Genomic DNA, 70,168 nt, shown 5'->3' with positions numbered 1-70,168 from the left:
CTAATTTCCTTGAAATTCTTACTAAGATCCTTGAAATTCTCACTAAGTCCCTTGAAACTCTCATTAAGATCCGTGAGCATCCTTATGAGCATTGTTTTGAACTCTGTATCTAGTAGATTGCTTGCTTCCATTTCACTTAATTTTTTTCTGGATATTTCTTCTGTTTTTTCATTTGTGACATGTTTCTTGTCTCCACATTTTGGCTGCTTCCTTGTATTTGTTTCTATGTATTAGGTAGAGCTGCTATGTCTCCTGTGTAGTAGGTGTCCTGTAGGGCCCAGTGGTTCAGCCTCCCCCATCACCTGAGCTGGGCACTCTAGGTGCTCTGCTTTGTGGGCTGTGTGTACTGTCTTGCTGTAGTTGAGCCTTAATTGCTGTTAGCATCGCTGGGAGGAATTGACCTCCAGGCCAATTGACTGTGAGTTCCAGCTGTGACTTCAGTGGAAGAGATGCCATACAGGAGACACTCCTATGGAGCAGGACTTGCTTCCGTGGGGCTTTGGTGCTCAGAGTCTGTCCCTTGAGTGTATTGCTCATGGATGTGTAGAGTTGTAATCTGGCATGGTCTGAAGCTGTCCATTGGGTACACAGGCCCTGGGGCCCCTCTGGAGGTACAAAGTCAGCCACTGCCTTTGCCCTGCCTGAGGCCACCTAGCCAGAGATACAGAGTGATCTGCAGATGGCTGCTACTTGTATTAGGTTTAGAAGTACCCATAAGAGGCCAAGCTGTGAAGCAAGGCAGGCTGCTGCCAGTGCCAGACATGGGGCCTCTTATTGAGTGGTATGGGCTTGCTGACAACAGCTGCTGCTTGCTTGAGAGATTTTAAGAAAGTTTGAAGCCTGAGCCAGGACAGGCCATTCATATGGAAAAGACTCTGCAGACCCTTGGGTGGGGCTGCAAATTGGGTAGGGTTGGAAATTGGGTGGGGCAGGGTCTCAGGGAATCACCAGGGTAGAGTGAACAGTGTGAGCCAGGTTGATGGAAACTCAGATATAGTGCCTGTCAGTCAGCTCTTCAGCAGGGGAGTCCTCAGCATAGGAACAGTGACCCTTCTAGCACTTTTGTCTAGGAGAAAGTTGTCTTGGCGTTCTTGTCCTGATGCCAATTTAGTTACTCCCCATATGTCCTTGGATCCTTTCAAGCTGCTGCCCCAGCACTGGAGCTTAGAGGAAGTGAGTTTGAGTAATTCTGTGTGCCAGCCCTTTAAGAGGAACTGCCTGGGTCTCCAACAGCCTCCATGTCAACCAGCTACAATCCCAGCTTGTCTTTATGGCCCAAAATTATAGAGAGATTTCATCACAGCTTGGAATCCTGGGCTGAGGGGACAGGCTATTCATATTGAAATGGAGCTGGGAGCCTTTGCTCCTCATGGGAGGCCTCTGCAGCCAAGATATCCTCCTGATTAAAAACACACCACACATGGGTATGGGAACAGCCGGTTTCACGCCTCTATCCTTCCTTCCAGCATTGGTGTGCTTCTTTAAATCTCTAGTTGTAGGACTTCCATTCAGCCAAAGTTCAGGCGGTCCTGAATGATAGTTGTTCTGTATTTTAGTTGCAATTTTGATGTGGTTGTGAGAGGCAGCGAGTCCTGGCATTTACCTAGGCTGCCAACTTGGTTTTCTCTCTCACTTTCATGAGTTCTTAACCCGTAATATGAAGGTGCTAGATATGAGATTTACATGCATTATCTCATGCACTCTCTGTGATCCTAGGAAACAGATTCTATTATTATCCTGCCTCTCTGTGCCTTGGTTTCACTACCTGTAAGATAATTGCAACTATATCCATAAGGTTTTCTGAGTGTTTAATGGTTTGATACATGGCAGGGCGCTTGGTGGTGAGTAAGCACTAAATAATGACATTATATTCACCACCACCCTGACCAATATCCCTCCAAAGCTAATTTGTATCCCCAAATGCTTTGTTGAGTTCAGGGGATGAACTGCCTCCCTCCTCAAGCTGTCACAGAGGTAGAAGGGCTGAGGGCCTGGGTTCTGTGTCCCTGATATCTTTATCACTTCCCCATCCTGGCCTGGGCTGACCTTAGGGCAGGCCCAGAGACTCAGCCTGATGCTTGATCCTGGGTGGACCAACAAGTCAGAGTAAGACCTCAGCAACCCATATGGAGAGAAAGGGCAGTGAGAATGTGGGGGTGTGGCTGGACACCAGGTGACACAGACGGCTCACTATCCAATCAGAGTCTCCCAGCCAGATATTTAAATGTGCAGGGAGAGCAGAGACACGGCGCAGGGAGAGACCAGCTGGAGTCTGAGGTCAGGTTCCACTCGCAGCTCCACTCCAGCTTTGCTGATCTGTCTGAAGACCTCTGAGCCCACGGTGTTTCCATCTTAGAGGTTGGAAGGTGGGTGACTGGGTTTCCAGGGTCTCTCTATTTTGATCATCACTGGCGTTCATTTATAATGGGAGTCTGACCTCACCCTGAGGCCTTGTTGTGTGGGCCATCCACAGGGCTGGGAAGTTTTGGCTGAGTGGGTCGTGGTAGCCATGGTTTGGAGGGACAGCCTTCACAGGTACTTCACCTGCCCTGAGATCTGAACTGAGTTCTGCTCTTCGCAAAGGGATTTACCTGAAGCCCAAGACACCATAGGTCCTGGTCCCCTGTGCTGGGCCTGAAGAAGCAGGTGATGATCGGTACCAGGTGAGTCTTGGGGTGGAGTGGGGCCCATGGGTGCAGCCCCAACTGCTGAAACAGAAGGACTGAGGCTATAGGTGGCTCTCACTTCAGTCTCAGAGATAGGTGGCCAGCAGCTGATGCAGTGGCTGCCTAAAGCAGGAGCCAGTTCCAGCTCAGCTACTGGCCACTTGGTGACCTTAGGCAAGTCCTTTCCTCTCTCTGGGCCACTTGTCCACATGTGTAAAGTGGAATGTTGGGCTAGATGACCCCCTGGGTCCCAGCTAGCCCTATAATCTAAAGATCGTGGACTCTGCACTTATCTTTTCTGTGGGTCATATTTCTCACCTGTGAATGGGAACATGTGTGTAAAGGAGCCTGGAAGAGGATGCCAACCACCTATGGTAGGTGCATGTTTTGTGTATCTTTTCAAAAATATGTTTTTATTGATTTTAGAGAGAGGAAGGGAGAGAGATAGAAACATCAATGATGAGAGAGAATTATCAATCCGCTGACTCCTGCATGCCTCCAAATGGGGATCAAACCCGAAAATTAGGCATGTGCCCTGCTGTGGAATCAAACTGTGATCTCCTTGTTCATGGGTCAACACTTAACTGTATGGGTTGGCTCAACGAGATAGACCACCGACTCAGAATTTAAATTTAAAAGCCTTTTATTAAGCCGGCCAGCTGACCACAGCACCTATCTCCCCCTCTTGGAGATTGGGAGCATGTGGCCCCGACCAAGTGTGCAGCAAGATCTTTTATTGCCAACTACACAGTGTTAGAAAAAAAAAAGAAAAAACCAACTACAAAGTGGTTTATTATCCGTTCCTTGTACTGTCAGGGTAAAAAGTTTACATAAAATTTACAAACAGGGTGATACATGGTTGGGTTCAATCATAACACATTGCTTTTTTAGCGAGATAATTAGCAATTTTTCTCTACCATGGTCCCTGCCCTTGACACAATCGGTAACTTTTTCCAGGCCGCAGTCCCTCCCCCCAACACATTCAGTAAGTTTCTCATGTTTCATTTCCTCCCCCAGCACATCAACCACTGAGCAACACTGGCCTGGCAATTTTGTGCATTTTGTTTGGTTTCATACTAGGTCTCTGAAGCAGGCTGGGCCTGGCCAGTGGTCCATCCACAGATGGGAAAGTTCATGAGGGATTCATGGAGCTCTATGTGGCTGCATGGGAGGGCCAAAGACTTACTGGCCCAGGAACTCTGGCTCCACGGGCCAGCAGGGTGCTGGGAGGAGGAGGGAGGAGTGTCCTCAGAGCAAGGCCTTTCCAGGATGCTGGGAGTGTCCCTGGCAGAGGGCTCTGATGGACAGTCAGGGGTGAGCACCACCCTCACCGACTCGAAGGAGAATGAAGAACACCCTGGTAGCTCGTTGATGAAGGATATCATCCCCCTGGGGCCTGAGGAATCTGCCATGGAGGTGGTCTTGAAGAAGATCCGGGAGCTCTCTGATTCGGTGAGGGGAGAGGAGGGTGTGGAGAGGGTGGGTCTCAGTCCCTACTTAGGTGGGGACAAAATAAAGCTTTGTGTTTTATAAGTCAGTTTACTAGGTGTTACTGAATAGCTGTCTTCCCTGGTGGCATGGGATAGTTCTCCTGTCCCCTTCTAGTCCCCCGCCAGCTCCTGGGATTTCACCCTGTGCCAAGCGATCTGGGTGAGGGTTGGAGAGTCCAGGCCCCCATAAAGCATTAATGCCAGAGGTCTTGATCCAGCATCTAGAAGGGTTCAGGAATCTGGAGAAGGCACTGTGCATAGATTAATCAAGAGTCCAGAGACGAAACATAATTTTGAAAGGCATTATGGGGAGTCAGAGAAGACTTAGCTAAAGGAACTAAGTTCTCCTTGTCTCAGGACCCCTTGCTATTTATTAACACAATTTGTCCTAAGGCAAGGTAGATATACACATCAAAGGGTAGGGTTACTATATAGAATTCATTGTCAGATTAGGGAATTGCCTTCAGCTGTGAGGTATTTGTCCAGTAGGAGGCAAGAACATGTAGATTAAGATGCCCTTACCTGCCTGGCAGCAAGCAATCATTTAATGCATCCTTTTCAGGTTTGGGGAAATGCCCTCAGCCATCTCCAGATGATTCAGCCCTGCTGACATGCTGGAATTGGCTTCCAGCATTACCTAATAGCTGTGTTCCCCGGTGGCATGGGGTAGTTCTCCTGTCCCCTTCTAGTCTCCCACCAGCTCCTGGGATTTCACCCTGTGCCAAGCGATCCGGGTGAGGGTTGGAGAGTCCTGGCACCCATAAAGCTTGTTGCCCTCTTGTCTTCCTGTTGTAAAAGTTAGAAGATCAAGGATCAAATCCTACCATTGCCATGTAGTTGCTATTGACCTTGAGAAAAAGATTCATATTGTAGTGCACCTGACACCTGTATAATTTTTTAACCAGTGTCACTCAATAAACAGGAAACATTTTAAAAAAGAGAAAAGAGATTTTAGAGCCGCAGTTTCCTCTTTTCCTAACTGGGTAACAGCAGTACTTGCCGCATGGAGACCCTGTGAGGATTCACTGAAGTGACACAATGCCCAGCCTTTCTTGCCTCTCTCTGCCTTGGCAGGACCACCGAGACCCCTTCATGGTGGGCGACCTGGGAGTGTTGGCCAGCCGCCACCAGGCCTTCTGCCAGGCCCTGCCAAGGGTCTCGCCCTTCTATGCAGTGAAGTGTAACAGCAGCCCCTGGGTGCTGCGTGTCCTGGCTGCCCTGGGCACCGGCTTCGACTGTGCCAGCCAGGTGAGCCTGGGCCACAGCCAGTTTCCTCATTCATAGGCCTGACGGATCCTGGAGGAACAAGGCCAGTTGCCAGGAGTCTCAAAGTGGGGACAGCAGCCCATGAACAGTGGCTGATGTGTGTGGTGCCCAGTTGTTTGTGAAAGAATAAATGAATGAAATGGGAGTAGTGCACCCTCCACTGGTCTAGGTGACGAGGGCAGTCAGCCTGAGCTAAGGAGTGGAGGGAACATGCGCTTTAATCCACAAACCCCGTTCTGTCCTGGCCCAGCCATTTCACTGGAGCCTCAGTTTGTTGGTCTTTAAAATGGGTTCAACTATATGTTCCTCAGAGCAGTCTAGAAGCTTAAGTAGCACAATATGTGCCCAGTGCTGTGCCAGATGCACAGTAGGGGCTCAGTAGGGGACAGCCCCTCATGCCTGTGGTTCCTGTGCCCTAAAAGCAGGGCAGCAGGGAGGCAGCCCCTTACTCGGGCTTTGCCCATGGCAGGTGGAGCTGGAGCAGGTGCTGGGCCTGGGCGTGGCCCCCTCACGCATCATCTATGCCCACCCCTGCAAGCCCGTCTCCCACCTGCAGTATGCTGCCCGCCATGGGGTGCAGCTCCTGACCTTCGACAGTGAGGAGGAGCTGACCAAGGTGGCCCAGCACCACCCTGGGGCCAGGTGAGACCAGCAGGGCTGCAGGCAGGTGGGGACAGGGAGGAAGTTCTGGCAAACTGACTTGGGCCTCAGCTAGGAGATGCCCAACCAGCAAAGAGCAAGAATTAGTGCCAGGTGTCCCAGTGCCCTCCCTGGTGCCCACTCATGTCAAAGATTCCCTGTGTCTGCAGAGGCGCTGGCAGAGCCTGGCATTAGGAGGTATGGAGTCAGCATCCTCGTGGGAAAAGCACTCACATAGGATTCAGGAAGACCAGGGCTCACATTTCTGACTTACTTGTTCCATCTGTGTGTTCTTTGGAAAGTTATTTAACGTCTCATTCTGTGAGAGGAGGTCTGGTCTGCTGAAGGGATGTTTATAATTTTATCCTTTTCCTGCTTTTTCTTGTCTGGGCAGAAGTCTGTAAGAAGTAGTGTAGCCCTAACTGGTTTGCCTCAGTGGATAGAGTGTCGGGTCTGTGCACTGAAGGGTCCTGGGTTAGATTCATTTCAAGGGCACATGCTCCAGTTGCAGGCTTGATCTCCAGTAAGTGGAGTACAGGAGTCAGCCAATCAATGCTTCTCTCTCATCATTGATGTTTCTATCTCTCTCTCCCTCTCCCCTCCTTTCTGAAATCAATAAAAATATATTTTAAAAAATTAAAAAAGTAGTGTGTTCCCTCCCTGGATCTCCATAGCTCGATAGTCCATAGGACCGAGGCAGGGGTGGAGGGAGGCTGGAGGGAGTTTGGGTGGGGGCAGAAAAGCATTCAGGCTTGGGGTTCATGTGTCTAAGAATGCCTGTCACTTCACATCCCATCCCAGGCTGATCCTCCGACTGTGGACTGAGGACAGCCAGAGCCTCATCCGTATGAGCGCCAAGTTTGGGGCCAGCCTGGAGCTGTGTGGACACTTGCTCAAGTCCGCCCGAGACCTAGGCCTGGCTGTGGTGGGAGCCAGGTAAGAGCACGGACTCTCCCTCCTGCGAGGCAGGGCTTCCGGTCCCCATGCCTGTCTACGGCCTCTGACTCCCTGGGTGCCCTCGGGTCAGTGTGGTCCCTCTGGGCCTCCGGTGGCTCCCTGTGGTCCTCAGAAGAGGAGGTGGGTGTCAGCTGCTGGGAGGGTGGGGCAGGCAAGGCACTGGCCTTGGGTCGAAAATTTAACGGGGTGCTGAAAACTTTGTACTGAAGATAAATAATGTTTTAATACAGTATTTAAAAAAATTAATGGAGAAAAAATCCATGATGAGGGAATATGAAATTTTTAATCAAGACAGGATTGGCAAATCTGCTTTTTCTTTTTCCTATGGGTCCAATTACTGTTAACTAATCTTGTCTTTAAAGTTTTTGTATTTTATTCATCATGGATATTTTTGCATCAGCAGGTTTGATCTCTTGATGGGGTGTGTATAGGAGGCAACCAATTGAGGTCTCTCTCTCACTCGCTCTTCCTCTCTCTCTAATATATATAGACGAGAGTCCCAGTGCAAAAAATTTGTGCACTAGTGGGTGTGTTCCTCAGCACAACCTGCACGCTCTCCAATCTGGGACCCCTGGGGGGATTTCTGACTGCCTGTGGGATCGGGCCTAAACTGGCAGTCAGACATTCCTCACACAATCTGTAACTTCTGGCTCCCAACCGCTTGCCTGCCTGCCTGCCTGATCAGTCCCTAACCACTCCCCTGCCAGCCTGATCGATGCCTAACTGCTCCCCTGCTGGCCCAATCGCCCCCAACTGCACTCCCCTGACAGTCTGGTTGCCCCCAATTGCCCTTCCCTGCTGACCTGGCCACCCCCAACTACCCTCCCCTGCTGGCCCTGTCTCCCCCAACTGCACTCCCCTGCCATCCTGATCACCCACAACAGCCCTCCCCTGCCGGCCTCTTGTGGTGGCCATCTTTGACCACATGGGGGCGGCCATCTTGAGGGAGGGCATGATAGTCAATTTTCATATTACCTCTTTATTATATGGGATAGTGCACGAAGGTTACTTACGTTGATTGCTCAGAGCTTTGGTGCCCCCTTGAGTGTTGCACCTGAGGAGCGTCCTCCCTCACCTCACCCCACCTGCCCCTGAATGGGTCCTCTGGGCCCCCTGGTAGATGGTTTGAGATTTGGGGTTCAGATCACATGTATTTCAAGGAGGAAAAGTAGAGGAGCCACTGCCACGAGGCTTTGGGAGGGGTAGCTAAGAGAGGTGACTGACACACAACCACGAGAGCCCCAGCTCACGGACTGTCATGTGGTGTGTGTCTCTGGGACCCCCATCTCCACAGCCAAGGTTGTGGTTCCTGTGGGTGCCCACAAGCTCCATGTAGTCACGTGTGTCCCCATGTCTGTGTTGTGCTGGTTCCCATTGTGCCTGTGTGGCTGTTTCCGAATGTGTATCTCCTCCTGCTGACCCTTGCGTTTCCTCGTGTGTTTCTGCACCTGTCACTCCACCTGTGCTCAGCTTCCATGTGGGCTCGGGCTGCCAGAATCCCCACAGCTTTGCACAGGCCATCGCCGACTGCCGGCGTGTGTTCGAGATGGGCCGTGGGGTCGGGCATGACATGAGCCTCCTGGACATTGGAGGGGGTTTCCCCGGAGTGGAGGGATCTGAGCCGGAGTTTGAGAAGGTAAGAGGGGAGGAGGAGAGGGCGCCTGGGGGCCCCAGCCGGGGTTTATATCACAGAGTGTGTGTGTGTACAGGGAGCTGTTGAAACTCAGTCCTGTGCCTGCATGTAGCTGGGCTTTGTGTTCGTTGAGAGGTCTCTGACGCTACATGTGTGGCCTGTGTGCATTTACACAAGTGTGTGTGTGGGTGTGTGTGTGTGTGTGTGTGGGTGTGTGTGTGTGTTTGCATGGGAGCATGCGGTTCTGTACCTTCTATAGACGTGTTGGTTCCTACCCCTGGTAAGGCTACAGTCAGATAGAGGTTTCCTTACTGTAACCCCCACACCCAGGGGACAGTTTCCCTTTGCTGATCACATATTGATTTCAATGTTTCCAAGTCAGATCTCATGGTGCTGCAGCCTGGTCACTAGGCTTGTGCCCTCGGGCACTTCTCCCCTCTGGGCCACAGTCTCTACCTGTTTCCTCCCCTGCACAGGGGATGCTGACACCTTCCCACAGAGCTGTCAGGGGGATGAAGAGAGAAGACGCAGGGAAAGACCCGCACAGGGACTGGCCTCACAGGGCTCGGGTCTGTCCCCACAGATGGCGAGAGTGATCAATGCTGCCCTGGCCCAGGACTTCCCCGAGGGGACCGGCATGGAAGTCATAGCGGAGCCAGGCCGCTTCTACGCGGCACCTGTCTGCGTGGCCGCTGTCAACATCATCGCCAAGAAGGCTGTGCTGCAGCCTGGTGGGTGGGCCCCGACTGGGCAGGGAGCGCTCTGTCCAGGGGTCCCCGGGCCTTGGGGGCAGGAGGGGCAGAGGGTCTGAGTTCCACCCTGGTTCCTCATTCGGGGGGAACATGCTTTGATGTAGCTGCAGGATAGAGCCTGTCAGTAACGTTACTGTGTTGTTCTCAGAGAGGCTGGAGGGAGGCACTGAGGGTCTTTATTCTTCCTGTGTCTGGGGGGGGAGTCTGAGAGCACAGCTCATGGGCCACAGCCCCCCCTGCTGGTATGCACCTTACTGTTTCCAAGCAAGCACTTTCTAACAGGAGCGGAGTTTTAGAACCCAAGTTCTAGTGAGTAAATAGTATTTCTACAACAAACAAATGAAGGAAATATTGTCGGTACCATGGCCGGGGGGTTAAGGGTGACATTTGTAGGGTAACAGTAAATGATATTGAGTCAACCATCTCAGGAGAGTTATTGATTGTTTGTTTTTTGGGGGAAGGGGTTGGGTGGGGTTGCTGTCCTCACAAAGGGAGCTAAGTAGAAAAGTGCATGTTGAGCTAGAAGAGACTCACCCTCTCGGTTAGTGCCCTTTACTCTGAAATGTTATGACTGCCATATAACTATTTCTAAATAATTTTTATTTTATTTTATTTTAAAAATATATACTTATTGATTTCAGAGAGGAAGGGAGAGGGAAAGAGAGAGACAGAAACATCAATGATGAGGGAGAATCCCTGATAGGCCGACCCCTACACATCCCACACTGGGGATCGAGCCCACAACTCAGGCAGGGTGCCCTGATCGGAAATCAAACCATGACCTCCTGGTCATAGGTTCATGCTCAGCCACTGAGCTACACCAGCCAGAATCTAAGTCATTTTAATCTGTTTCCTTATCCTTTGGACAAATGCCCTACCCACACCTTTGTAACCCTAAAGGCACGTGGGTCCACTAATTACATTTCCTCACAAAGCGTCTCATTAGAGAATGTTGTGATTTGGAGCATATGATTTCAGCCACCATTTAACAAAAGCCTGAGTTATGCATATTATGGCTTATCATTGTTGTCTTCACAATAGCATGAGCTGCCAGTGGTTAAGGATCTATTATGTGAGCAATTACTGTTTTACCTCATTTCTGCTCAGCCCTCCTGTGAGGCAGTTTGGGGCCATTCCCATTTTGGAGGCAGAGATCTGGAGGCTCAGAGAGAGGAAGTGACTGTCCAAGGCTGCACAGTTAGCTCGTGCACAGCGGCGCCAGGTCTGTCTGACCAAGAGGCTGCTGCCCTTGTGTTTGCAGACATGCCAGCAGAGAGGAGCGCCCAGCCTCAGGGCTGCCATGACTAATCCCATGACCAACTGGCTTAGGGACAAGTGGGGCTGTGGGCACAGGAGGCAGGATCAGTGCTGGCAGCTGAAAGAGAGCGGGGACAGGAGGACTCACTCCAGGGAGAAGATGGTTGTGGTGGTGGTGGTGGGGGACCCAGGGAGAGGAAAGCAATAATCAGAAAGATCTGGGCATCTAAATGCTCAAATGGTATGGAATGGCCCAGTGCCCACAGAAACCAGTTGGAAAGATTAAGGAAATCAATGTCTAAGGTTGGGCTAGGAGTGGTTGTTCAGAAACTGGTTGGTAGTAGTTCATGTCCTAGGGCAGTGGTTCCCAAACTTATTTGGCCTACCGCCCCCTTTCCAGAAAAAATATTACTCAGGGCCCCCTGGATATTAATTTTTTTAAAATTTTAATAGCAATTAAACAGAAAGATATATGTATTAATGTTTCTACCTTTTTTGTAAAATATAGTAAAGAAAGGTGTAAATTAGAAACATTGAAGTTTGAAATTATGAAACTATTTATTGAACTCAGAATAGAAAGATAATACAAAAAAAGTTATAACAAATGCACCTGTGGCCATCACCGCTCCCCTGGATCGCTGCAGCGCCCACCAGGGGGCGGTAGCGCCCACTTTGGGAATCACTGTCCTAGGGTCTGGGGCTGTAGGTGAGCATCAGCTCAATGTACATCAGAGTGTGATGGAGCTGGGGAGAAGCCACCACATGCTCAGTGAGGCATCAACAGAGGCAGAGTATTTAGAGGGAAGGAGGTGACAATTAGGCTGCTCTCTGACTGTTAGAGCCGGCACTGACAGGGGCACTAATCCCAGCCCGGCCCCATTCTCCTGTGTAACTTCTGGCAAGACTCAGTGTCCTCAAATGTACAGTAGTGTTCATTGTCCCTACTCAGAGTGTCGTTAGGAGGATGAAATGATTTAATATGTGCACACAGGTTGGAACAATGCCCGGGTTGCTTGTACAATCATTGTTAGTGGCAGTAGCAGCCCCAGCACTCTGATCAGTTGCAGGTGGGGTAGAGGAGCTGTGGGAGCCCAGAGAACAGGCCCAAATCTTGCAGGGGATCCGGAGAGGCTCCTGAAGCAGGACACAAGTGTTATCCAGTGCTGGGCAGAGGGTCTGGGCCGGTCCTGAGGGTGCGGGGCTCAGTGTTGACCGTCAGTGGTGAGACTTGGCTGAGCACCGTCCTGTCCTCTCTCCTTTCCCAGGAGGCCACCGGAAACTGTTGTATTATCTCAACGAGGGCCACTATGGCACCTTTCGTGTCTTCCTCAGGGATCATGTCCCCAGGATGCCAATTGTGGTGAAGGTAAGGGGACCCTTGTGTGGCTCTGGCACCTCCCAGACCCTGATAGCAGTGAGGTCAGCCCCTTTCCCTGTGAGGCAGGGATCACTCTGCGAGGTGCAAGGGGTCAGGGTCTTAGACTACACATGGCTTTATAGATTGTCATCCCATGTGCATGTACAAGGATGTGCACAGGCAAGCCTGTTTGTATTTGCATGTGCACTTCTGTGTGTGTGCATTTTGTGTATGAGCATGCTGACTGATACCTGTGCAGGTAGGTTGGTGGATGGGTACATGGTCCTGTGTGGGTGTGTGTGCACATCTGTTTGCCTCTGGGTTTCCATGTGATCTCTCTGTATGCACTGTGTGTGTGTGTGTGTGTGTGTGTGTGTGTGTGTGTGTGACCAGAACCCTTGAATGCTGGAGATGCAGGAGTCCTACGAAATGGAGGTTCTCCAACTTGCTTCACAGTAGACTCATCTGGGAAGCTTCCAAGGACCCGATGCCGAGGCGAAGGCCCAGGCTATTGAAATCAGGCCTCTCCTGGGTTGGGACATGGCATCAATCCTTTGTTAAACCACCTCCAATGTGACTCCAATAGCAGCTGAGTTTGACCCAGTATTTTGAGTGATTATTGACTGAAATCTTTTGCTTTTATAGATGGGAAAAGGAGGCCCCATGTGTGTGTGGCCTTGAGAATTAGCAAGGCTAGGATGTGTCACTTGAGCGAATATAAGCTCCATGAGGGCCGGGTCAAGAGCAGTGCCTGGTACATAGGGACTGGCTGGTGTGAGTGACTGCCAGTGTCCTTGCTGGTGCCTGGGGGTGCTCTGCTGGCCGAGGGTATGGGCTGGGAGAGTGGGTTGGGGGCAGGAGCTCTTCCTTCTCTGACTCCCCACCCCTGTGTCCCTGCAGGAGCTCTGTTCAAAGCCGCCCCTCTTCCCCTGCATCCTTTATGGCCCCACGTGCGATGCCTTTGACACGTTCTTCAATGAGGAGGTGCAGCTGCCTGAGCTGGACGTGGGTGACTGGCTCATCTTCCCCTCCATGGGCGCCTACACTTCAGTCATGAGCTCCACCTTCAATGGCTTCCCGCCTGCGTCTATCTGCTACATAATGGGAGCTGAGCTCAGGTATCTGAGGCGAGCTCAAGGATCTGAACTTGGCCCAGGGAGCTGATGGCTACGCTCTGGGTTCCCAGGTCCAGGAAATACCATACCCCCTTGCCCCCATTGGCCCCAGAAAAGATTCAACTGACATACACTGCCTGTGGGGTGAGCTGTTACACCCATTACCCATATAAGTCCAAGGCAGCCCACCTGGGCAGCTGTGACAGCTCTGATGTTTAGACGCCTCTGTCTCCACAAGCTGACATCCTTAAGGCCCCCGTAACCCTTGATTCTTGGCCAAGTCACCACTCTACTCTGACCATTTGTGGCTGTTCCCCGCTTCCCTCATTCGAAGTCCCTTCCCTACCAGCCTCAGGCTCCCTCACAGGCTCTGCCCAAGGGCCTCCTGTTAGCCCAATCTAGGGTTCACTCCCCGAAATGATGGGGGCTTCTAGAACACCCCTTTACTGGTACAACCTTTCCACAGGAGCCTGCTGGAGACAGCGCCTTAAGCCGGGACATGGCAGAATGGAGGGGTTCCAGACACTTGGTGCGCCACCTGGGATAGCTTGGGGCAGAGGTTGGGGTGTTGTGGGGAAGAGTAACATGTGGGAAGCAGAGGTTAGGTTGCCTCTGAAATGATGAGGCAATTTTCCCCCAATGGTGGCCTGAAACACAGGTGAGCCCTTCTGGGCAGATGACCCCACCCTTGTGATTCTTACCCCCTGAGCCCTGGAGTGGGGTAGGCTTGAGAAACTGGTGTTATTATGTTGGGGTCCAACCCCAGCAGGTCCAGGGGTTTCCAAAGGTTTGGACGGAGTCGGCGAATAAGAAATGACACGGAGACAGCGTTCAGTTGATCAGCAGCCTAGCCAGGTTCTCTAGTCAGGTTCTCTAGCCAGGTTCTGTAGCCAGGTTCTGTCTTTATTCTCCTGTTACATCTGTATTTATACCAGTTGATTTTAATCCTATCCATTCTATTGCAAAGGTTAGGGCCTTTGTTATCTCCATTCCAAGGTCACTACTCTATTGTTCTGTTAAACTACAAGGAAGTAACTGAAGGAGATTATCCGAAGTAAAGATTATGTAGCTTAAGCGTGATTGTTCGTAGTTAAAGTGATCAACTACCCGCCTGGCACTTAGTTAAGGGGTTTTACTGATTTATTCTCTTCCTAGTCCTGTTAATCCCTAACTCCAGGGAAAAATCCCCACCTTGGGAAACAATCTTTCTCGGAGAGGTGACCTTGGTTAAAGCACATAGCGCTAAGTAGGGGAACAAACATATTAAGAACAGTATGCCATATACGCCAGGTCCCTTGAAACATATGCTGTGCAGATGTTTCTTCCCTGCAGCGACTGTGTCAAGTAGCAAGGATGGACCGGCTTCCGGCATTATTACAACACTTGCTCCCTGAAGGCCATAGCCTGGAGAGTGAAGTAACCTGCCTTGGCCAGGACCTTGAGATTCTTTCATTCCTCTTTTTATTAAAAAAATATGTATCTTAAGAATTGATTTTTAGAGAGAGAGGAAGGGAAAGGGAGAGAGACAAACATCCATGTGAGAGGGAAACATCCATTGGCTATCTTCTGCACGCCCCTTACTGGGGATCAAGTCAGTCCACAACCCAGGCATGTGCCCTGACCAGGAATGGAACCAGCAACCTTTGGGTGCTCGAGAAAATGCCCAACCAACTGAGCCACACTGGCCAGGATTCATCCCTCCTTTTATTCAGTTAGTGACCCCTGTGTTGTTCCAGAAATATTCATGTGAACTATAGGCACCCATTCTAGTGCCAAGAACACTGGCTCTGGAGTCAGACCTGTAGCGAATCCAGGCTCCACCACAAACTGGCAGTGTGGTCAGAGCCTCAGTTTCTCCATCAATGGCATGAGAATGATATTAGTACCCTCCTGGCATGGCTGTTGAGGGGATTAAGTCAGATAATGCAAAAGTCAGATAATGCAAATCCTTATTCAGGTCAGTTCATGTCCAGAACCCTGCCTCAGGTTGGCCTTGATCCTGGACCTTTCTACACAGAGACCACTCCCTTCCCCCTTGGTCTGGGCATCCTCAGAGAGCATATTGCATCTGGCCATACAGGTTTTGGGCCAGGCATGTGGGTAACTGTCCTGGCGTTGGCCTTAAGAACCCCCCAGTTTGAAAGGTGGGAGGACAAGGAATGGGAATATCCAACTCCAAAGTAAGACAGGTACTACCGTGTGTCTCCCAGGTTTAGAAACAATATTTGGGAAAGTTCTGAGCTGAGAAAAGAAAACGTGTCCTACAGGCAAGGACATTGGTGGAGGTAGGGGCAGTGGGTCCCAGAGGCCAAAGCCACTCACCTCCTGTGTCCTGTGTCTTTTTTAAGCTTCACTTGATGTGACTTCTCCAGTCCTCAGCTCCTGCAAATGGTCCTCGTCATCCACCAGAGTCAGCCCCACCATCTCACTGCTGCCTCCACACTCAGCTCAGACCAGGGGTATTGTCCAGCCTCCTTGTGCCAAAGACATCTCAGCCCCAGACATCTGAGGAGAAAGGATTGGCTGCAGATGCCTCCTAAGGATGCCAGTGGGCTCAGGCAGCCTTCAGGTCCTGTGTTACTCATTCCTCTACTCCCAGATCCTGAAATTTGGGCTAGAAACAACCACACTTACCCCCTCAGAGTGTCTGGAAGAGCAAATATGAGTGGGCTTTAGGTAAAAATAAAGTTACATTCATGTGCAAGAATTGCTGGAGTGTTTTGTGCTTTGGTCTATAGGTGTTGCCCTGTGGCATTTTGGATGTCAACTCATCTACCCATTCATTCATGAATCCATTCATCCATCCAGTTATCATTCATCAGTCTGTCCATCCTTTCATCCATTGATCCATCCATCCACTGACCATCAATTGATCCATTTATCCAATTGTGCATCCATTCATAAAATAAAATGTGAGGGCCTAGTCTGTGATGGTCTTATTCTAGGCAAGGTTATACATGTTGAATAAGATGTGCAGAACCTGTCCTCATGGAGCTCACCTTCCATTTTCTTCCATTGGAAAAATCAGAGCAGGAGCAAACATATAAATGATAAAATAAAGTGGAAGCAACAAGTATTGTAAAGAAAAATTAAAGCAGGCAACAGGATATGGAAGGATAGAGGATGGTCCTTTTTTAAAAAACATGTTTTCATTGATTTTAGGAGTGAGGAAGGGAGAGGGAGAGAAAGAGAAACATCCACATTGATCAGTTGCCTCCAGTATGGGATCAAACCCAAGACCTGGATATGTGCCCTGACTGGGAATTGAACATGGGACATTGAACAGGGTGATGCTCCAACCAAGTGAGCAACACCAGCCAGGGTGAGGATGGTGCTATTTTAGGTAGAAGGTCAGTGAAGTCTCTCTGAGGGTTTGGGATGTGAGCAGAGACAAAAGGGAGCTGTGTGTTTAGCTGGGGGCAAGGTGACCTGTGTGGATGAGTGCTGGGGTCTTTCTCAGCATCTACTAGGGTTCAGAAATCTGGAGAAAGGGCTACAATGCAAATTAATAAAGAGGCTAGAGAAGAAATATGAATTTGGGAGGCATGGGGAAAAGTCAGGGGAGGCTTAGCTTTAGTAACTAAGCTCCCCAATCTCCTTTTGGAGACTCAAATCTTTTCATTCCCACATTTTGCCCTATAGCAAAGCAGATATACATATCAAAGGTAAGGTTTGGGAAACAGTAAAGTATAAATAGGTTGGGGGAAATGCCTACAGCTGTCCAGCAGCAGGTAATAACATGCAGATTTTCAGGTCTGCTGAAGCCCCAAGGTCCATGAACCTTTTGATGAAATTCTTGCATTTATGGCCTGCTGGAATTAGCCTCCAGCATATCCCCCTTATTTGATTTAATAAATTTAACAAGAGGAAGAAGAACCAAGATGGCGGCATAAGGTATAAACCTGTGCGTGCTGCCCCCCACAACAACATTGAAACTACAGCTATAAGACAAGTCAGCTATCATCCAGAAACACGGGAAATCTGGCTGAGTGGAAGTTCTACAACTAGAAGGAAAGAAAGAAGCACATTGAGACCAGATAGGAGGTGCAGAGGCGCCAAGAACAGAGGTACAAAGGTGCATGTGAGTTGGCTGGACCTGGGTGCATGGTTTTTTTCAATCGGAAGGGGATACCAGCTCTCAAATGCACTGAACTCATTTATGGCGAGACTCTGGGGTCCCAGACTCCTACGGGGAGAAACTGGACTGTCTTGCAGCTGGTCAGAAAGTGAGGGTGGCTTTCTCGCAGAGCTGCTGGCAGGGATCATTGTTGCTGTGGGGGCGCAGGACTCGGGGATGCAGAGGGACTGGGGGACGCAGAGACGTGAAGTTGCGGAGACAGCTGATGACAGCCATTGCTGTTTGCTCCGCCCTGGTGATTCTCTGAGACCCCGCCCCACTCAATTTACATCCCATCCAAGCTCTGTGCAGTGGTGCAAAGGAACCACCTGCGCTCTTGCAGCCTAACCTAACAAACTGTAGCTGGGTCAGAGAGCTCCAAAACTTCCAAACCCCAAACAAAGAAGAGAAATCTGCTGATATCGCTGTAGCTCCTGCTGGGTGGACTCACACAGGGGTTGACTTGGAGATCCAGGAGCCAGGGTAACCGTGGCCAGATACCAGATTTCAACTCCTCACATCCATAAGGGACACACTCAAGAAGCAGACTCAGTGAGCACCAAAGCCCCACTGAAGCAAGCCCTACCCATAAGGGTGTCTCCAGCACAGCAGTTCTTCCACTGTAGACTCAGCGGGTCGTCGTAGTCAGCCAAAAATGCGGAGACAAAGAAACATATCACAAATGAAAGAAATGGAGGAAAGCAAACTAATGGAGGACACAGTTATAAGGCTACTCAAGAACCTTCTATGAACCTCCAAGGAACTTAGTGAGACCTTCAAGGATCTTAATGAGAATGCCAAAAAAATGGAAAAGGACCAGTCAGAAATTAAACGTACACTGACTGAAATTAAAAATAATATACAGAGATCCAACAGCAGACTAGAGGATCCCAAGAATCAAGTCAAAGATTTGAAATACAAAGAAGCAAAAAACACCCATCTGGAAAAGCAAAAAGAAAAAAGAATCCAAAAATATGAAGATAGTGTAAGGAGCCTCTGGGACAACTTCAAACATACCAACATCTGAATTATCGGGGTGCCAGAAGAAGAGAGAGAGCAAGATACTGAAAGCCTATTAGAAGAAATAATGACAGAAAACTTCCCCTACCTGATGAAAGAAATAGACTTAAAAGTCCAGGAAATGAAGAGAACTTCAAATAAGAGGAATCCAAAGAGGACCACACCAAGACACATCATAATTAAAATGCCAAGGGCTAAAGACAAAGAGAGAATCTTAAAAGCAGCAAGAGAAAAACAGCTAGTTACCTACAAGGGAGTACCCATATGACTGCAGCTGATTTCTCAACAGAAACCATGCAGGCCAGAAGGGAGTGGCAAGAAATATTCAAAGTGATGAATAGCAAGGACCTACAACCAAGATTACTCTACCCCTGAGGTCCTCAAACTTTTTAAACAGGGGGCCAGTTCACTGTCCCTCAGACATTCCACACATGCGCACTGCGGGCCCGGGACGAGTTGGCTGCTAAGCAGGACAGGCAGCGGTGGCAAAAACACCCGGCGGGCCGGATAAATGTTTTCGGCGGGCCACATGTGGCCCATGGGCCATAGATTGAGGACCCCTGCTCTACCCAGCAAAGCTATCATGTAGAATTGAAGGTCAGATAAAGAGCTTCACAGACAAGAAAAAGCTAAAGGAGTTCATCACCACCAAACCAGGATTATATGAAATGCTGAAGGATATTCTTTAAGAAGAGGAAGAAGAAGAAAAAAGTAAAGATAAAAATTATGAACAACAAAGTGACAACAAATAAATATCTATCAACAAGTGAACCTAAAAATTAAGTCAGAATAAACTGGTGAATATAATAGAAGCAGGGGCATAGAAAGGGAGTGGACTGACAATTCTTGGGGGGAAGGAGGTATGGGGGGTGCGGAAAGAGACTGGACAAAAATCTTACACCTATGGATGAGGACAGTGGCAGGGGGTAAGGGCATGGGGTGGGTTGGGAACCAGGTGGAGGGGAGCTATGGGGGGTGGGGGGGGGAAGGAGCATCTGTAATAATATGAACAATAAAGATTTATTAATTAAAAAAAATTAAAAGGCTAGAGAAGAAATATGAATTTGGGAGGCATGGGGGAAAGCCAGGGGGAGGCTTAGCTTTAGTAACTAAGCTCCCCAATCTCCTTTTGGAGACTCAAAGCTTTTCATTCCCATATTTTGCCCTATAGCAAAGCAGATATACATATCAAAGGTAAGGTTTGGGAAACAGTAAAGTATAAATAGGTTGGGGGAAATGCCTACAGCTGTCCAGCAGCAGGTAATAACATGCAGATTTTCAGCCCTGCTGAAGCCCCAAGGTCCATCAACCTTTTAATGAACCTCTTGCATTTATGACCTGCATGGGAGAGAGCTATGAACCTGGGAGAGCAGAAGAGCAGAGTGAATGAGAGGAGGTATTGGGAGGTGAGGAAGTAGGAGGGTCCAAGGGCTGATGTTCTCAAACCTCCTGGTGAGTCAGGGCTTTGACTTTTCTGAGTGGGAGGGAAGGCCCCAGAAGGTTTGAGCAGGTGAGTGCACTGAGGGAATGTAGAGAACTCAAGGGGCTCCTGTCAACCCCTGCAAATGCTGGGTGGTTGTGGTGCAGGTAATGAGAAGGACCAGGCTCAGGACAGGCTGTAAAGGCCAAGTCAGGAGAATTTGCTGAGAGGTTAAGTGTGGGGTCTGAGCAGAGAGGAGTCAGGAAGGACTCCAAGGCTTTTGGTCAGAGCAATCCATAAATGGGGATGCTGAGGATGAGGGGAGAAGCAGCTTAGGGGGAGTTCAAATTGAAAGCTCAGTATGGACAGACAGATTTGAGAAGCTTATTCAATTGCCAAATGGAGTCAGATGTGAGCAGGTGGTCAGACATGAACATGGGAGAGAGATATGAACATGGAAGAAAGCTTTGAACATGGGAGAGATCCTTGGCTTCGAGAGAGTCTTCCTTGGGAGAAAGGACAGAAAATGGGGATTGGTATCCTCATGGGACAATGTATCTACATGGGACATTCGTTTTTCATAGGTTAGATGCACGGACATAGGAGAGAGGTATGGACATGGGAGAGAGGTATGACATGGGAGAGAGGTATGAACATGGGAGAGAGGTATGGACATGGGAGAGAGACATGACATGGGAGAGAGGTATGACATGGGAGAGAGGTATGGACATGGGAGAGAGACATGAACATGGGAGAGAGACATGAACATGGGAGAGAGGTATGGACATGGGAGAGAGGTATGGACATGGGAGAGAGGTATGGACATGGGAGAGAGGTATGAACATGGGAGAGAGACATGAACATGGGAGAGAGACATGAACATGGGAGAGAGGTATGGACATGGGAGAGAGGTATGGACATGGGAGAGAGGTATGAACATGGGAGAGAGGTATGGACATGGGAGAGAGGTATGAACATGGGAGAGAGGTATGGACATGGGAGAGAGGTATGGACATGGGAGAGAGGCATGAACATGGGAGAGAGATATGGACATGGGAGAGAGGTATGAACATGGAAGAGAGGTATGGACATGGGAGAGAGACATGAACCTGGGAGAGAGACTTGAACATGGGAGAGAATCTTGAACATAGGAGAGACATGAACTTGGAGAGAGACATGAACTAGGAGAGAGGTATGGACATGGGCATCATCCCAGTGGATGGACCTTACATCTCTGGGGCTGCCCAGGTCAGCCAGGAAGTGAGAGTCCATAGAGAAGATATGAGACATGGAAACTAAGAGAAGAAATGATTCAAGAAGGAAGGAACTCAACTCTGTGAGGGTGGGGTGGGCACTGAGATCGCCATTGGGAAAATGCAGGCCATTGGTGATCTTCAGCATGGCGTTTCAATGCCAAGGACGGTTGGTGAAAGTGGGGTCCACAAAGGAAGGTGGGAGGAATGGGGAGTGTGAGGTGCTCAGAAGAACATATATGAAGGTAGTGAGGTTATGGGAGGAGCCTGAGAGTATGTCCTGTTAAAAGAAGACCTGCTCTGTGGTGAAGTAGGCAGTGAGGGGATCCGTGACACAAACTGAGGCAAGGACGGACATTGGGGACAAGAGTAGAAAGACCTTGTCAGTCATGTGAGGAATCCCAAGTCATTGAAAGATTTTTAAAGGGAATGGAGCATGTTCACATGTGCTCTCAGAAGAGGTCACTGTGACTGCAATGCAGAGTGGATGGAAGGGCAGACCAGAGAGACTCAACTGAAGTAGATGACTGGGGAAATGCACGAGGAAAAATGGGAATGGGATGTGTGTTGGAGAGTGAGAATGAGCTGGGGAGAAGGATGAATCTGAATTTCTTGGTTTGTGCACTTGGCAGTAACTTTCACTGAGATGGAAAAGCTGGAAGAGGTCATATTGGAGGTAAAGGTCATGAGTACAGTATGGGACATGTTGATAAAATGAATGCAAAGTGACTGACATTATTATTAGCTCTTTAACATAATTATGCTGTTATTATCTGTTTAACAAGCCCCAGTCTTTCTTCCAGGTCTAGTTCAGGAGGAACACTCCCAGCTCCTCCAAGTAGAGTGTGTCTTCCCTCCCGAGTATTTTATGAGATGTAAAACACAGTACTCATCAGTTCACTAGGAGATTCTGATTGCCTCTCTGCCTGCCCCACTGTGTGCCTAGCACAGAATAGATGCTCTCATAATGTTAGTAGATGGGTTAACATGACCAGTGCTTCTCTCCATGGTCTTGCACTCTTTGGTTTCATCGTGAAAGTGTTGAAAGCAGCCAACTGTCCTTCCTCCTGATCTCAGGACTCCCAGGGCGCTGTGAGGCCTGCTGTGGCAGAGCTGCCCGCCCGAATCTGGAGCAGGCGAGGCTCAGCCTCAGGGCAGATTGAAATCCAGTGTATTCTGTGCTTCCCCTGTGGCTCCCAGAGGTAATCATCTTGCCATGGAGAGTTATGTCATGGAGGAGACAGGCATCTTTTGCATTTTTCCGGAAGGCAATCAGAGGTCTTTTCCCTTCCCAGGAAGGCAAGCTCCAGACACCTGCTTCAGAATCTTCAGAAGACCTTCCAGGCTGGGAAGGAGACCTAGAAATATCAGCCAGAGGCCTCGTTTCTTCATCTGTGAAAATTGAAGGTGTTGGAGCACCTTGGGGTACTTAATGGCAAACGTAGTGTCTTGAAGCTTCCTTCAGAAGTGTCATTAGGCCTCATTGGGTGTCAAGGGAGCCTCAACAGGTCAAACCTGGAGCCCTGTTGTGGAGCCTCTTCCAGAAGTCACACCACTGGCATCACCATCACCATCAGGAGTTAAAATATATGCGGTTCCCAGGCTGCGTGGTTCACTTGGTTGAGCAACCGAAAGGTTGCCGGTTCCATTCTGGTCAGGGCACATGCTTGGGTTTTGGTTTAATCCCCGATGGGGAGTACAGAAGGCAACTGATAGATGTTTCACTCTCACATTGATGTTTCTCTCTCTCTCAGCTTCCTCTCTCTAAGTATGTCCTTGGGTGAGGATTGAAGAAAAAAAAAGAACTTATGTGGGATTTATGATGTGTCAACAAGTGTCCTATGGGTTCTGTATATGGCATCTTATTTGACCGTCACAATAACCCAAAGAAGCAGCTGCTATTTAGACCTCATTTCTCAAACTTCAAACCAGGTCAATGTCTTCTTCACAGCGCCATAGGAGCACAGGCTCTGGAGTCAGGCCTGGGATCCTTATTGGCTTGGGATCAGTGGTGTGTCTTGAGCAGGTCATTTATCCTGTTTTGATTTCAATTTCCTCATCCACAAAACAAGGACAGTAACCTCCTCTTTGGGGACAAGTCCTTCTTGGGTGAAACCGGGAGAGCTCACTCTGTTCCACGGTGGCCTCGGGCAGGAGGGATCCGGGTCGTCCCTCTGGGATGACTCCGTCTCCAGCCTCCTTGCAGGGTCACTTCAGGTCACTGTACAAGGACACTCATGGGCCCAGCCTGCTGCCTGTCAAAGGAGCCCAAAGTGTGACTGGACTGTGACCATGACTCCCGTTGTGACCTGGGCCATGTTTCATAACTTTCTAGGTGCAAAGGCGGTCACCAGGACAATAGAATCTAAAGGCATTGGGCTTACGGAAGAGCTAGGTTGGGTCCTGTGAGCCTGTCTGCAGACGTCTGAAGGGCCGCCATGGGCAAGAGGGTGTGTGAAGAGAACAAAACCCTGTGAGCCATCTGGGACTACCTTTAGCCTTTAAGTTTTAAGACTTTCAAATCTGAGTGCTGCCTGGTATGGTTAAGGTTCATTAAAAACAGACTCCTGAGCACCCTCACTTCCCCTTAGTTTTGCCCCAAAAGCCATCGTTTAAACTTTGTCAGGGTCTTTGGGTGTTTACCTCGCTATTTCCAGATAACAAGCCAGTGGTGCTATTTAATGACTTACTACTTTAAATAGGAACTTTAGTTCTTTTGTATCTCTCTACTCTATTCAGTCTTTCCTATATAGTTTATCACAATTTTGCTTATATCCGTTGTCACTTCTTACTGTGTTATCACTATATGAAATATTTTTCTTGTCTTTGCCTATTATTTTGTTTGTTTGTTTTTATTTTTTTTTTAAAATATATTTTATTGATTTTTTACAGAGAGGAAGGGAGAGAGATAGAGAGTTAGAAACATCGAGGAGAGAGAAACATCGATCAGCTGCCTCCTGCACATCTCCCGCTGGGGATGTGCCCGAAACCCAGGCACATGCCCTTGATGGAATTGGACCCGGGACCTTTCAGTCCGCAGGCCGCTGCTCTATCCACTGAGCCATACCGGTTTCGGCGTTTGCCTATTATTTTGAAAGGCATCGGTATACCTGGAGTTACCTGTTGTGTTAAACAGATCAGATGAGGTCTCAGTAGGCTGAACTGCTGTGTTTGTCCTAGAGAGCCCAGGGTCCACGAGCCACACTGTCGACCCCTGCAGACCTGACCATTCTGGTTCCACTAGGGCCCTGCTGTCCACTACGGTAACCGTATCACCTCTGGGGGGAGTGCTGTTACTTGGCCTCTGTGATGCTCCAGGATCTCATCTCATCTTTCCTGTTGAAAACAGAGAGTCCATTTCAAGGGCAGGATTTCCCTCTTTATCTCTGGCTGACACGGTGCTTTTCGAAGATGCCTATGCTCCCTTCACTGATGTGATTCTCAATACATTTCTCAGTTTTTGGAGAAGCTGTGTTTTCTGACCTCATGGTTAGGTGGTGAGTGAACTGTGTGAATATTCTTTCTAAATCTCTGGGTTCCTTCCTCTAGATGACGAGGGAGTTTATGGCATTTATTTGCCCATGCTGTCACTGAGTTCAGGCTCAGGTGATGGACTGAACAAACATATGAACCACTTCCAGATGTTGAGCTCTTGCCTAGAGGGCAGGATGTGGGTAAGAACTCATGAATAATTGATCTGATCTTAAATGATGTTCCTCCCTTCCAGGTCTAACACCTCAGAGTTCATTCCCACACAGATTCTATAGGTTTTCTTCATGTGAAGTAGTTAAAACCTTCAGATTATATGGGCATGTCAGTTTTCCTTCCTAGGGCCTGACTTGGTAATTGGGGTGCTCTGGGGCTTCTGTTAAAGCACCTGGGCAGTGGGGGATGGTGGGCTGGTCCATGAAGAGAGTGACTACTGGTTATACCCTTATAACAAGCTTATAACAGGGATCGTTAGACAGTGGGGTAGGGCCTCATCAGTCCAGGACTAAAGGTTACTTGTGCTGGCAAGGGATTCATAATGGGTCTGTGGGTTTAAGATACTCTGAGACTTTTAAATCTTCCCATATGTCTTTCTTACAATTCTTAGGATGCTGTCTTTCACAGAAGATCAGAGGCCTGATCAGTCAGTGTACAGCTGTATGACTATATATACTATATACATGTGAATATAGATTATATGTACATTTACATGTATGTATAATGTAAAAAGATGAAGATTACATATATAAGATAGAGATGAAGATTATAAGGTATAGAACACTTCCAGCACCCAGAGGCCCCCTCAACACCCTTTCCCAGTCACTGGCAGATACTCAGAGGTCTTGACTCTTCAGAGTACTGTCAGCATAGATTAATTTTCTTGGTTTGAATTTCATATCAATGTAATCTTAAAGTATATATGTATGTGTCATTATTTTGGGCCTGGCTTTTTTGCTCAACTTTAGATATCTGATGTGAGATTCACTCATTTTTTTTTGCATTAGATCTTTTTTTTAATCTTTAATTTCTTTTAACTTTAATTGGTTAAGGCATTACAAATGTGTCCTTATTCCCCCATTAACCCCCAACTTCCCCACCCCCCACTCATGCTCTCATCCCCCTGTTGTCCGTGTCCATTGGTTTGGCTTATATGCATGCATACAAGTCCTTTAGTTGATCTCTGCATTAGATCTTTTTTCATTGCTTTGTAGTATCCATGAAATGGACATGAATTTATTCATCAATTATATGGTTGATGGATTTCTGGATTGTGTGCAATTGGGGATATTGTAAATATTCTTGTTGTGAACATTTGTCCATATTTTTGGTGGATATATTTTGGTTGGGCATTTCTTACTTCTCTGGGTTGGGTATATACTCAGGGTAAAATTGCTGAGTCATAGGGTAGGTGTATGCTTAGCTTTAGTAAATGCTGCCAAAGAGGTTCTTCCAGTGGTCTTAGCAGAAGGAATGGGAGTTCCAGCTACTCTACATCTTCCAAAGCACTTGGCATTGCAAGCCTCTTTCATCTTAGCCATGTTAGTGAGGATGAGTGGCATCTCATGGTAGTTTTATTTTTCATTTCTCTGATGACTAATGATGTTGAGTATCGCTTCATGTGCTTGTGGGTCATTTGATATCTTTTGTTTGTGGTGTGTGCGTGTGTGTGTGAAGTAAGGCTGTAATTTAACTGGCATTGTAATGTGACAACTTATAATCTTAAGCTTTGATTTTAGTTTTTGTGATTGGCTTCTTTATCTCTTCCGCTACAAGAGATGAGGGATTCGTCATAGTTCAGTCATAGATAGTTCCTGGTTCTCTGATCATGTCTTGTGCCAATAAATGATGACTCTGAGCTTATTCTTTTATTCCTCTAAATTCTCTCATACATTTAGATGTCACTCCAACCCCAATACGTGCCTTTCATGCCATTCTATGTCAGCAAACATTTGGTCCCCAAAGCCTGATTTTCTAGGAGATCAGATCATTTCAGATGAGACAGGTAATAATTTGATTAACGACTAGAGGCCCAGTGTGCGATTGAAATTGTGGGAGGAGGCGCCCCACCTCCTGCCTGCAAGTAGGCACCCCGCAGGGGGCCGGGACCTGTGCCTGACTTTCAGTGTCCCCCAGCCCCCGACCTGTGTCCACTCCAGGGCTGCCCGGGTAGGCCCTCCTGCCTCTGTCTCTGTTACCGCTCTAGGCCTCACCTGCACATGTAACCTCCTCCTGTCTGGTCGTGAACCAATACTGAGTCCCAGCCTAATTTGCATATATATATTTATTTATATTATTTCACCACTACCCACATGCCTGCTGCAGTCACTTTTATAACCAGCTGATCCTCATGCCAGCAAATGAATCTGATAGATTCCAGGCCATATCCTCACACATCCCTGCTATAAAGGAGTCTGGGAAGGTCCATTTCTTGCTTCCCAATGGCAGAGGGGAGGGAGTGGAGGAGGGCTGTTCATAGATGGTGGGCAGCCACAAGACATGACAAATATCCACTGTAGGGTCCATATATATTTTAGTTTTTAAGGCAAAAAGTTTAAAAATTGCTGGTGTAGATGATCTCTAAGTTCCTTATAATGCTAACATCATTATTATCATAAACTAGTTTAATGAGTTATTTTCAAAAAATCTTTATTGTCAAGAGTATTACAGAGGTCTCCCTTTTTTCCCCCATTACCCCCTCCACCCCGTTCTCACCCTACCCCAGGCTTTTACCACCTCATTGTTTGTGTCCTTAGGTAATGAATATATGCATAAATTTTTTAGTTGCCTCTTCTGACCCCCTCTCCCCACTTCCTGATGGGATTCATCTGTCTATTCCATGTTTCCATGCCTCTGGTTCTATTTTATTCATCAGTTTATTTTGTTCATTCGATTTCTTGTTCATTTATTTTAATTTTATTTATGTATTTTAAAAATATTATTGAGTTCAGAGAGGAAGGGAGAGGGAGAGAGAGAAACATCAACGATGAGAGAATCATTGATTGGCTGCCTCCTGCATGACCCCTACTGGGGGTTGAGCCCGCAACCTGGGCATGTGCCCTTGACCAGAATTAAACCCAGGACCCTTCAGTTTGTAGGCCCATGCTCTATCCACTGAGCCAAACCAGTTAGGGCAATTTATTTTAATTTTTAGATTCAATTGTTGATAGATATGTATTTATTGCCATTTTATTGTTCATATATATATTTTCAAGTATATTTTATTGATTTTTTTTTTTACAGAGAGGGAGGGAGAGGGATAGAGAGTTAGAAACATCTATCAGCTGCCTCCTGCACACCTCCCACTGGGGATGTGCCCGAAACCAAGGTACATGCCCTTGACCGGAATCGAACCTGGAACCTTTCAGTCCGCAGGTTGACGCCCTATCCACTGAGCCAAACCAGTTAGGGCTATTGTTCATATTTTTATCTCTTTTCTCCTCCTCCTCCTCCTCCTTCTTTTCTTCCTCCTCCTTCTTCTTTTTTTTAAAGACGACCCTTCAACATTTCATGTAATGTGGTTTTATGGTGATGAGCTCCTTTAGCTTTTTCTTGCCTGTGAAGCTCTTTATCTGACCTTCAATTCGAAATGATAGCTTTGCTGGGTAGAGTAATCTTGGTTGTAGGTCCTTGCTATTCACCACTTTGAATACTTCTTGCCACTTCCTTTAGCTTGCAAAGTTTCTGTTGAGAAATCAGCTGATAGTCATATGGGTGCTTACTAGTAAGTAACTAACTGTTTTTCTCTCTTTTTTTTGTAATGAATGATTTTTAGTGTGTATAGTATTTATGATTTTCCAAAAGTACAACTTAGAAGATTTTTTTAAAAATTAAATCTTTATTGTTCAGATTATTACAGTTGTTCCTCTTTTTCCCCCCCATAGCTCCCCTCCACCAGGTTCCCCTCCCACCCTCCGCCCTCACCACCCCCCGCCCCACTGTCCTCATTCATAGGTGCACAATTTTTGTTCAGTCTCTTGCCGCATCCCCCACTCCCCTTCCCCCCCCAAGAATAGTCAGTCCATTCCCTTTCTATGTCCCTGGTTCTATTATAATCACCAGTTCATTCTGTACATCATATTATTTATTTACTTGATTCTTAGATTCACTTGTTGATAGATGTGTATTTGTTGTTCATAATTTGTATCTTTACCTTTTTCTTCTTCTTCCTCTTCTTAAAGGATGCCTTTCAGCATTTCATATAATACTTGGTTTGGTGGTGATGAACTCCTTTAGCTTTTCCTTATTTGTGAAGGTCTTTATCTGACCTTCAATTCTGAATGATAGCTTTGCTGGATAAAGTAATCTTGGTTGTAGGTTCTTGCTATTCATCACTTTGAATATTTCTTGCCACTCCCTTCTGGCCTGCAAAGTTTCTGTTGAGATATAAGCTGACAGTAGTATGGGTATTCCCTTGTAGGTAATTGACTGTCTTTCTCTTGCTGCTTTTAAGATTCTCTCTTTGTCTTTTGCTTTTGGCATTTTAATGATGATGTGTCTTGGTGTGGTCCTCTTTGGATTCCTTTTGTTTGGAGTTCTCTGTGCTTCCTGGACTTGTAAGTCTATTTCTTTCACCAGATAGGGGAAGTTTTCTGTCATTATTTCTTCAAATAGATTTTCAATATCTTGCTCTCTCTTCTTCTGGCACCCCTATAATTCGGATGTTGGTATGCTTGAAGCTGTCCCAGAGGCTCCTTACACTATCTAAGTATTTTTGGATTCTTTTTTCATTTTGCTTTTCCGGTTGGGTGTTTTTTGCTTCTTTGTATTTCAAATCTTTGACTTGATTCTTGCAATCCTCTGGTCTGCTGTTGGGAGTCTGTATAATATTCTTTATTTCAGTCAGTGTATGCTTAATTTCTAGCTGGTCCTTTATCACAACCTCGAGGGTCTCACTAGATTTCTTGAGGGTCTCATTAAGTTTATCGGCAGTTTCTAGAAAATTCTTGAAAAACCTTAAAAGTGTGGTTTTGAACTCTATATCCAGTAGTTTGTTTTCCTCCATTTCTGTCATTTGTGTCCTGTTTCTTTGTCTCGGCATTTTTCATGCATCGCTGTGTCGATAGAGTGGCTTTCTGTGCTAAGTGTCCTATAGGGCCCAGTGGCTCAGCCTCTCCAATTACTTGAGGTGGACACTCTTGGTGCACCCCCTTGTGGGCTTTGTGCACAGTCTTGTTGTAGTTAAGCCTTGATGGTAGTAGGTAACACTGGGAGGGATTGACCTCAGGGCCAATTGGCTGTGAGAATCAGCTGCTTCTGCAGTGGGAGAACTTCTGTGCTAGAGACACCCTTCTGGGGCAAGACTTGCTTCAGTGGGGCTTTGTGCTCACTTAACTGCTTTTCTCATGCGGCTTTTAAGAATCTCTCTTTGACTTTAACTTTTGGCATTTTAATTAAGATGTGTTTTGGTGTGGGCCTCTGTACTTCCTGGCCTTATAGGTCTATTTCTTTCACCAAGTAGGGGAAGTTTTCATTCATTATTTCTTCAAATAGATTTTCAATATACTGCTCTCACTCTTCTCCTTCTGGCACCTCCATGATGCAAATGTTGGTACATTTAAAGTTGTCCCAGAGGCTCCTTACACTATCTTCAGATTATTTATTTATTTATTTATTTTGCTCTTCTGGTTGGGTGTTTTTAGCTTCCCCATAATCCAAATTGCTGATTTAATTCTTGGAATCCTCTATTCTACTGTTGATTCCCTGTCAATGATTCTTAATTTCAGTTCATGTATTCTCCACTTCTGACTGGTTCATTTTTATGTCTTTGATGTTCTCACTAATTTACTTGAAATTCTTACTAAAATCCTTGAAATTCTCACTAAGTCCCTTGAAACTCTCAATAAGATCCTTGAGCATCCTTATAAGCATTGTTTTGAACTCTGTATCTAGTAGATTACTTGCTTCCATTTCACTTAATTTTTTTCTGGATATTTCTTCTGTTCTTTCACTTGTGACATGTTTCTTGTCTCCGCATTTTGGCTGCTTCCTTGTATTTGTTTCTATGTATTAGGTAGAGCTGCTATTCTCCTGGAATTGTGTAGAGTTGTAATCTGGCATGGTCTGAAGCTGTCCATTGGGTACACAGGCCCTGGGGCCCCTCTGGAGGTACAAAATCAGCCACTGCCTTTGCCCTGCCTGAGGCCACCTAGCCAGAGATACAGAGTGATCTGCAGATGGCTGCTAATTGTATTGGGTTTAAAAGTACCCAGAAGAGGCCAAGCTGTGAAGCAAGGCAAGCTGCTGCTAGTGCCAGACATGGGGCCTCTTATTGAGTGGTATGGGCTTGCTGACAACAGCTGCTGCTTGCTTGAGAGATTTTAAGAAAGTCTGAAGCCTGAGCCAGGACAGGCCATTCATATGGAAAAGACTCTGCAGACCCTTGGGTGGGGCTGCAAATTGGGTAGGGTTGGAAATTGGGTGGGGTAGGGTCTCAGGGAATCACCAGGGTAGAGTGAACAGTGTGAGCCAGGTTGATGGAAACTCAGATATAGTGCCTGTCAGTCAGCTCTTCAGCAGGGGAGGCCTCAGCATAGGAACAGTGACCCTTCTAGCACTTTTGTCTAGGAGAAAGTTGTCTTGGCGTTCTTGTCCTGATGCCAATTTAGTTACTCCCCATATGTCCCTGGATCCTTTCAAGTTGCTGCCCCTGTACTGGAGCTCAGAGGAAGTGAGTTTGATAATTCTGTGTGCCAGCCCTTTAAGAGGAACTGCCTGGGTCTCCAACAGCCTCCATGTCACTTGGCTACAATCCCAGCTTGTCTTTATAGCCCAAAGTTATAGGGAGATTTCATCACAGCTTGGAATCCTGGGCTGAGGAGACAGGCTATTCATATGGAAAGTTTTCTCTCCCACTTTAATGAGTTCTTAACCTGTAATATGAAGGTGCTAGATATGAGATTTACATCCATTATATCATGCACTCTCTGTGATCCTAGTAAACAGATTCTATCATTATCCTGCCTCTCTGTGCCTTGGTTTCACTACCTGTAAGATAATTGCAACTATATCCATAAGGTTTTGTGAGTGTTAAATGGTTTGATACATGGCAGGGCGCTTGGTGGTGAGTAAACACTAATAATGATATTATATGCACCACCACCCTGACCAATAACCCTCCCAAGCTAATTTGTATCCCCAAATGCTTTGTTGAGTTCAGGGGATGAACTGCCTCCCTCCTCAAGCTGCCACAGAGGTAGAAGGGCTGAGGGCCTGGGTTCTGTTTCCCTGAGATCTTTATCACTTCCCCATCCTGGCCTGGGCTGACCTTAGGGCAGGCCCAGAGACTCAGCCTGATGCTTGATCCTGGGTGGACCAACAAGTCAGAGTAAGACCTCAGCAACCCATATCGAGAGAAAGGGTGGTGAGAGTGTGGAGGGATGGGCCTGGACACCAAGTGACTCAGAGGGTCTCCCAGCCAGATATTTAAATGTGCAGGGAGGGCAGAGACACAGCGCAGGGAGAGACCAGCTGGAGTCTGAGGTCAGGTTCCAATCGCAGCTCCACTCCAGCTTTGCTGATCTGTCTGAAGACCTCTGAGCCCACGGTGTTTCCATCTTTGAGGTGGGAAGGTGGGTGACTGGGTTCCCAGGGTCTCTCTATTCTGATCATCACTGGTGTTCATTTATAATGGGAGTCTGACCTCACCCTGAGGGCCTGTTGTGTGGGCCACCCACAGGGCTGGGAAGTTTTGGCTGAGTGGGTGGTGGTAGCCATGGTTTGGAGGGACAGCCTTCACAGGTACTTCACCTGGCCTGAGATCTGACCTGAGTTCTGCTCTTCCCAAAGGGATTTACCTGAAGCCCAAGACACCATAGGTCCTGGTCCCCTGTGCTGGGCCTGAAGAAGCAGGTGATGATCGGCACCAGGTGAGTCTGGGGGTGGAGTGGGGCCCATGGGTGCAGCCCCAACTGCTGAAACAGAAGGACTGAGACTATAGGTGGCTCTCACATCAGTCTCAGGGATGGGTGGCCAGCAGCAGGTGCAGTGGCTGCTTTAGGCAGCCCAGGTGCCAGTCCCAGCTCAGCTACTGGCCACTTGGTGACCTTAGGCAAGTCCTTTCCTCTCTCTGGGTCACTTGTCCACATGTGTAAAGTGGAATGTTGGGCTAAATGACCCCCTGGCTCCCAGCTAGCCCTATAATCTAAAGACCGTGGACTCTGCACTTATCTTTTCTGTGGGTCACATTTCTCATCTGTGAATGGGAACATGTGTGTGCAGGAGCCTGGAAGAGGATGCCAACCACCTATGGTAGGGCTCTTTTGAGCATCTCCCTTGATCCTATGTTTATATTGATATTAGAGAGAGGAAGGGAGAGAGATAGAAACATCAATGATGAGAGAGAATTATCAATCCGCTGCCTCCTGCATGTCTCCAAAGGAGATCAAACCCACAAATTAGTCATGTGCCCTGATGTGGAATCCAACCCTGATCCCCTGGTTCATGGGTCAATACTCAACCACTTAGCAACACTGGCCTGGAAGTTTTGTGCATCTTGTTTGGTTTCATACTAGGTCTCTGAAGCAGACCGGGCCTGGCCAGTGGTCCATCCTACAGATGAGAAAGTTCATGAGGATTCCATGGAGCTCTATGTGGCTGCATGGGAGGGCCAAGGACTTACTGGCCCAGGAACTTTGGCTCCACAGGCCAGCAGGGCGCTGGGAGGAGGAGGGAGGAGTGTCCTCATTGCAAGGTTTTTCCAGGATGCTGGGAGTGTCCTTGGCAGAGGGCTCTGATGGACAGTCAGGGATGAGCACCACCCTCACCAACTTGAAGGAGAACGAAGGACGCTCTGGAAGCTCGTTGATGAAGGATATCATCCCCCTGGGGCCTGAGGAATCTGCCATGGAGGTGGTCTTGAAGAAGATCCGGGAGCTCTCTGATTCGGTGAGGGGAGAGGAGGGAAGGGAGGGGAAGGTCATGCAGTGGGGAGTGGAGAGGGTGGATCTCTCTCCCCACTTAGGTGGGGACAAATAAGACTTTGTTTGTGTTTTATTAGTCAGTTTCCTAGGTGTTACTGAATAGCTGTGTTCCCTGGTGGCATGGGATAGCTCTCCTGTCCCCTTCTAGTCCCCCGCCAGCTCCTGGGATTTCACCCTGTGCCAAGCGATCTGGGTGAGGGTTGGAGAGTCCAGGCCCCCATAAAGCATTAATGCCAGAGGTCTTGATCCAGCATCTTGAAGGGTTCAGGAATCTGGAGAAGGCACTGTGTGTAGATTATTCAAGAGTCCAGAGACGAAACATAATTTTGAAAGGCATTATGGGGAGTCAGAGAAGACTTAGCTAAAGGAACTAAGTTCTTCTTGTCTCAGGACCCCTTGCTATTTATTAACACAATTTGTCCTAAGGCAAGGTAGATATACACATCAAAGGGTAGGGTTACTATATAGAATTCATTGTCAGATTAGGGAATTGCCTTCAGCTGTGAGGTGTTTGTCCAGTAGGAGGCAAGAACATGTAGATTAAGATGCCCTTACCTGCCTGGCAGCAAGCAATCATTTAATGCATCCTTTTCAGGTTTGGGGAAATGCCCTCAGCCATTGCCAGATGATTCAGCCCTGCTGACATGCTGGAATTGGCTTCCAGCATTACCTAATAGCTGTGTTCCCCGGTGGCATGGGGTAGTTCTCCTGTCCCCTTCTAGTCCCCCACCAGCTCCTGGGATTTCACCCTGTGCCAAGCGATCCGGGTGAGGGTTGGAGAGTCCTGGTGCCCATTTGGTCTATAAAGCTTGTTGCCCTCTTGTCTTCCTGTTGTAAGAGTTAGAAGGTCAAGGCTCAAATCCTACCATTGCCATGTAGTTGCTACTGAGCTTGACGGGAAGACTCACACTTTAGTGCACCTGACACCTGTATAATTTTGTTAACCAGTGTCACTCCAATAAGTTCAATAAACAGGAAACATTTTTAAAAAGAGAAAAGAGATTTTAGAGCCGCAGTTTCCTCTTTTCCTAACTGGGTAACAGCAGTACTTGCCGCATGGAGACCCTGTGAGGATTCACTGAAGTGACACAATGCCCAGCCTTTCTTGCCTCTCTCTGCCTTGGCAGGACCACCGAGACCCCTTCATGGTGGGCGACCTGGGAGTGTTGGCCAGCCGCCACCAGGCCTTCTGCCAGGCCCTGCCAAGGGTCTCGCCCTTCTATGCAGTGAAGTCTAACAGCAGCCCCTGGGTGCTGCGTGTCCTGGCCGCCCTGGGCACCGGCTTCGACTGTGCCAGCCAGGTGAGCCTGGGCCACAGCCAGTTTCCTCATTCATAGGCCTGACAGTTCCTGGAAGAAAAAGCCCAGTTGCCAGGTGTCTCAAAGTGGGGACAGCAGCCCATGAACAGTGGCTGATGTGTGTGGTGCCCAGTTGTTTGTGAAAGAATAAATGAATGAAATGGGAGTAGTGCACCCTCCACTGATCTAGGTGACGAGGGCAGTCAGCCTGAGCTAAGGAGTGGAGGGAACATGCGCTTTAATCCCCAGACCCCGTTCTGTCTTGGCCCAGCCATTTCACTGGAGCCTCAGTTTGTTGGTCTTTAAAATGGGTTCAACTATATGTTCCTCAGAGCAGTGTAGAAGCTTAAGTAGCACAATATGTGCCCAGTGCTGTGCCAGATGCACAGTAGGGACTCAGTAGGGGACAGCCCCTCATGCCTGTGGTTCCTGTGCCCAAAATGCAGGGGAGCAGGGAGGCAGCCCCTTACTCGGGCTTTGCCCATGGCAGGTGGAGCTGGAGCAGGTGCTGGGCCTGGGCGTGGCCCCCTCACGCATCATCTATGGCAACCCCTGCAAGCCCGTCTCCCACCTGCAGTATGCTGCCCGCCATGGGGTGCAGCTCCTGACCTTCGACAGTGAGGAGGAGCTGACCAAGGTGGCCCAGCACCACCCTGGGGCCAGGTGAGACCAGCAAGGCTGCAGGCAGGTGGGAACAGGGAGGAAGTTCTGGCAAACTGACTTGGGCCTCAGCTAGGAGATGCCCAACCAGCAAAGAGCAAGAATTAGTGCCAGGTGTACCAGTGCCCTCCCTGGTGCCCACTCATGTCAAAGATTCCCTGTGTCTGCAGAGGCGCTGGCAGAGCCTGGCATTAGGAGGTCTGGAGTCAGCAACCTCATGGGAAAAGCACTCACATAGGATCAGGAAGACCAGGGCTCACATTTTTGACTTACTTGTCCCAGCTGTGTGTTCTTGGGAAAGCTACTTAACGTCTTTGATCCTGTTATTGGAGGTCTGCTGAAGGGATGCTTATAATTTTATCCTTATCCTGCTTTTTCTTGCCTGGGCAGAAGTCTGTAACAAGTAGTGTACCCTAACTGGTTTGCCTCAGTGGATAGAGTGTCGGGTCTGTGCACTGAAGGGTCCTGGGTTAGATTCATGTCAAGGGCACATGCCCCAGTTGCAGGCTTGATCTCTAGTAAGTGGAGTACAGGAGGCAGCCGATCAATGCTTCTCTCTCATCATTGATGTTTCTATCTCTCTCTCCCTCTCCCTTCCTCTCTGAAATCAATACAAATATATTTTAAAAAATTAAAGAAGTAGTGTGTTCCCTCCCTGGATCTCCAATGCTGGGGACTGAGGCAGGGGTGGAGGGAGGGTGGATGGAGTTTGGGTGGGGGCAGAAAAGCATTCAGGCCTGGGGTTCATGTGTCTAAGAATGCCTGTCACTCTCACACCTCCGCCCAGACTGGTCCTCCGACTGTGGACCGAGGACAGCCAGAGCCCATTCCCTCTGAGCGCCAAGTTTGGGGCCAGCCTGGAGCTGTGTGGACACTTGCTCAAGTCCGCCCGAGACCTAGGCCTGGCTGTGGTGGGAGCCAGGTAAGAGCACGGACTCTCCCTCCTGCGAGGCAGGGCTCCTGGTCCCCATGCCTGTCTGCGGCCTCTGACTCCCTGGGTGCCCTCGGGTCAGCGTGGCCCCTCTGGGCCTCCAGTGGCTCCCTGTGGTCCTCAGAAGAGGAGGTGGGTGTCAGCTGCTGGGAGGGTGGGGCAGGCAAGGCACTGGCCTTGGGTGTAAAATTTAATGGGGTGCCAAAAACTTTGTACTCCAGATAAATAATGTTTTAATACAGTATTTAAAAAATTAATGCAGAAAAAAATCCATGATGAGAGAATATCAGAATTTTAAATCAAAATGGGACTGGCATTTCTAAATTTTCCTGTGGCTTCTGGGTACAATTATTCTTAACTAATCTCGTCTTTAAAGTTTTTGTATTTTATTCATCATGGATATTTCTGCATCAGCTGGTTCGATCCCTTGATGGGGTGTGTACAGGAGGCATCCAGTTGAGGTCTCTCCCTCACTCGCTCTTCCTCTCTCTCTAATATATATATAGATAGTGCATGGAGGTTATTTACGTTGATTGCTCAGAGCTTTGGTGCCCCCTTGAATGTTGCACCTGGAGAGCATCCTCCCTCACCTCACCCAACCTGCCCCTGATTGGGTCCTCTACGCCCCTGGCGGATGTTTTGAGATTTGGGGTTCAGATCACTTGCATTCCAGGGAGGAGAAGAAGGGGAGCCCCTGCCGCGAGGCTTTGGGAGGGGTAGCTAAGAGAGGTGACTGTCCCACAACCACGAGAGCCCACCTCACGGACTCTCATGTGGTGTGTGTCTCTGGGACCCCCATGGGCACAGCCAAGGCTGTGGTTCCTGTGGGTGCCCACGAGCTCCATGTAGTCACGCATGTCCCCGTGTCTGTGTCCGTGTGCCTGTGTGGCTGTTTCCGAATGTGTATCTCCTCCTGCTGACCCTTGCGTTTCCTCGTGTGTTTCTGCACCTGTCACTCCACCTGTGCTCAGCTTCCACGTGGGCTCGGGCTGCCAGAATCCCCACAGCTTCGCACAGGCCATCGCCGACTGCCGGCGTGTGTTCGAGATGGGCCGTGGGGTCGGGCATGACATGAGCCTCCTGGACATTGGAGGGGGTTTCCCCGGAGTGGAGGGATCTGAGCCGGAGTTTGAGAAGGTAAGAGGGGAGGAGGAGAGGGCATCTGGGGGCCCCAGCCGGGGGTTTATATCACAGAGTGTGTGTGTGTACAGGGAGCTGTTGAAACTCAGTCCTGTGCCTGCATGTAGCTGGGCTTTGTGTTCGTTGAGAGGTCTCTGACGCTACATGTGTGGCCTGTGTGCATTTACACAAGTGTGTGTGTGTGTGTGGGTGTGTGTGTGTGTGGGTGTGTGTGTGTGTTTGCATGGGAGCATGCGGTTCTGTACCTTCTATAGACGTGTTGGTTCCTACCCCTGGTAAGGCTACAGTCAGATAGAGGTTTCCTTACTGTAACCCCCACACCCAGGGGACAGTTTCCCTTTGCTGATCACATATTGATTTCAATGTTTCCAAGTCAGATCTCATGGTGCTGCAGCCTGGTCACTAGGCTTGTGCCCTCGGGCACTTCTCCCCTCTGGGCCACAGTCTCTACCTGTTTCCTCCCCTGCACAAGGGAATGCTGACACCTTCCCACAGAGCTGTCAGGGGAATGAAGAGAGAAGACGCAGGGAAAGACCCGCACAGGGACTGGCCTCACAGGGCTCGGGTCTGTCCCCACAGATGGCGAGAGTGATCAATGCTGCCCTGGCCCAGGACTTCCCCGAGGGGACCGGCATGGAAGTCATAGCGGAGCCAGGCCGCTTCTACGCGGCACCTGTCTGCGTGGCCGCTGTCAACATCATCGCCAAGAAGGCTGTGCTGCAGCCTGGTGGGTGGGCCCCGATTGGGCAGGGAGCACTCTGTCCAGGGGTCCCCAGGCCTTGGGAGCAGGAGGGGCAGAGGGTCTGAGTTCCACCCTGGTTCCTCATTCGGGGGAACATGCTTTGATGTAGCTGCAGGATAGAGCCTGTCAGTACCGTTACTGTGTTGTTCTCAGAGAGGCTGGAGGGAGGCACTGAGGGTCTTTATTCTTCCTGTGTCTGGGGGGGAGTCTGAGAGCACAGCTCATGGGCCACAGCCCCCCCTGCTGGTATGCACCTTACTGTTTCCAAGCAAGCATGTTCTAACAGGCGCGGAGTTTTAGAACCCAAGTTCTAGGGAGTAAATAATATTTCTACAACAAACATATGAAGGAAATATTGTCGGTACCATGGCCGGGAGGTTAAGGGTGACATTTGTAGGGTAACAGTAAATGATATTGAGTCAACCATCTCAGGAGAGTTATTGGTTGTTTGTTATTTGGGGGAAGGGGTTGGGTGGGGTTGCTGTCCTCACAAAAGGAGCTAAGTGGAAACTGAAGTGCACGTTGAGCTTGATGAGACTCACCCTCTGGGTTACCGTCATATAACTATTTCTAAATAACTTTTATTTTATATTATTTTAAAAATATATACTTATTGATTTCATATTTTTATTGATTTCAAAGAGGGAGAGAGACAGAAACATCAATGATGAGGGAGAATCCCTGATAGGCCGACCCCTGCACATCTCACACGGGGGATCGAGTTTGCAACTCAGGCAGGGGGCCCTGACCGGGAATCAAACCATGACCTCCTGGTCATAGGTTCATGCTCAACCACTGAGCCATGCCAGCTGGGCTGTAAGTCATTTTAATCTGTTTCCTTATCCTTTGGACAAATGCCCCCCACACACCTTTGTAACCCTAAAGGCACGGGGGGTCCACTAATTACATTTCCTCACAAAGCGTCTCATTAGAGAATGTTGTGATTTGGAGCATATGATTTCAGCCACCATTTAACAAAAGCCTGAGTTATGCATATTATGGCTTATCATTGTTGTCTTCACAATAGCATGAGCTGCCAGTGGTTAAGGATCTATTATGTGAGCAATTACTGTTTTACCTCATTTCTGCTCAGCCCTCCTGTGAGGCAGTTTGGGGCCATTCCCATTTTGGAGGCAGAGATCTGGAGGCTCAGAGAGAGGGAGTGACTGTCCAAGGCTGCACAGTTAGCTCGAGCACAGCGGTGCCAGGTCTGTCTGACCGAGAGGCTGCTGCCCTTGTGTTTGCAGACATGCCAGCCGACGAAGGCCCAGCCTCAGGGCTGCCATGACTAACCCCATGACCAACTGGCTTAGGGACAAGTGGGGCTGTGGGCACAGGAGGCAGGATCAGTGCTGGCAGCTGAAAGAGAGCGGGGACAGGAGGACTCACACCAGGGAGAAGATGGTGGTGGTGGTGGTGAGGGGACCCAAGGAGCGTAAACCAATAATCAGAAAGATCTGGGCATCTAAATGCTCAAAGGGTATGGAATGGCTCCAGGGCCCACAGAAACCAGTTGGAAAGATTAAGGAAATCAATGTCTAAGGACGGACTAGGAGTGGTTGTTCAGAAACTGGTTGGTAGTAGTTCATGTCCTAGGGTCTGTGGCTTCAGGTGAGCATCAGCTCAATGTACATCGGAGTGTGATGCAGCTGGGGAGAAGCCGCCACATGCTCAGTGAGGCATCAACAGAGGCAGAGTATTTAAAGGAATGGAGGTGGCTATTACGCTGCTCTCTGATGGTGAGAGCCGGGCACTGTTTAAGATGTAGCTGGGATCTGCTTTAATCAGCTAACACAAGACATACAGACACAGAAATAACTGCCTTAAATAAAAAGATTTCATCATAGTTCCCTGGATTGAGGAGGCATGGAATGCACCCTGGGTCACATGGAGAAGCACTGGGGAGGCCAGGAGGCAGGAGAAAGGGCCGGCAGTGGTGAGAGGCTTCACTGTGTTTTTCTTGGGAAGGCATGAGGGAGGCAGGCAAAACTAAGTAGGCAGGTTTGGGTAATTTCCATGGGCTGTGGGCTGTAAGGACAGCCCCTAGTAACTGAGTTGCCTAGTCCCTAGCCCCGGGATAGTTAGGGGAGGGTAGTGGTTCACAATGTGAGAGCTCAATCAGGCAGAGGGTTGGCAGATGCAGACTCCGGTCTGGCTGGTCCGCGTGTGCAGGTGCCCTTGCAGGGCTGTCTTCCTGCCTAGGAAGTAGGCAGCCCTGGGAGGAGCGGTGTCTCCAGGGTCAGCAAGGCCCCAGATGCCACAGCATCAGGAAAAAGAAAACAGAAAATATGGGTAACCCAGGCAGTCCTTTGACGAGGGAAATGGACCACTTAGCACACCCCGAATAGCACCCTTATGGCATCATGTCATAAAAAGGCATTTTGCTCTGGGTTTTGTCTCACACGGTAGGCAAAACCTACAGTGTCAGGGAACCTGGTCAAGGTGAGGACAGAAGACCCGGGTCCTGACCTGGGGACTAATCCCAGCCCTGCCACATTGTCCTGTGTAACTTCTTAATGCCGGTGGTCTTGATCCAGCATCTTGAAGGGTTCAGGAATCTGGAAAAGCGCAGTGTGTAAATTAATCAAGAGTCCAGAGAGGAAACATAATTTTGGAAGGCATTTTGGGGGGCCAGAGAAGACTTAGTTACAGGAACTAAGTTCTCCCTGTCTAAGGACCCCTTGCTTTTTATTAACAAAAATTGTCTTAAGGCAAGGCGGAGATATACACATCAAAGGCCAGGGTTTAGTACACAGAATCCATTGTCAGATTGGAGGAATTGCCTTCGGCTGTTCAGGTGTTTGGCCAGTAGGAGACAATAACATGTAGATTAAGATGCCCTTAGCTGCCAGGCAGCAAGCGACCATTTAATGCATCCTTTTCAGGTTTGGGGAAATGCCCTCAGCCATTTCTAGATGATTCAGCCCTGCTGACATGCTGGAATTGGCTTCTGGCAACTTCTGGCAAGACTCAATTTCCTCAGCTGTACAGTAGTGTTCCATGTCCCTACTCAGAGTGTCGTTAGGAGAATGAAATAATTTTATTTGTGTAGACAGGTTGGAAAAATGTCTGGGCCATTGCTCATGGCTACTTATATTATTCTTAGTGGCAGTAGCAGCCCCAGCACAGTGATGGGGTGCAGGTGGGGCAGAGGAGCAGTGGGAACCCAGAGAACTGGCCTGATTCTTGCAGGGGGCCAGGGAAGGGTCATCCAGTGCTGGCAGAGGGTTTTGGCCGGTCCTAGGCTGCTGGACTCAGTGCTGACGGTTAGTGGTGACACCTGGCTAAGCACAATCCTGTCCTCTCCCCTCTCCCAGGAGGCCACCGGAAACTGTTGTACTATCTCAACGAGGGCCACTATGGCAACTTCCGCCTCTTTCACAGGGAGCGTCTCCCCAGTATGCCAATTGTGGTGAAGGTAAGGAGGCCCAGACCCTGATAGCTCTGAGATCAGAACTCTTCCCTGTGAGGCAGGGATCCCACTGTGAGGCGCAAGGGGGCAGAGTCTTAGATTACACATGGCTTTGTAGATTGTCACACCACGTGCGTGTACAAGGATGTGCACAGGCAAGCCTGTTTGTATTTGCATGTGCACTTCTGTGTGTGTGCATTTTTGTGTGTGAGCATGCTGACTGACACCTGTGCAGGTAGGTGGGTGGATGGGTACATGGTCTGTGTGTGCACATCTGTTTACCTCATCTGTTTACCTCTGGGTTTCCGTGTGATCTCTCTGTATGCAGTGTGTGTGTGTGTGTGTGTGTGTGTGTGTGTCCAGAATCCTTGAATGCTGGAGATACCGGAGTCCTACGAAATGGAGGTTCTCTAAGTTGCTTCACAGTAGACTCATCTGGGAAGCTTCCAAGGACCCCGATGCCGAGGCAAAGGCCCAGGCGATTGAAATCAGGCCTCTCCTGGGTTGGGACATGGCATCAATCCTTTGTTAAACCTCCTCCAATGTGATTCCAATAGCAGCTGAGTTTCACCCAGTATTTTGAGTGACTATTGACTAAAATCTTTTGCTTTTATAGATGGGAAACGGAGGCCCCATGTGTGTGTGGCCTTGAGAATTAGCAGGGCTAGGATGTGTCACTTGAGCGAATATAAGCTCCATGAGGGCCAGGTCAAGAGCAGTGCCTGGCACATAGGGACTGGTGGGTGTGAGTGACTGCCAGTGTCCTTGCTGGTGCCTGGGGGTGCTCTGCTGGCTTAGGGCATGGGCTGGGAGGGTGGGTTGGGGGCAGGAGCTCTTCCTTCTCTGATTCCCCACCCCTGTGTCCCTGCAGGAGCTCTGCTCAAAGCCGCCTCTCTTCCCCTGCATCCTTTATGGCCCCACGTGCGATGCCTTTGACAAGTTCTTCAACAAGGAGGTGCAGCTGCCTGAGCTGGACGTGGGTGACTGGCTCATCTTCCCCTCCATGGGCGCCTACAGTTCAGTCATGAGCTCCACCTTCAATGGCTTCCCGCCTGCGACCATCTGCTACATGATGGGACCTGAGCTCAGGTATCTGAGGAGAGCTCAAGGATCTGAACTTGGCCCAGGGAGCTGATGGCTAAGCTCTGGGTTCCCAGGTCCAGGAAATACCATACCCCCCCGCACCCATTGGCCCCAGAAAATATCCAACTGACATACACTGCCTATGGGGTGACCTGTTACACCCATTACCCATATAAGTCCAAGGCAGCCCTCCTGGGCAGTGTGACAGCTCTGATGTTTAGACGCCTCTGTGTCCACAAGCTGACATCCTTACAGCCCCCGTAACCCTTGATTCTTGGCCAAGTCCCCACTTTACTCTGACCATTTGTGGCTGTTTCCTGCTTCCCTCATTCGAAGTCCCTTCCCTACCAGCCTCAGGCTCCCCCACAGGGTCAGCCCAAGGGCCCCCTATTAGCCCAATCTAGGGTTCACTCCCTGAGCTGATGGGGTTTCTAGAACACCCCTTTACTGGTACAAACTTTCCACAGGAGCCTGGTGGAGACAGCTGGGACATGGCAGAATGGAGGGGTTCCAGACACTTGGTGCGTCACCTGGGAAAGCTTGGGGCGGAGGTGGGGGTGGGGTGGGGAAGAGTCACATGTGGGAAGCAGAGGTTTGGTTGCCTCTGAAATGATGAGGCAATTTTCCCCCAAATGGTGGCCTGAAACACAGGCGAGCCCTTCTGGGCAGACTACTCCACCCTTGTGTTCTTACCCAATGAGCCCTGGAGTGGGGTAGCTTGAGAAACTGGTGTTATTACAGCACGTGTCCCCTGAAGGCCATAGCCTGGAGTGTGAAGCAACCTGCCTTGGCCAGGACCTTGAGATTCTTTCATCCCTCTTTTTATTTAAAACAATATGTATCTTAAGAATTAATTTTGAGAGAGAGAGGAAGGGAAAGGGAAAGAGACAAACATCGATGTGAGAGGGGAACATCCATTGGCTATCTTCTGCACGCCCCTTACTGGGGATCAAGACAGTCCACAACCCAGGCATGTGCCCTGACCAGGAATGGAACCAGCAACCTTTGGGTGCTCGAGAAAATGCCCAACCTACTGAGCCACACTGGCCAGAGTTCATCCCTCCTTTTATCCAATTAGTGACCCCTGAGTTGTTCCAGAAATATTCACGTGAACTATAGGCACCCATTCTAGTGCCAAGAACACTGGCTCTGGAGTCAGACCTGTATCAAATCCAGGCTCCACCACAAACTGGCAGTGTGGTCAGAGCCTCAGTTTCTCCATCAATGGCATGAGAATGATATTAGTCAGTACCATCCTGGCATGGCTGTCGAGGGGATTAAGTCAGATAATGCAAATCCTCATTCAGGTCAGTTCATGTCCAGAACCCTGCCTCAGGTTGGCCTTGATCCTGGACCTTTCCTACACAGAGACCACTCCCTGCCCCCTAGGTCTGGGCATCCTCAGGGAGCATGTTGCATCTGGCCATACAGGTATTGGGCCAGGCATGTGGGTGACTGTCCTGGCGTTGGCCTTAAGAACGCCCCAGTTTGAAAGGTGGGAGGACAAGGAATGGGAATATCCAACTCCAAAATAAGACAGGTACTACCGTGTGTCTCCCAGGTTTAGAAACAATGTTTGGGAAAGTTCTGAGCTGAGAAAAGAAAATGTGTCCTACAGGCAAGGACATTGGCGGAGGTAGGGGCAGTGGGTCCCAGAGGCCAAAGCCACTCACCTCCTGTGTCCTGTGTCCTTTTTAAGCTTCACTTGATACGACTTCTCTGATCCTCAGCTCCTGCAAATGGTCCTCGTCATCCACCAGAGCCAGCCCCACCATCTCACTGCTGCCTCCACACTCAGCTAAGACCAGGGGTATTGTCCAGCCTCCTTGTGCCAAAGACATCTCAGCCCCAGACATCTGAGGAGAAAGGATGGGTTGCAGATGCCTCCTAAGGACGCTAGAGGGCTCAGGCAGCCTTCAGGTCCTGTGTTACTCATTCCTCTACTCCCAGATCCTGAAATTTGGGCTAGAAACAACCACACTTTCCCCCCTCAGAGGTGTCTGGAAGAGCAAATATGAGTGGGCTTTAGCTAAAAATAAAGTTACATTCATGTGCAAGAATTGCTGGAGTGTTTTGTGCTTTGGTCTATAGGTGTTGCCCTGTGGCATTTTGGATGTCAACTCATCTACCCATTCATTCATGAATCCATTCATCCATCCATTTATCATTCATCAGTCTTTCCATCCTTTCATCCATTGATCTATCGTCCATCCATCCATGCATTCACTGACCATCAATTGATCCATTGATCCATTCATCCAACGGTGCATCCATCCATAAAATAAAATGTGAGGGCCTAGTCTGTGATGGTGTTATTCTAGGCAAGGTTATACAGGATGAATAAGATGTGCAGAACCTGTCCTCATGGAGCTAACCTTCCATTTTCTTCCATTGGAAAAATCAGAGCAGGAGCAAACATATAAATGATAAAATAAAGTGGAAGAACAAGTATTGTAAAGAAAAATTAAAGCAGGCAAAGGGATATGGAAGGATAGAGGATGGTGCTTTGTGGTAGTAAAATAAGAAATGTTTAAAAATGCCAAAAAATGTTAAAAAGGTTTTAAAAGGTTTGAGTTAACTGTCCTGAAACTTAAAGTGTGATATTAAGGACACATTCCCCACTGCATTCCAGCGTGTGTATTCCATTGATAAGGGTTTGAACTCAGACTGCTGACTTAGAGTGACTTGCCCTGATAACCATGTCTGATGACATATACTCCTCCCCCTCTTCAGAGTGAAACCGAGTGCTTGCAAAGTTTGTTTACTGATATGCCCATAGAAACTACTGTTAAACTTGAGATGTTGTTATGCATTTTGATTACCAGAATCCTCTACTCCCCCCTGGACTGCGTGGGTACTATAGGCCATTCAAGTTGGTCATTGCTTGATTGCTGGATGCCTGGTCCTTGCTAATTGCTTTGATCCCTGCGCTGCACTGGTGGCTCTGATCGCTGGAAGTTATCTTCGCTGATCGCCTTCAGCTTGGGCGCAGTCCCCTTCCCCACTTGGTTCAGCTCGGCTTGGTGCCAGAAGACAGACGAACAAACGGTGGGGCCTCAGGTAGATCCAAGCTGTGTGCAGGGATCTCTGAAGGCAACGCCGCCCTGAAACTGAAACTTGGTTCCTGATCTGACCAGCCAGCCAGAGAAGGCGCCCCTGCTGCCACCAGAGGAAGCCACACTTTGGGAGCTCCCTTTAAGCCTGTACCCATGGCACCAGGAATTTTGTAACAGTGTGTTCTGTGTTAATAAGCTTTGGACCCACTGCAATGATAAAAAGAGAATAAATCGATGTGTGAATTGTAACTGCAACTATTTGTGTGGCATAGTTCCTCTGGCAATAATAATTATCTTACCTAATAATAGACAAACATGCAAATTGAACGTACCTTTGCTACCCCAAGCCACGCCCACCAGCCACGCCCACAAAACCCATCCAGAGATATGCACATTAACCCAACAAAGATGGCAGAGGCCAGAGTCTGAATACTTGTGTTGCAGCCACAGCTACCATGCAAGCATCCAGCTCTGGCCGCTCCAGGCCTATTAGAGATGCAGAAGTCAGGGGAGACAGAGAAGTCTGGCTCCAGCGCCTGAGGATGGCTGCGGCCTGGGAGATGAAGAAGCCGGCTACCCCTTGAACCCAGTCTGCAGCCGGCTGGAGAAGCCTCCTGCCTGTGACCTCAGGCCTCAGCAGGCAGGAGAAGCTGCCTGACCGTGATCCCAGGGCTCAGCAGGCCAGAGAAGTCGCCTGCCCTTGACTCCAGGCTGCAGCAGGCCAGAGAAGCTGCCTGCCCTCCATCCGTCCGCCCCATGTCATCAGGAAGACTGAGAAACCGGGCCCCAGCGCCTGAGGCTGGCTGAAGTCTACGAGACGAAGCAGCTGCCTGCCCCGTGATCCCAGGCTGCAGCCCGCTGGAGAAGCTGCCCACTGTATCACAAGGGGACACGGAGAAGCCGCCCACCTGCGGTCCAGGTGCCAGCACCTGAGGCTGGCTGTGGCCCAGGAGACGGACAAGCCATCCGACTTGAGGTCTCAGGCTGCAGCCACCGGGAGAAGCTGCCAGCACTGTGGTCCAGGTCGCCAGCGCCTGCATCCCGGGAAATAGTTCCCTCTTCTCCCACTGCAGTCATTACTCCAATATTCCCCTTCTGAATTTCTCTCCTGTGCCGCAACCCAACTCCACTTTTCATCGGAAGGATACGGAACAGAGCAGTGTTAAAAGCTTACATTTTTAAGCTGGTAAGGTTGGTACTTAAACATATAAATGGAAAACTAGAGTCCTTAAGGTAACAAAGGCTACAAAGGGAGGGGGACAGGGACAGGGCATGACATATTATATCCAGCAATGCATATGGGGACTGAAAACTTTGCAATGATGACAATTAGTGAAGATATGAATCAACTAACATAGTTGACAGGAACAATTCTTCCATCTTTGAAAATACCTACATCAAATCTGTTTAAATAGATTTTCACCTGCATAATCTAACACATTCTGACAAGACCACCACCACCAATGTGGTCAGTGTTGTGCTGATAAATGTTTAACAACTGGCTCTCAATCAAAGAAAACAAAACTCTGATTTATACTGTTGGCCAATTTCTGTGGCACAAATTCTCCATCCAAGGCTGATTTCAGCCGCTAATGTGATGCCACTAAATGCAGAGCTGAGGAGAAACATGCAGTAATACACTATTATATTCTACCAGAAAGACCCAAAAGATATAAATAATGTCAAGAGTCAGAACAGTAAAATGTAGTCAATAAATGAGGAGTGATGAATTTAGAGTATCTATTTCCTTTGGTTTTCATGTAATTTATTCACTTTTAAGATTATATAATTTAATTTTTAATAATGAACATGTTTAACAACCAGCTTACAAAATTCCTGAAAATTTGTGAGCCAGTAAGAGCAGGCTCTAACACAATACTGAGTGGAGTGTAATGGTTAAATGCCAAGGCTCATGGATTTGAAATGAGACTCAGCCACTTTTGGGTTTTGCTGGTCAAGTTACCTGATCTCTCTATACCTCAGTGTTCTCATCTGTGTCATTATAGTACCTCCTGTATAGAGTTGTTGCAAAGATAAAATGAAATCTGTGTATGACACAGCACAGTACCTGAAACAATAATTCACTCAATTTGTTATAAACTGTTACTGCCTCAAAACGTTGTTGACAAAATTACTCATGCTGAAAGAATGAAATTTTATTGATGAGAAAAATGCCTTATTTTGCGATCTACACGGAGACAGTCAATTTTACTTCCTAGGCAGTAGATGGTAATCTACTACTAGAAACTGCAAGGGGGAAAATGACCTCAGTCAACATGATTGAGGCAATGTATTATTAGCTGGATCATAAAGCAGAGAGGATGCCATGCATTCTGGGATACATCTGCAGTAAGAGGCTTCATCTCAGGTATTAATTCTGATCAACTAAGCATCAGACTTAAGATGAATGGTGAGAAGGATTCTGAGGCAGCTTCTAGACTTAGCAGGAATAGAACTTTAATACATAAGCAACAGTTACTATGGTTAATGATGGCAAGAAAAAACACACCATGATCTAATCTAATAAAAGAAAAACATGCAATCCCCTGAGGGCTCCCGGGCTGCCAGAGGGATGTCTGAATGGCAGGGAGCGGGCCTAAACCAGCAGGTGGTCATCCCCTGAGGGGTCCCAGACTGCCAGAGGGCACAGGCCGGACTGAGGGACCCTCCCTGAGTGCACAAATTTTTGTGCACCGGGCCTCTAGTACTAATACAAGGTCAGATGAAATTGCCTGCCATGGTCCTGCCTGCATAAAGTATTCCTTTTGCTGGCAACTACTTTGAATTTCCGAAAACCTGCACGGTTAAAGTTTATTTCAAGGGACACCTCAGATAAGTGCCCCTCCTTTCTTAGACAATTGGCATTGTCAGAAGTTGGTGACTACACATGACAATTGACGTAGTCAGCTTCACAATTAGCATAGTCGGCTTTTTCTGTAAGCCTGAGCAAATAACAGCTATATGAATGAGAGTTAAGTTTAACTCCGAAGAGAAGGAGCAATTTGTCCCTGCTGCCCAAATCACTGGGTGCTTTTCGGTGACTAAGAACCTTTGTGGACGTGTCAGAGATTATTTCTCAGGACATGAAAGCTGCTCTATAGAGAATTCCATCTCAACTATAATTAATTTACTGGCTCACCCGGGGATCGCACATGTTGTTTGGCAAACCAGCGCCTTGAGTCCTTCTGGCTGTTTTAGACGACCAGGAGAGGAACCGAGACACGTAAGAGAGATTGAGATGACCGAAGGGTGACACCTTTGCAGAGCTCAACTCACAAGGAGCACACTTGCAGCCCACTACACAATATCCCTAGAAAATATTTTGCTCAAGCCCTACAGAGAAAAAATAAACTAAAAGGACAAAATAATTATTGAAAAGATTTTTTTCTTTAAAGAAACTCCAGAGAAATCCTATCTAATAAAGAGGGAAGAGAAACAAAGATGGCGGCATAGGTAAACACCTGAAATTGCTGCCTCGCACAAGCACTTCAAAAATACAACTAAAAGACAAAACAGACATCATCCAGAACCACAGGAAGGCTGGCTGAGTGGAAATTCTACAATTAGAAGGAAAGAGAAAAGCACACTGAGACTCAGAGGGGGTGGGGAAGTAAAGTGCAGAGATACAGAGGCACGTGCGGAAAGAGCTGGCAACTGAGGACTCGGTTGTCTTTTTCAATCGGGAGGGAGACACAAGCTCCCGATGGCTCCAACTCCAGTTGTAGATGAGTCTCTGGAGACCAAGAATCATACGGGGAGAAACTGGACTGTCTGGCAGCGGGTAGAACTCGAGGGCGACTTTCTCTCAGAGGTGCTTGCAGTGATTACCGTGGGACAATGAGAAATGGGGCATTTAAGGGGCAGGGCTGAGAATCAGCCATAGCTGTTTGCTCCGCCCTGTTGATTCCCTGAGATCCCGCCCCACCCAAGCTGTGCACAGAGGCTTTTGCATATGAATGACCTGGCCCTTTGCAATCTAAAATTACCTAACAAACTGCAGCTGGGTCAGAGAGACACAGAATTTCCAAAAGAAGGCCCAAGGCCCCACAGCAGCTTGCATTGCTTCACAGCTGGGCCTCATCTGGGCACCTTCAAATCCCAAACAAAGAAGAGGAATCTGCAGATCTCTCTGTAGCTCCTGCTGGGAAGCCTCAGGCAAAGGCTAAATTAGCACCTCCTTAGAGATTCAAGAGCCAGTGTACCCAGTGGTCAGAGTGGGACCATCCAGATTACAACTCCTCAGATCCATAAGGAACATACTCAGGGGGCAGACTCAGTGAGCACCAAAGCCCCACTGAAGCAAGTCTTGCCCCATCAGAGTGTCTCCAGCATAGAAGTTCTCCCACCGTAGACACAGCTGATTCTCACAGCCAATTGGCCTGGTGGTCAATTCCTCCCAGTGATACCAACTACAATCAAGGCTTAACTACAACAAGACTGTGCACACAGCCCACAAAGGGGTGCACCAAGAGTGTCCACCTCAGGTAATTGGGGAGGCTGAGCCACTGGGCCCTATAGGACACCTAGCAGAGAAAAACATCTATGAACACAGGGAAGCAGCCAAAATGCGGAGACAAAGAAACAGGTCACAAATGACAGAAATGGAGGAAAGCAAACTACTGGATATAGAGTTCAAAACCACGGTTTTGAGGTTTTTCAAGAATTTTCTAGAAACCGCTGATAAATTTAGTAAGACCCTCAATAAGTCTAGTGAGACCACCAATAAATTTAGTAAGACCCTCAATAAGTCTAGTGAGACCCTCGAGGATATGAAAAAGGAACAACTAGAAATTAAGCATACACTGACTGAAATAAAGAATATTATACAGAGATCCTACAGCAGACTAAAGGATCGCAAGAATCAAGTCAAAGATTTGAAGTACGAAGAAGTAAAAAACACCCAAATTGAAAAGCAAAAAGAAAAAAGAATTCAAATATATGAAGATAGTGTAAGGAGCCTCTGGGACAACTTCAAGTATACCAACATCCGAATTTGGGGGTGCCAGAAGATGAGATAGAGCAAGATATTTTAAACCTATTTGAAGAAATAATGACAGAAAACTTCCCCTATCTGGTGAAAGAAATAGACTTCCAAGTCCAGGAAGCACATATAACCCCAAACAAAAGGAATCCAAAGAGTACCACACCAAGACACATCGTAATTAAAATGCCAAGAGCAAAAGACAAAGAGAGAATCTTAAAAGCAGCAAGAGAAAAATAGTTAGTTTCCTACAAGGGGGTACCCATACAACTGTCAGCTGATTTCACAATAGAAACTGTGCAGGCCAGAAGGGATTGGCAAGAAATATTCAAAGTGATGAATACCAAGAACCTACAACCAAGATTACTTTATCCAGCAAAGCTATCATTTGGAATTGAAGGTCAGATAAAGAGCTTCACAGATTAGAAAAAGCTAAAGGAGTTCATCACCACCAAACCAGTATTATATGAAATGCTGAAAGGTATCCTTTAAGAAGAAAAAAAAAAGGTAAAGATAAAAATTATGAACAACAAACACATATCTATCAACAAGTGAATCTAAAAATCAAGTGGATAAATAATCTGATGAACAGAATAAATTAGTGATTATAATAGAATCAGGGGGATAGAAAGGGAATAGACTGACTATTCTCAGGGGGAAAGTGGCGTGGAGGGTGCGGGAAGAGACTGAACAAAAATCATGCTCCTATGGATGAGGACAGTGGGGACGGTAAGGGCAGAGGGTGGAGTGGGAACCGGGTGGAGGGGAGATATGGGGGGGGGGGGAAGATTAACAACTGTAATAATCTGAACAATAAAGATTTAATTAAAAAACCAAAGAAACAAACAAAAATTTCAGTTGGGATTACAGAATTAATCCTTTTTTTCAATTGGATCATTAAGCAACACATTTTGAATTTCTAATTATTTTAGAGAAAACACAAAAATTATTTTCACAAAAATAAATTTCTACACTTTAGGCATTTAGTTATCACAATTATATAATTTCTTTCAATTAAATTTGAATCTTGAACTTTTAGAGCTTTTCAATTTTTTGCTGGTAAGTGAAACATTTAGTATTTCTTTAGATTAAGCTGCTAGAGCTCAGTAGCAGGCTGGAAGCTATACAAATGCAAATTGCATCTTATTCCTGCTGTTTACCTGCAGGGGAAAAAGCCATACAAATGCAAATTGCATCTTCTTCCTGCTGGTTTCCTGCAGGGGAAAAAGCTTTGTTCTAAGCTGGAGGAACCAGTTTTTTTAAAAAGACCGTATTTTTTTCTGTTGGGGGAAGGGCGGCTAGTGCCTTCCTCTATTAGAAATTGATTTATTTATGTTTCAACAATTTTTAGATTCTAGAGTCAATTATAATTATTTTAAGGCATTTTCTTTGACAAATTTTTGTAACAGAGACAATTTACTGATTTTCTTGGCAGCCTTAAAGTTAACTTTTGAATGGGTTCCACTATCATTTTAAAAACTACTTTTTATTATGGAAATACCAATCTTGTTGCTAGAACCAGCCTGCATCTTTTTTCCTTTGGTCAAATCTGCCATCTTTCTTAGGAAAAAACCAGTCCTGGGTCTTAGGTGGGAGAGAGCCCAGGATCAGCTATATGCAGACGTGTGATGAGATAATGGACTCCCCCTGGCATTACTAACAGATCAGCGTGCCAGACACAGATACTGGCTTCTCCCTGAATCAACATGTCCCCCACACAGATACTGACTCCTTCCTGAATACCCCTGCTGACTCCCTGCAGTGGAAACTTCCTCAGCTGAATACCTCAGTTCATGTCCCCACCCCTCACCCAACCGCAGTATAAAACAATCGCCCCCCCTCCCTGCAATGATAAAAATAGAATAAATTGATGTGTGAATTGCAACTGCAACTATTGGTGTGGCATAATTCCTCCAGCAGTAATAATTATACTAATATAAGGTCAAAGTCTCCATAGGCAGCAAAATTGCAGACACATGTTGTAGCAATATCTTTACAGACACAGATCCTAGGGCAAGAGAGACTACATCAAAGTAAAAAGCTTCTGCACAGCAAAAGAAACCATCATCAAAACAACAAGAAAGCCTACTGCATGGGAGAACATATTTGCTAATGTTATCACCAATAAGGGTTTAATCGCCAACATTTACAGGGAACTCATACAACCTAACAAAAGGAAGATAACCCAATCAAAAAATGGGCAACGGACCTAAATAGATACTTTTCAAAAGAAGACAGAAGAAAGGCCAAGAGACATAAAAAAAAAAAAAAAAAACATGCTCAAAGTCACTAATCATCTGAGAGATGCAAATCAAAACAACAATGAGGTACCATCTTACACCTGTCAGACTGGCTATCATCAACAAATCAACAAACGACAAGTGTTGGAGAGGATGTGGAGAAAAAGGAACACTTGTGCACTGTTGGTGGGAATGCAGACTGGTGCAGCCACTGTGGAGAACAGTATGGAGTTTCCTCAAAAAACTAAAAATGGAACTCCCATTTGACCCAGTGATCCCACTTCTAGGAATATAACCCAAGAAACCGGAAACAACAGTTAGAAAGGATATATGCACCCCTATGTCCATAGCAGCACAATTCACCATAGCTAAGATTTAGAAACAGCCTAAGTGCCCGTCAGTAGATGAGTGGATTAGAAAACTATGGTACATCTACACAATGGAATTCTACATTGAGGTAAAAAAGAAGGAGTTCTTACCATTTGCAACAGCATGGATGGAACTGGAGAGCATTATGCTAAGTGAAATAAGACAGTCAGAGAAAGAAAAATACCACATGATCTCACTCATTTATGGAATATAATGAACAACATAAACTGATAAACAAAAACAGATTCAGAGACAGAAGCATCGATCAGACCATCAAACCTCAGAGGGAAGGTAGGGGAGGGGAGGGTTAAGGGGGAGAGATCAACCAAAGGACTTATATGCAAGCATATAGGCCTAACCAATGGACACAGACAACAGGGCAGTGAGGGCATGAGTGGGGGGATGAGGGGTAATGTGGGGATAAGGACACATATGTAATAACTTAATCAATAAAAAGATTTAAAAAAATAAAGGAAAAAAATCTACGTTACACACATATCAGCTCATGCTAAAAGTAATTCTCATATTAGTAAACCAAATAGCTAACAGACTTGCAAAGGGCATTGAGGTAGATGAGGAAATAACAATAACTGACACATCTGAGACAGATAGTCTAAAACTAAAATTGGAAAGAAATCCACAAACAGGACAATATCAAATACCCCAAATTCCAAAGTTAAGATTAAAAAGAGAAGGAAACATACTTCCTAAGGTAGAGGATGAACCACTACGGCTCAGGCCAGAATTTATAAAAAATATCCATGAACAACTAGGACACCCCAGACAAACTGTAATGATAAACTGGTTCACACAAAGAAATCTAGCAGCCAAAATAGAGGACATAAACAAAGGAATTAAGGATGTAACACCTGTAAAAATATGTTCCAATTCAGGAGAACAGATCCACCAGGTTTAGATAGACCACAAATACCAAATTTCCAAATTCAAATAGATTTTATTGGACCCTTAAAATATCCCTTTGCTCAAACATATGCATACACATTAGTACAGGAATGATGTATCCCATGCTGCAGCAAATCCTACTGCACAGATCACATTAAAGGCACTAAATACCTGGAAGGTGTTCTATGGAACACCTAAGATTACTGACTCAGGTCAAGGTACACACTTTACTAGCACAAAGGTACAATCCTTTGCCACCATAAATAACATAGATTGGCACTTCCATTTAACTTACAACCCTACATCTGCAGGAATAATTGAAAGAGACAATGGCCTCCTCAAATCTAAGTGCAATACTTTGCTAGTAGATAATAAATATCCTGATTGACAATCTCTTCTAAACAAAGCTACCTTTGCTTTGAACAATAGACCTAGAACTAACAGATTCACACCTATTGAGGAGCTAATACTTCCACACATAACTGAGGCAGATATAAAAATAGGAGATTTAGGACACACTAAGAGAATACCATACAAAATAATAGTAAAATCAGCTAAGGATTCCTCTCTATCCCAACAGGAAATAATTTGCAATGCAGGAAGAAATACCGTCTGGACAATAGACCAAAAAGGGCATTTACAACAGATAAAATTACACAACACAACCCCCAACTAACTATGTGCCAACTCACAACTATACTCTTAATTATTTTACTTTATGTACACAAGAAACCTTGCTTTGCTTACTGCTTGGCAAAACACACAAAACCCACTTGACTCTGCCTTGAGGGATATTAGGGAAATGATGGTCAGAGGAACAGGTTTTTCTCCTTTATGGACACAAAACCTTGCCTTACTAGACCCAACACAACCTACTGGTTGTCTTATAAATGATTGTGAAATTTCTATAAAAACCCTCTCATGCAGAGACACACTAATAGCATACCCCGTTGCTTCAATACCACACACCTTGCCTAATGGGAACACAATTATACCAAAAGGCAAACTATTTTATGCAGACCCATATTTTTTCCAATCAGATCAACTAATAGAATGGTCCAAATTCACATATGTAACGACCCAACCTCTAGAACTTAATCTTTTTTCACTACCCATGGCATTAACACCCATTAGGAAAGCCCTTTTCAATCTAGGAAATTTTGCTTTTGTCCATTGTGGACAGAACATATCTTACTACGACCACACAATGGGAAGTGATATCCTCGACTCATCAGAACAAGAATGCAGACTAATCCAGCACACCATGAACATCACGGCCCAAACAGGACCACCTACTCAACTTATAGCAAGCATGGACAATGACAATATCTTCTAACAACCACCTTTGCTGATCTGCAACCACAACATATCCAACTTTGTGTGTGTGTGTGTGTGTGTGTGTGTGTGTGTGTGTGTGTGGCATAATACCTCTGACAGTAATAATTATCTATACTAATAAAAAGGTTATATGCTAAATAGACCAGGAGACCTTCCAGGAGACCTTCTGGATGTCCTTTTGGACAAAGCCTTGGTCATGGGGCTGAGGCAGAGGTGGTTAGGGGCGATCAGGCCAGGAGGGGAGGGCAGTTGGAAGTGAGCAGAACAGCGGGGGGGGGGGGACAGTTGGGGACAAGCAGGCTTTCAGGGTGGGGCCAGTTGGGGGCAATCAGGTTGGCAGGAAGAGTGGTTAGGGGTGATCAGGCAGGCAGGTAGGTGAGTGGTTAGGAGCCAGTGGTCCCGGACTGTGAGAGGGATGTCTGACTGCCGGTTTAGGACATCCCCCAAGGGGATCCAGATTGGAGAGGGTGCAGGCCAGGCTGAGGGACACCTCCCACCATGGACGAATTTCGTGCACCAAGCCACTAGTACTAATATAAGGTCAGATGAAATTGCCTGCCATGGTCCTGCCTGCATAAAGTAGTCTTTTTGCTGGCAACTACTTTAAATGTCCGAAATATCTCAAGGAACACCTCAGATAAACGCCCTCCTTTCTCAGACAGCTTTTTAAACAGAGAAACAAACAGACAAACAAACAAACAAACATGTTTTTATTGATTTTAGAGAGTGAGGAAGGGAGAGGGAGAGAAAGAGAGAGAAACATCCACATGGATCAGTTGCCTCCAGTATGGGATTGAACCTGAGACCTGGATATGTGCCCTGACTGGGAATTGAAATGGGACTTTTTGGTGGACGGGGTGATGCTCCAACCAAGTGAGCAACACCAGCCAGGGTGAGGATGGTGCTATTTTAGGTAGAAGGTGAGTGAGGTCTGAAGGTTTGGGATGTGAGCAGAGACTACAGGGAGCTGTGTGGTTAGCTGGGGCAAGGTGACCTGTGTGGATGGGAAGAGTGAGTGAGAGGAGGTATTGGGAGATGAGGAAGGAGGAGGGTCCAAGGGCTGATGTTCTCAAACCTCCTGGTGAGTCAGGGCTTTGACTGTTCTGAGTGGGAGGGAAGGCCCCAGAAGGTTGGAGCAGGTGAGTGCACTGAGGGAATGTAGAGAACTCGAGGGGCTCCTGTCAACCCCTGCAAATGCTGGGTGTTCGTGGTGCAGGTAATGAGAAGGACCAGGCTCAAGACAGGCTGTAAAGGCCAAGTCAGGAGAATTAGCTGAGGGGTTAGGTGTGGGGTCTGAGCAGAGTGGAGTCAGGAAGGACTCCATGGCTTTTGGTCAGAGCAATCCACAAATGGGGATGCCGGGGGTGAGGGGAGAAGCAGTTTAGGGGGTTCAAGTCAAGAGCTCAGTTTGGACAGGCAGGTTTGAGAAGCTCATTCAACTGCTAAATGGAGTCAGATGTGAGCAACTGGTTTCAAGGCAGAGGTCAGATATGGACATGGGAGAGAGGTATGAACATGAGAGATATGAATATGGGAGAGAGGTATGGACATAGGAGAGAGGTATGAACATGGGAGAGAGGTATGAACATGAGAGAGAGGTATGAACATGGGAGAGAGGTATGAACATGAGAGAGAGGTATGAACATGGGAGAGAGACATGAACTAGGAGAGAGGTATGGACATGGGCATCATCCCAGTGGATGGACCTTACATCTCTGGGGTTGCCCAGTTCATCCAGGAAGTGAGAGTCCATAGAGAAGATATGAGTCATGGAAACTAAGAGAAGAAATGATTCAAGAAGGAAGGAACTCAACTGCGTGAGGGTGGGGTGGGCACTGATATTGCCATTGGGAAAATGTAGGCCATTGGTGATCTTCAGCGTGGCGTTTCAATGCCAAGGAAATTTGGTGAAAGTGTGGCCCACAGAGGAATGTGGGAGGAGTGGGAAGTGTGAGGTGCTCATGGGAAGAACATATATGACTATGGTGAGGTGATAAGGAGCCTGAGAGTATGACCTTTTAAAGAAGACCTGCTCTGTGGTGAAGTAGGCAGTGAGGGGTTCTGTGACACAAAGTGAGGCAAGGACAGACATTGGGACAAGAGTAGGAAGACCTTGTCAGTCATGTGAGGAATCCCAAGTCATTGAAAGATTTTTAAAGGGAATGGAGCATGTTCACATGTGCTCTCAGAAGAGGTCACTGTGGCTGCAATGCAGAGTGGATGGAAGGGCAGACCAGAGAGACTCAACTGAAGTAGAAGACTGGGGAAATGCATGAGGAAAAATGGGAATGGGATGCGTGTTGGAGAGTGAGAATGAGCTGGGGAGAAGGATGAATCTGAATTTCTTGGTTTGTGCACTTGGCAGTAACTTTCACTGAGATGGAAAAGCTGGCAGAGGTCATATTGGAGGTAAAGGTCATGAGTACAGTTTGGGACATGTTGATAAAATGAATGCAAAGTGCCTGACATTATTATTAGCTCTTTAACATAATTATCCTGTTAATATCTGTTTAACAAGCCCCAGTCTTTCTTCCAGGTCTAGTTCAGGAGGAACAAGCCCAGCTCCTCCAAGTAGAGTGTGTCTTCCCTCCCGAGTATTTTATGAGATGTAAAACACATTACTCATCAGTTCACTAGGAGATTCTGATTGCCTCTGCCTGCCTCACTGTGTGCCTAGCACAGAATAGATCTCTCATAATGTTAGTAGATGGGTTAACATGACGAGTGCTTCTCTCCATGGTCTTGCTCTCTTTGGTTTCATCGTGAAAGTGTTGAAAGCAGCCAACTGTCCTTCCTCCTGATCTCAGGACTCCCAGGGCGCTGTGAGGCCTGCTGTGGCAGAGCTGCCCGCCCGAATCTGGAGCAGGCGAGGTTCAGCCTCAGGGCAGATTGAAATCCAGTGTATTCTGTGCTTCCCCTGTGGCTCCCAGAGGTAATCATCTTGCCATGGAGAGTTATGTCCTGGAGGAGACAGGCATCTTTTGCATTTTTCCGGAAGGCAATCAGAGGTCTTTTCCCTTCCCAGGGAGGCAAGCTCCAGACACCTGCTTCAGAATCTACAGAAGACCTTCCAGGCTGGGAAGGAGACCTAGAAATATCAGCCAGAGGCCTCGTTTCTGCATCTGTGAAAATTGAAGGTGTTGGAGCACCTTGGGGTACTTAATGGCAAATGTAGTGTCTTGAAGCTTCCTTCAGAAGTGTCATTAGGCCTCATTGGGTGTCAAGGGAGCCTCAACAGGTCAAACCTGGAGCCCTGTTGTTGAACCTCTTCTAGAAGTCACACCACTGGCATCACTATCACCATCAGGAGTTAAAATATGTGAGGCTCCCAGCTGGTGTGGTTCACTTGGTTGAGCAACCCAAAGGTTACCGGTTCCATTCTGGTCAGGGCACATGCTTCGGTTCGGGTTTAATCCCCGATGGGGAGTACAGAAGGCAACTGATAGATGTTTCACTCTCACATTGATGTTTCTCTCTCTCTCTCAGCTTCCTCTCTCTAAGTATGTCCTTGGGTGAGGATTGAAAAAAAAAAGAAGAACTTATGTGGGATTTATGATGTGTCAACAAGTGTCCTATGGGTTCTGTATATGGCATCTTATTTGACCTTCACAATAACCCAATGAAGCAGCTGCTATTTAGACCTCCTCCTGTCTGGTTGTGACACGTTTCTGAGTCCCAGCCTCATTTGCTTATTTATTTATTTATTTATTTATTTATTTATTTATTTATATTATTTCACCACTACCCATACGCCTGCTGCAGTCACTTTTATAACCAGCTGATCCTCATGCCAGCAAATGAATCTGATAGATCCCAGGTCATATCCTCACACATCCCTGCTACAAAGGAGTCTGGGAAGGTCCATTTCTTGCTTCCCCATGGCAGAAGGGAGGGAGTGGAGGAGGGGCTGTTCATAGATGGTGGGCAGCCACAAGACATGAGAAATATCCACTGTAGGGTCCATATGTTAGTTTTTAAGGCAAAAAGTTTAAAAATTGCTGGTGTAGATGATCTCTAAGTTCCTTATCATGCTAACATCATTATTATCATAAACTAGTTTAATGAGTTATTTTCAAAAAATCTTTATTGTCAAGAGTATTACAGAGGTCTCCCTTTTTTTCCCCATTGCCCCCCTCCACCCTGTTCTCACCCTGCCCCAGGCTTTTACTACCCTATTTTTTGTGTCCTTAGGTAATGAATATATGCATATAAGTTTTTTAGTTGCCTCTTCTGACCCCCTCTCCTCACTTCCTGATGGGATTCATCTGTCTATTCCATGTTTCCATGCCTCTGGTTCTATTTTATTCATCAGTTTATTTTGTTCATTAGATTTCTTGTTCATTTATTTTAATTTTATTTATGTATTTAAAAAATATTATTATTTCGTTCAGAGAGGAAGGGAGAGGGAGAGAGAGAAACATCAACGATGAGAGAATCATTGATTGGCTGCCTCCTGCATGCCCCCTACTGGGGATTGAGCCTGCAACCTGGGCATGTGCCCTTGACCAGAATCAAAACCGGGACCCTCCAGTTTGTAGGCCGATGCTCTATCCACTGAGCCCAACCAGCTAGGGCAAATTATTTCAATTTTTAGATTCAATTGTTGGTAGATATGTATTTATTGCCATTTTATTGTTCATATATTTATCTCTTTTCTCTCCTCCTCTTCCTTCTCCTCCTCCTTCCTGCTCCTCTTCTTTTTTCTTCTTTTCTTCCTTCTCCTTCTTCTTTTTCCTAAAGAAGACCCTTCAACATTTCATGTAATACTGGTTTGACGGTGATGAGCTCCTTTAGCTTTTTCCTGCCTGTGAAGCTCTTTATCTGACCTTCAATTCGAAATGATAGCTTTGCTGGGTAGAGTAATCTTGGTTGTAGGTCTTTGCTATTCACCACTTTGAATACTTCTTGCCACTCCCTTTAGCTTGCAAAGTTTCTGTTGAGAAATCAGCTGATAGTCTTATGGGTGCTTCCTAGTGAGTAACTAGCTGTTTTTCTCTTGCTGCTTTTAAGATTCACTCTTTGTCTTTAACCTTTGGCATTTTAATTATGTTGGGTTTTGGTGTGGGCCTCTGCACTTCCTGGACTTATAAGTGTATTTCTTTCACCAAGTAGGGGAAGTTTTCTGTCATTATTTCTTCAAATAGGTTTTCAATATACTGCTCTCACTCTTCTCCTTCTGGCACCTCCATGATGCAAATGTTGGTACGTTTGAAGTTGTCCCAGATGCTCCTTACACTATCTTCAGATTATTTATTTTTTATTATTTTGCTCTTCTGGTTGGGTGTTTTTAGCTTCCCCATAATCCAAATCACTGATTTAATTCTTGGAATCCTCTATTCTACTGTTGATTCCCTGTCAGTGAGTCTTAATTTCAGTTAATGTATCCTCCATTTCTGACTGGTACATTTTTATGTCTTTGATGTTCTCACTAATTTCCTTGAAATTCTTACTAAAATCCTTGAAATTATCACTAAGTCCCTTGAAACTCTCATTAAGATCCTTGAGCATCCTTATAAGCATTGTTTTGAACTATGTATCTAGTAGATTACTTGCTTCCATTTCACTTAAGTTTTTTCTGGATATTTCTTCTGTTCTTTCATTTGTGACATGTTTCTTGTCTCCGCATTTTGGTTGCTTCCTTGTATTTGTTTCTATGTATTAGATAGAGCTGCTATTCTCCTGGAATTGGTAGAATGACCTGTGTAGTAGGTGTCCTGTAGGGCCCAGTGGTTCAGCATCCCCCATCACCTGAGCTGGGCACTCTAGGTGTTCTGCTTTGTGAGCTGTGTGTACTGTCTTGCTGTAGTTGAGCCTTGATTGCTGTTAGCATCTCTGGGAGGAATTGACCTCCAGGCCAATTGGCTGTGAGTTCCAGCTTTGACTACAGTGGAAGAGATGCCATACAGGAGACACTCCTATGGAGCAGGACTTGCTTCCGTCGGGCTTTGGTGCTCTGAGTCTGTCCCTTGAGTGTATTGCTCATGGATGTGTAAGGTTGTAATCTGGCATGGTCTGAAGCTGTCCGTTGGGTACACAGGCCCTGGGGCCCCTCTGGAGGTACAAAGTCAGCCACTGCCTTTGCCCTGCCTGAGGCCACCTAGCCAGAGATACAGAGTGATCTGCAGATGGCTGCTACTTGTATTGGGTTTAAAAGTACCCAGAAGAGGCCAAGCTGTGAAGCAAGGCAGGCTGCTGCCAGTGCCAGACATGGGGCATCTTATTGAGTGGTATGGGGCTTGCTGACAACAGCTGCTGCTTGCTTGAGAGATTTTAAGAAAGTCTGAAGCCTGAGCCAGGACAGGCCATTCATATGGAAAAGACTCTGCAGACCCTTGGGTGGGGCTGCAAATTGGGTAGGGTTGGAAATTGGGTGGGGCAGGGTCTCAGGGAATCACCAGGGTAGAGTGAACAGTGTGAGCCAGGGTGATGGAAACTCAGATATAGTGCCTGTCAGTCAGCTCTTCAGCAGGGGAGGCCTCAGCATAGGAACAGTGACCCTTCTAGCACTTTTGTCTAGGAGAAAGTTGTCTTGGCGTTCTTGTCCTGATGCCAATTTAGTTACTCCCCATATGTCCTTGGATCCTTTCAAGCTGCTGCCCCAGCACTGGAGCTTAGAGGAAGTGAGTTTGAGTAATTCTGTGTGCCAGCCCTTTAAGAGGAACTGCCTGGGTCTCCAACAGCCTCCATGTCACTTGGCTACAATCCCAGCTTGTGTTTATAGCCCAAAGTTATAGGGAGATTTCATCACAGCACTAGAATCCTGGGCTGAGGGGACAGGCTATTCATATGGAAAAGGGGCTGGGAGCCTTTGCTCCTCATGGGAGGCCTCTGCAGCCAAGATATCCTCCTGATTAAAAACACACCACACATGGGTGTTGGAACAGCCGGTTTCACGCCTCTACCCTTCCTTTCATTACTGGTGTGCTTCTTTAAATCTCTAGTTGTAGGACTTCCATTCAGCCAGAGTTCAGGCGGTCCTGAATGATGGTTGTTCTGTATTTTAGTTGCAATTTTGATGTGGTTGTGAGAGGCAGCGAGTCCTGGCATTTACCTAGGCTGCCAACTTGGTTTTCTCTCTCACTTTCATGAGTTCTTAACCCATAATATGAAGGTGCTAGATATGAGATTTACATGCATTATCTCATGCACTCTCTGTGATCCTAGTAAATAGATTCTATTATTATCCTGCCTCTCTGTGCCTTGGTTTCATTACCTGTAAGACAATTGCAACTATATCCATAAGGTTTTTGTTTTCCTCAGGGATAAGGGAACATGTTGGGGTCCAATCCCAGCAGGCCCAGGGGTCCCCAAAGGTGTGGATGGAGTCGGAGAAGAAGGAATGACACGGAGACAGCCTTCAGTTGATCAGCAGCCTAGCCAGGATCTCTAGCCAGGATCTCCAGCCAAGTTCTGGTCCCATAAGGTTTTGTGAGTGTTAAATGGTTTGATATATGGCAGTGCGCTTGGTGGTGAGTAAACACTAAATAATGACATTATATTCACCACCACCCTGACCAATATCCCTCCAAAGCTAATTTGTATCCCCAAATGTTTTGTGGAGTTCAGGGGATGAACTGCCTCCCTCCTCAAGCTTCCACAGAGTAGACGGGCTGAGGCCCTGGGTTCTGTTTCCCTGAGATCTTTATCACCTTCCCATCCTGGCCTGGGCTGAACAGCTGTCAGAGAAACCTTGGGGCAGGCCCAGAGACTCAGCCTGATGCTTGATCCTGGGTGGACCAACAAGTCAGAGTAAGACCTCAGCAACCCATATGGAGAGAAAGGGCCGAGAGAATGTGGGGGTGTGACTGGACACCAGGTGACTCAGAGGGCTCACTATCCAATCAGAGTCTCCCAGCCAGATATTTAAATGTGCAGGGAGGGCAGAGACACAGCCCAGGGAGAGACCAGCTGGAGCCTGAGGTCAGGTTCCACCGGAAGCTCCACTCCAGCTTTGCTGATCTGTCTGAAGACCTCTGAGCCCACAGTGTTTCCATCTTAGAGGTGGGAAGGTGGGTGACTGGGTTTCCAGGGTCTCTCTATTCTGATCATCACTGGTGTTCATTTATAATGGGAGTCTGACCTCACTCTGAGGGCCTGTTGTGTGGGCCACCCACAGGGCTGGGAAGTTTTGGCTGAGTGGGTCGTGGTAGCCATGGTTTGGAGGGACAGCTTCACAGGTTCTTCACCTTCTGCTCTTCCCAAAGGGATTTACCTGAAGCCGAAGACAACACAGGTCTTGGTCCCCTGTGCTGGGCCTGAAGAAGCAGGTGATGATCGGCACCAGGTGAGTCTGGGGGTGGAGTGGGGCCCATGGGTGCAGCCCCAACTGCTGAAACAGAAGGACTGAGGCTGTAGGTGGCCCTCACTTAATTCTCTGGGATGGGTGGCCAGTTGCAAGTGCAGTGGCTGCTTTAGGCAACGCAGGTGCCAGTCCCAGCTCAGCTACTGACCACGTGGTGACTTAGGCAAGTCCTTTCCTCTCTCTGGGTCACTTGTCCACATGTGTAAAGTGGAATGTTGGGCTAGATGACCCCCTGGCTCCCAGCTAGCCCTATAATCTAAAGCTCCTGGACTCTGCACTTATCTTTTCTGTGGGTCACATTTCTCATCTGTGAATGGGAACATGTGTGTGCAGGAGCCTGGAAGAGGATGCCAACTACCTATGGTAGGTGCATGTTTTGTGTATCTTTTCAAAAATATGTTTTTATTGATTTTAGAGAGAGGAAGGGAGAGAGATAGAAACATCAATGATGTGAGAGAGTGATCGACCTTTAGCCTCCTGCACACCTCCAAAGGAGATCAAACCCGCAAATTAAGCATGTGCCCTGATGTGGTATCAAGCCCTGATCCCCTGGTTCATGGGTCAATACTCAACCACTGAGCAACTCCAACCTGGCAATTTTGTGCAACTTGTTTGGTTTCATACTAGGTCCCTGAAGCAGGCTGGGCCTGGCCAGTGGTCCATCCACAGATGGGAAAGTTCATGAGGGATTCATGGAGCTCTATGTGGCTGCATGGGAGGGCCAAGGACTTACTGGCCCAGGAACTCTGGCTCCACGGGCCAGCAGGGTGCTGGGAGGAGGAGGGAGGAGTGTCCTCAGAGCAAGGCCTTTCCAGGATGCTGGGAGTGTCCCTGGCAGAGGGCTCTGATGGACAGTCAGGGATGAGCACAACCCTCACCGACTCGAAGGAGAATGAAGGACGCTCTGGAAGCTCGTTGATGAAGGATATCATCCCCCTGGGGCCTGAGGAATCTGCCATGGAGGTGGTCTTGAAGAAGATCGGGGAGCTCTCTGATTCGGTGAGGGGAGAGGAGGGAGGGGGGAGGGTGGTTCTCAGTCCCTACTTAGGTGGGGACAAAATAAGACTTTGTGTTTTATAAGTTAGTTTACTAGGTCTTACTGAATAGCTGTCTTCCCTGGTGGCATGGGATAGTTCTCCTGTCCCCTTCTAGTCCCCCGCCAGCTCCTGGGATTTCACCCTGTGCCAAGTGATCTGGGTGAGGGTTGGAGAGTCCAGGCCCCCATAAAGCATTAATGCCAGAGGTCTTGATCCAGCATCTAGAAGGGTTCAGGAATCTGGAGAAGGCACTGTGTGTAGATTATTCAAGAGTCCAGAGACGAAACATAATTTTGAAAGGCATTATGGGGAGTCAGAGAAGACTTAGCTAAAGGAACTAAGTTGTCCTTGTCTCAGGACCAGTTGCTATTTATTAACACAATTTATCTTAAGGCAAGTTGGAGATATACACATCAAAGGGTAGGGTTAGGTACAGAATCCATTGTCAGATTAGGGAAATTGCCTTTGGCTGTTCAGGTGTTTGGCCAGTAGGAGGCAATAACATGTAGATTGAGATGCCCTTACCTGCCTGGCAGCAAACAATCATTTAATGCATCCTTTTCAGGTTTGGGGAAATGCTCTCAGGTATCTCCAGATGATTCAGCCCTGCTGACATGCTGGAATTGGCTTCCAGCATTACCTAATAGCTGTGTTCCCCGGTGGCATGGGGTAGTTCTCCTGTCCCCTTCTAGTCCCCCACCAGCTCCTGGGATTTCACCCTGTGCCAAGCGATCCGGGTGAGGGTTGGAGAGTCCTGGCACCCATTTGGTCTATAAAGCTTGTTGCCCTCTTGTCTTCCTGTTGTAAGAGTTAGAAGGTCAAGGCTCAAATCCTACCATTGCCATGTAGTTGCTACTGAGCTTGACGGGAAGACTCACACTTTAGTGCACCTGACACCTGTATAATTTTGTTAACCAGTGTCACTCCAATAAGTTCAATAAACAGGAAACATTTTTAAAAAGAGAAAAGAGATTTTAGAGCCGCAGTTTCCTCTGTTCCTAACTGCGTAACAGCAGTACTTGCTGCATGGAGACCCTGTGAGGATTCACTGAAGTGACACAATGCCCAGCCTTTCTTGCCTCTCTCTCTGCCTTGGCAGGACCACCGAGACCCCTTCATGGTGGGCGACCTGGGTGTGTTGGCCAGCCGCCACCAGGCCTTCTGCCAGGCCCTGCCAAGGGTCTCGCCCTTCTATGCAGTGAAGTCTAACAGCAGCCCCTGGGTGCTGCGTGTCCTGGCAGCCCTGGGCACCGGCTTCGACTGTGCCAGCCAGGTGAGCTTGGGCCACAGCCAGTTTCCTCATTCATAGGCCTGACGGATCCTGGAGGAACAAGCCCAGTTGCCAGGTGTCTCAAAGTGGGGACAGCAGCCCATGAACAGTGGCTGACGTGTGTGGGGCCCAGTTTTTTCTGAAAGAATAAATGAATGAACTGGGTGTGGTGCACCCTCCACTGGTCTAGGTGACGAGGGCAGTCAGCCTGAGCTAAGGAGTGGAGGGAATACACACTTTAATCCCCAGACACCATTCTGTCCTGGCCCAGGGATTTCACTGGAGCCTCAGTTTGTTGGTCTTTAAAATGGGTTCAACTATATGTTCCTCAGAGCAATCTAGAAGCTTAAGTAACACAATATGTGCCCAGCGCTGTGCCAGATGCACAGTAGGGACTCAGTAGGGGACAGCCCCTCATGCCCGTGGTTCCTGTGCCCAAAAAGCAGGGCAGCAGGGAGGCAGCCTCTTACTCGGGCTTTGCCCATGGCAGGTGGAGCTGGAGCAGGTGCTGGGCCTGGGCGTGGCCCCCTCACGCATCATCTATGCCCACCCCTGCAAGCCTGTCTCCCACCTGCAGTATGCTGCCCGCCATGGGGTGCAGCTCCTGACCTTCGACAGTGAGGAGGAGCTGACCAAGGTGGCCCAGCACCACCCTGGGGCCAGGTGAGACCAGCAGGGCTGCAGGCAGGTGGGGACAGGGAGGAAGTTCTGGCAAACTGACTTGGGCCTCATCAAGGAGATGAAGGCTGTTCCATGGCGAGTATGAGACGTCCAAGCTGCAAAGAACAAGAATGTGGGTCGGGTGTCCCACTGCCCTCCCTGGTGCCCACTCTTGTCAAATAAAGATTCCCTGTGTCTGCAGAGGCGCTGGCAGAGCCTGGCATTAGGAGGTCTGGAGTCAGCAACCTCGTGGGAAAAGCACTCATAGGTTCAGGAAGACCAGGGCTCACATTTCTGACTTACTTGTTCCATCTGCGTGTTCCTGGGAAAGTTATTTAACGTCTCTGATTCTGTGACAGGAGGTCTGCTGAAGGGATGTTTATAATTTTATCTTTTTCCTGTTTTTTCTTGCCTGGGCAGAAGTCTCTAAGAAGTAGTGTAGCCCTAACTGGTTTGCCTCAGTGGATAGAGTGTCGGGTCTGTGCACTCAAGGGTCCTGGGTTAGATTCATGTCAAGGGCACATGCCCCAGTTGCAGGCTTGATCTCCAGTAAGGGGCATACAGGAGCAGCTGATCAATGCTTCTCTCTCTTCATTGGTGTTTCTATCTCTCTCTTCCTCTCCCCTCCTTTCTGAAATCAATAAAAATATATTTTAAAAAATTTAAAAAGTAGTGTGTTCCCTCCCTGAACCTCCATGGCTGGACAGTCCTGAAGACCCAGGAGTTTGGGTGGGGGCAGCAAGCATTCAGGCTTGGGGTTCATGTGTCTAAGAATGCCTGTCACCTCACACCCCCTCCCAGGCTGGTCCTTCGACTGTGGACCGAGTACAGCCAGAACCTCATCCTCATGATCTCCAAGTTTGGGGCCAGCCTGGAGCTGTGTGGACACTTGCTCAAGTCCGCCCGAGACCTAGGCCTGGCTGTGGTGGGAGCCAGGTAAGAGCACGGAGTTTCTCTCTTGTGAGGCAGGGCCCCTGGTCCCCACGCCTGTCTACAGCCTCTGACTCCCTGGGTGCCCTCGGGTCAGCGTGGCCCCTCTGGGCCTCCAGTGGCTCCCTGTGGTCCTCAGAAGAGGAGGTGGGTGTCAGCTGCTGGGAGGGTGGGGCAGGCAAGGCACTGGCCTTGGGTGTAAAATTTAACGGGGTGCCGAAAACTTTGTACTCCAGATAAATAATGTTTAATACAGTATTTAAAAAATTAATGCAGAAAAAAATCCATGATGAGAGAATATGAAATTTTAAATCAAGACAGGATTGGCATCTGATTTTTCTTTTCCTTATGGGTCCAATTACTGTTAACTAATCTTGTCTTTAAAGTTTTTGTATTTTTTTTATTGCTTAAAATATTACAAAGTGTAGTACATTTGTCTCCTTTTTTTCCTCCTTGACCTTCCTAACGTTTTTGTATTTTATTCATCATGGATATTTTTGCATCAGCAAGTTTGATCACCTGATGGGGTGTGTACAGGATGCAACCAATTGAGGTCTCTCTCTCACTCGCTCTTCCTCTCTCTCTATAGATGAGAAGCCAGGTGCACAAAATTTGTGCACTAGAGGAGGGGGTGTCCCTCAGCCCAACTGCACCCTCTTCAATCTGGGACCCCTCGGGGAATTCTGACTGCCTATGGGATCAGGCCTAAACTGGCAGTCAGACATCCCTCTCACAATCTGTAACTGCTGGCTCCCAACTGCTCCCTGTGTGCCTGATTATCCCCTAACTTCTCCCCTGCCAGCCTGGTCACACCCAACTGCCTCCCTCTCGGGTTGGTCGCCCCCAACTGCCCTCCCCTGCCAGCCCTGTCTCCCCCAACTGCCCTCCCCTGCCGGCCTGATCACCAACAACTGCCCTCCCCTGCCGGCCTGATCACCAACAACTGCCCTCCCCTGCTGGCCATCTTGTGGTGGTCATCTTGTGATGACATGGGCATGGCCATCTTATGACCACATGGGGGGCCGCCATTGTGTGGGAGGGCATGATGGTCAATTTTCATATTACCTCTTTATTATACACAATAGTGCATGAAGGATACTTACGTTGATTGCTCAGTGCTTTGGTGCCCCCTTGAATGTTGAACCTGAGGAGCATCCTCCCTCACCTCACCCCACCTGCCCCTGATTGGGTCCTCTGCGCCCCCTGGTAGATGGTTTGAGATTTGGGGTTCAGATCACTTGCATTCCAAGGAGGAGGAGAAGAGGAGCCCCTGCTGCGAAGCTTTGGGAGGGGTAGCTAAGAGAGGTGACTGTCCCACAACCACGAGAGCCCCAGCTCACGGACTGTCATGTGGTGTGTGTCTCTGGGACCCCCATGGGCACAGCCAAGGCTGTGGTTCCTGTGAGTGCCCACAGCTCCATGTAGTCATGTGTGTCCCCATGTCTGTGTCCGTGATGGTTCACATTGTGCCTGTGTGGCTCTTTCTGAATGTGTATCTCCTCCTGCTGACCCTTGTGTTTCCTCGTGTGTTTCTGCACCTGTCACTCCACCTGTGCTCAGCTTCCACGTGGGCGCAGGCTGCCAGAATCCCGACCGCTTCGCACAGCTCATCGCCGACAGCCGGCGCGTGTTCGAGATGGGCCGTGGGGTCGGGCATGACATGAGCCTCCTGGACATTGGAGGGGGTTTCCCCGGAGTGGAGGGCTCTGAGCCGGAGTTTGAGGAGGTAAGAGGGGAGGAGGCGAGGGCGCCTGGGGCCCCAGCCTGGGTTTATATCACAGAGTGTGTGTGTGTGTACAGGGAGCTCTTGAACCTCAGTCATGTGCCTGCATGTAGCTGGGCTTTGTGTTGGTTGAGAGGTCTCTGACGCTACATGCGTGGCATGTGCACATATACAAGTGTGTGTGTGTGTGTGTGTGTGTGTGTGTGTGTGTGTGTTTGCATGGGAACATGCGGTTCTGTACCTTCTATAGATGTGTTGGTTCCTACCCCTGGTAAGGCTACAGTCAGATAGAGGTTTCCTTACTGTATCCCCCACACCCAGGGGACAGTTTCCCTTTGCTGATCACGGACTGATTTCAATGTTTCCAAGTCAGATCTCATGGTGCTGCAGCCTGGTCACTAGGCTTGTGCCCTCGGGCACTTCTCCCCTCTGGGCCACAGTCTTGACCTGTTTCCTCCCCTGCACAAGGGGATGCTGACACCTTCCCACAGAGCTGTCAGGGGGATGAAGAGAGAAGACGCAGGGAAAGACCCGCACAGGGACTGGCCTCACAGGGCTCGGGTCTGTCCCCACAGATGGCGAGAGTGATCAATGCTGCCCTGGCCCAGGACTTCCCCGAGGGGACCGGCATGGAAGTCATAGCGGAGCCAGGCCGCTTCTACGCGGCACCTGTCTGCGTGGCCGCTGTCAACATCATCGCCAAGAAGGCTGTGCTGCAGCCTGGTGGGTGGGCCCCGACTGGGC

At 47.9% G+C, this 70,168-nt stretch overlaps 3 protein-coding genes and 2 long non-coding RNA genes across 7 annotated transcripts in view; all 5 read left to right on the top strand.

The window, feature by feature from the left end:
- Positions 1–3,935: 3,935 nt before the first annotated feature.
- LOC102438869 (antizyme inhibitor 2-like) lies at positions 3,936–13,181 on the top strand. The gene is made up of 8 exons (XM_023744250.1): positions 3,936–4,118; positions 5,231–5,404; positions 5,892–6,064; positions 6,863–6,997; positions 8,489–8,654; positions 9,235–9,382; positions 11,926–12,026; positions 12,918–13,181. The coding sequence occupies exons 1-8, from the start codon at positions 3,936–3,938 to the stop codon at positions 13,179–13,181; spliced, it is 1,344 nt and encodes a 447-aa protein (XP_023600018.1).
- A 420-nt stretch (positions 13,182–13,601) lies between these two features.
- Positions 13,602–15,833, top strand: LOC111823270. Its single transcript, XR_002826297.1, has 2 exons — positions 13,602–13,661; positions 15,512–15,833. It is a non-coding gene; the product is annotated as an uncharacterized LOC111823270 (long non-coding RNA).
- Positions 15,834–32,219: 16,386 nt separating this feature from the next.
- On the top strand, positions 32,220–42,879 carry LOC111823269 (antizyme inhibitor 2-like). The gene is made up of 10 exons (XM_023744231.1): positions 32,220–32,296; positions 33,131–33,314; positions 34,477–34,650; positions 35,138–35,310; positions 36,095–36,229; positions 37,210–37,375; positions 37,958–38,105; positions 41,438–41,538; positions 42,404–42,621; positions 42,690–42,879. Exons 1-10 carry the CDS (start codon positions 32,283–32,285, stop codon positions 42,877–42,879), a joined length of 1,503 nt encoding a protein of 500 aa, XP_023599999.1. The 5' UTR covers positions 32,220–32,282.
- Positions 42,880–43,079: 200 nt separating this feature from the next.
- Positions 43,080–44,675, top strand: LOC106699544. The gene is made up of 2 exons (XR_001351170.2): positions 43,080–43,136; positions 44,346–44,675. It is a non-coding gene; the product is annotated as an uncharacterized LOC106699544 (long non-coding RNA).
- An 18,724-nt stretch (positions 44,676–63,399) lies between these two features.
- LOC102438571 (antizyme inhibitor 2-like) overlaps positions 63,400–70,168 on the top strand; it is a 10,696-nt gene continuing 3,927 nt past the window's right edge. The window contains exons 1-8 of one of the 3 annotated variants that reach the window (XM_023744246.1): positions 63,400–63,511; positions 63,707–63,786; positions 64,620–64,803; positions 65,941–66,114; positions 66,602–66,774; positions 67,573–67,707; positions 69,262–69,427; positions 70,000–70,147. In XM_023744246.1, coding sequence (XP_023600014.1) covers positions 63,773–63,786; positions 64,620–64,803; positions 65,941–66,114; positions 66,602–66,774; positions 67,573–67,707; positions 69,262–69,427; positions 70,000–70,147 — 994 coding nt within the window. In that variant the 5' untranslated portion in view covers positions 63,400–63,511; positions 63,707–63,772. The remainder of the gene's footprint in view (positions 63,512–63,706; positions 63,787–64,619; positions 64,804–65,940; positions 66,115–66,601; positions 66,775–67,572; positions 67,708–69,261; positions 69,428–69,999; positions 70,148–70,168) is intronic. The other 2 variants (XM_023744247.1, XM_023744248.1) reach the window with 2 other exon arrangements.

The sequence above is a fragment of the Myotis lucifugus genome, unplaced genomic scaffold, assembly GCF_000147115.1.
Source record: "Myotis lucifugus unplaced genomic scaffold, Myoluc2.0 scaffold_438, whole genome shotgun sequence".
Classification (NCBI taxonomy): domain Eukaryota; kingdom Metazoa; phylum Chordata; class Mammalia; order Chiroptera; family Vespertilionidae; genus Myotis; species Myotis lucifugus.
This window is presented reverse-complemented; position numbering and strand designations above follow the sequence as displayed.

Bases quoted from the DNA above. Each gene is read 5' to 3' on its own strand.
- LOC111823269 (XM_023744231.1), top strand. The intron at 37,376-37,957 runs GTAAGAGGGGAG...CTGTCCCCACAG, and splicing joins CTGAGCCGGAGTTTGAGAAG to ATGGCGAGAGTGATCAATGC. The intron at 42,622-42,689 runs GTATCTGAGGAG...CTGGGTTCCCAG, and splicing joins ATGATGGGACCTGAGCTCAG to GTCCAGGAAATACCATACCC.
- LOC102438869 (XM_023744250.1), top strand. From the start codon at position 3,936: ATGCTGGGAGTGTCCCTGGCAGAGGGCTCTGATGGACAGTCAGGGGTG. The intron at 4,119-5,230 runs GTGAGGGGAGAG...CTGCCTTGGCAG, and splicing joins TCCGGGAGCTCTCTGATTCG to GACCACCGAGACCCCTTCAT. The intron at 6,998-8,488 runs GTAAGAGCACGG...ACCTGTGCTCAG, and splicing joins CTGGCTGTGGTGGGAGCCAG to CTTCCATGTGGGCTCGGGCT.